The 72,089-nt window shown below is 32.2% G+C and overlaps 2 protein-coding genes, 3 long non-coding RNA genes and 1 pseudogene across 5 annotated transcripts; 2 read left to right on the top strand and 4 right to left on the bottom strand.

Annotated features, from left to right (window-relative positions):
- The first annotated feature begins 23,394 nt into the window (after nt 1-23,394).
- Nucleotides 23,395-25,240, top strand: LOC107921294 (uncharacterized). Its single transcript, XR_001691009.2, has 2 exons — nt 23,395-24,717; nt 24,976-25,240. It is a non-coding gene; the product is annotated as an uncharacterized lncRNA (long non-coding RNA).
- Nucleotides 25,241-40,265: 15,025 nt separating this feature from the next.
- LOC107921902 (zinc finger BED domain-containing protein RICESLEEPER 2-like) lies at nt 40,266-42,454 on the bottom strand. Its single transcript, XM_016851720.2, has 2 exons — nt 40,606-42,454; nt 40,266-40,466 (listed from the first exon to the last, which is right to left on the bottom strand). The coding sequence occupies exon 1, from the start codon at nt 41,985-41,987 to the stop codon at nt 41,310-41,312; it is 678 nt and encodes a 225-aa protein (XP_016707209.1). The 5' UTR covers nt 41,988-42,454; the 3' UTR covers nt 40,266-40,466; nt 40,606-41,309.
- Nucleotides 42,455-42,979: 525 nt separating this feature from the next.
- On the bottom strand, nt 42,980-45,818 carry LOC107922573 (uncharacterized). The gene is made up of 2 exons (XR_001691340.2): nt 44,394-45,818; nt 42,980-43,444 (listed from the first exon to the last, which is right to left on the bottom strand). It is a non-coding gene; the product is annotated as an uncharacterized lncRNA (long non-coding RNA).
- A 1,554-nt stretch (nt 45,819-47,372) lies between these two features.
- On the top strand, nt 47,373-50,787 carry LOC107921242 (zinc finger-containing ubiquitin peptidase 1-like; annotated as a pseudogene).
- A 1,062-nt stretch (nt 50,788-51,849) lies between these two features.
- LOC107922341 (probable aquaporin NIP5-1) lies at nt 51,850-56,254 on the bottom strand. Its single transcript, XM_016852334.2, has 5 exons — nt 56,053-56,254; nt 54,106-54,349; nt 53,049-53,468; nt 52,901-52,962; nt 51,850-52,385 (listed from the first exon to the last, which is right to left on the bottom strand). The coding sequence occupies exons 2-5, from the start codon at nt 54,322-54,324 to the stop codon at nt 52,190-52,192; spliced, it is 897 nt and encodes a 298-aa protein (XP_016707823.1). The 5' UTR covers nt 54,325-54,349; nt 56,053-56,254; the 3' UTR covers nt 51,850-52,189.
- Nucleotides 56,255-65,115: 8,861 nt separating this feature from the next.
- Nucleotides 65,116-66,465, bottom strand: LOC121204516 (uncharacterized). The gene is made up of 2 exons (XR_005899529.1): nt 65,736-66,465; nt 65,116-65,464 (listed from the first exon to the last, which is right to left on the bottom strand). It is a non-coding gene; the product is annotated as an uncharacterized lncRNA (long non-coding RNA).
- Nucleotides 66,466-72,089: the final 5,624 nt, after the last annotated feature.

The following is a 72,089-nucleotide window of genomic DNA, read 5'->3' as shown; positions in this document are numbered from 1 at the left end:
ATAGTGTTTATAGATGACATTCTAATTTATTCTCGGGATGAGTCTGAACATGCCGAACACTTGAGAACCATATTGCAGATCTTGAGAGAAAAGAAACTGTTTGCTAAGTTCAGTAAAAGTGAGTTCTGGCTTCGTGAAGTTGGATTTTTGGGACATATAGTCTCAGGTGATGGTATTCGGGTGGATCCAAGCAAGATTTCTGCGATCGTTGATTGGAAACCGCCCAAGAATGTATCCGAGGTTAGAAGTTTTTTAGGCTTTGCCGGGTATTATAGACGTTTTGTTGAGGGATTTTCGATGATTGCTTCTCCTATGACTAAGTTGTTGCAAAAGAATGTTAAGTTTGAATGGACTGATAAATGTCAGCAGAGTTTTGAAAAGTTGAATGCACAATTGACTGAAGCACCAATTTTAGTACAGCCCGAGCCAGGAAAGGAGTTCGTAATTTATAGTGATGCATCATTGACAGGCCTTGGATGTGTGTTGATGCAAGAGGGTAAAGTGGTAGCTTATGCTTCGAGACAGTTAAAACCGCATGAGAAGAACTATCCTACACATGATTTGGAATTGGCCGCTATTGTCTTTGCCTTGAAGATTTGGCGACATTATTTGTATGGTGAAAAATGCTGAATTTTTACTGATCACAAAATTTTGAAGTATTTGATGAATCAAAAGGATTTGAATCTACGACAGAGGAGATGGCTTGAATTATTAAAGGATTATGATCTAGTGATTGATTATCATCCGGGAAAAGCAAATGTGGTTGCTGACGCCTTGAGCAGGAAATTTCTTTTTACTTTGAGAGCCATGAATGCGGGGTTAGCATTGTCTGATGATGGGTCAATATTAGCAGAGATGAGGGCTAAACCGTTATTTCTCCAGTTGATTTGTGATGCTCAAAAGAACGATAGTGAGTTGCGAACCAAGAGAACTCAATGTGAATCAGGTTACGACTCAGAATTTCGAGTTGGACCAGATGACTGTTTAATGTTTCGAGACAAGATATGTGTACCGAAAAATGATGAATTGATTCAGAAAATATTACATGAGGCGCATAGTGGCTGTTTATCAGTTCACCCTGGTAGCACAAAAATGTATAATGATTTAAAGAAGTTGTATTGGTGGCCAGGTATGAAAAGGGGCATTTCTGAATTTGTAACCAAGTGTTTGATCTGTCAACAAGTAAAAGCTAAACATCAAGTGCCTTCAGGATTACTTCAACCGGTAATGGTGCCTGAGTGGAAATGGGACAAGATTACCATGGATTTTGTAACCGGTTTGCCTTTAACTCCTAAAAAGAAGGATGCTGTCTGGGTAGTGGTTGATAGATTAACAAAGTCAGCCCACTTTATACCAGTACGTACTGATTACTCACTTGATAAATTAGCCGAATTATATATTGCTGAAATTGTGAGGTTGCACGGAGTACCTATGTCTATAATATCAGATAGAGATCCGAGATTTACCTCAAGATTTTGGAAAAAGTTACAATAAGCTTTGGGTACAAAATTGAACTTTAGTACCGCGTTTCATCCACAAACAGATGGTCAGTCGGAAAGAGTAATCCAGGTACTCGAGGATATGCTTAGATGCTGTGTCTTAGAATTTGGAGGTAGTTGGGAAAAATATCTATCTTTGATTGAATTTGCCTACAATAACAGTTATCAGTCAAGTATACAAATGGCACCGTACGAAACCTTGTATGGTCGTAAGTGTCGGACTCCTTTATATTGGACCGAACTTAGTGAGAAAAAGATTCACGAAGTTGATCTAGTTAAAGAAACCGAAGAGAAAATAAAAGTAATTCGGGATTGCTTGAAAGCTGCTTCAGATCGACAAAAGTCATATGCAGATTTAAAAAGAAAAGAGATTGAATTTCAAGTGGGTGATAAAGTGTTCTTGAAGGTGTCACCATGGAAAAAGATTCTGAGATTTAGCCGAAAAGGAAAGTTGAGTCCGCGTTTTATTAGGTCGTACGAGATTACTGAGAGGATTGGACCAGTGGCATATCAGTTGGCCTTACCGGTAGAGTTAGAAAGAATTCATAACGTGTTTCATGTATCAATGTTGCGACGTTATCGTTCTGATCCTTCACATGTGATTTCTCCAACAGAAATTGAGATTCGATCGGATATGACCTATGAGGAGGAACCAATAAAGATTTTGGCTCGAGAAATTAAACAGTTAAGAAATAAAAGTATAGCCTTAGTGAAAGTATTGTGGCACAGACATGGGATAGAAGAGGCTACGTGGGAACTCGAGGAAGCTATGAGGAAACAGTACCCGAACCTCTTTATCGGTAAGATTTTCGGGGACGAAAATCTCTAAAGGGGGGAGAATTGTGACAACCCGAATTAGGGCCTAATCGGAATAGTGGTTTTGTGACCAAAAATCCGAGATAGAAATAATCGTTTTATAATTATTTTGGGGTTTATTATATGATTTTATGATTTCATGAAAATTTCGTGATGAAATTCTGTGCATTTCGCGCTTAAGTTGAGAATAGGGACTAAATCGAATAAATTGTAAAACTTGTGTTTTAGAAGTTTTTAGTATGAAATTGCTTTGGGATATTAATTAGGAGGTCTTAAATAGAAATTTGACTCATTCTTAAGTTATGGACAAAAGTTGGACATGGAGGGAATTTTTTTGAAAGTTTAGTAGTAAGGGCATTCTGGTCATTTGTATATTAAATGAAATAAAATGGGAAAAATAACACAAAATTGGTTATCATCCTCATTAGTTGCTGCCGAAAATTGCTCTCCTCCATAGCTAGGGTTTCTTCAATTTTCAAGCTTCATAGTAAGTGAATTCAAGCCCCGTTTTTAATGTTCTTCATATTTTTGAAATCCTCGTAGCTCGGTTTACTTATTTCTACCATTAGTTCGAGTTAGGGTTTATGTTTAAAAATTTACCCATGAATGATAGGCATGTATTTTGTTGTTTGATGGTAGAATATGAATGTTTGAAGTTAGGGGAACGATCTTTTCTAAGCGATTTTTAACGAAAACGAACAAAATGGCATAATCGATAAAAATACCTATTGTTCATAACTATGTGTTAGAGTGAGAATTTGATGTTGCCATAGAAGAGAAAAATGATCAGTAGGTCATTAAACATAAGAATAAGGGCTGAAATTAAATTTCCGAGCATTGGGGCAACATCGTAATTTTGTAAAAGTTAGGGAGCAAAAATGTAATTTTTGTATAATGTGATTTTTGGATTAAAATAAATAGTTTGAGTGTTAAATGAGCTAAATATGTTGTTATAGATCAAGAAAGGCGTGGAATCGACCTCGAACGGGGAAAGGAGAAAGTTTTGGACTAAATTGCGAAATTCCCATATTTTGCACCGAGGTAAGTTTGTATGTAAATAATACATTAATTTCATTTACATTCTTATATTTCAGCCTATTATATGTATATACTAGCTGATGTTGAAGTATAAATCACTATTGGAAGAATGGAAATAAATACTAGAGAGAGAGATCTCGGTTGAACATTCGAAAAAAACGAATAAAATAGAGGGAGCATAGCTAGGTCACATGTATGATGCTGAGTGCACATCATGTGTACAAGAAAGCTACGAGATACTATGTAGTAGCTAGGTCACATGTGTGATACGGGATGTATCCCATGTAGACAAGAGAGCTACGTGAGAGATAAATGTAGCTAGGTCGCATGCGTGATTCCAAGTGAAGGACACCATGTAGACAAGAGAGCTACGAGACAAATTGGCTAGGTCGCAAGAGTGGTACTAAGTGTTCACCATGTGTACAAGAAAGCCGAATTAAATGAAATATGATGGTGGGGCTGTGTGCTGAAACCATCAAGCATCGAGGATTAATCCGAATTGTTCAACGGGATGGTTTTGTGGAAACATTGTAGTCATAGACCTACACTTGTGATGTATGAAATGTGGTGAAAATTATTTGTGGTATATATATATGTAAGTTAAAATGAGGTTAGTATAAAGAATGTGTGAAAGAATGAAAATTAGCATTAAAACTGTTTTGGACAGTAGCAGTGACGTGATATTGAAAATTCACCAAAAATAGAAGGAATTTAATTAGATGTTGAATGAGATGTAAAATTAAAGCTTAATGAGTCTATTTTCATATAAAAGAAACAGATCAAGCAAAGGAATTCTATATTTTGAGATATTTACAATTGTGTGAGGCTTGCTCAGGATGACTATGTACTCCCCTGTTTCAACTTTTAAAAATCATTACAAATTGTACAAAACAAATTAAGAAATATAGTTTATATGCCTAAATTCCTTATTGAGTCTAGTTTTAAATGAAATAGTTTTCATGGTTATTTGAATTGTATACTGAGAGAAATTTAATTCGTAGTGAACAGGGGTCAGATCAGTTGAGCTGTGTAACAGGGGAAACTTTAACTAATAAACTGTACTAATTGGCTGAACCAAAAATTCTAGAAAAAAATTAGTAATAATTTTTATGAGTTTATATTCAGGTAAATTTTACGGATTTGAATTTCGAGTTTTGTAACTTGAGTTATGATTTATTTAGTGATCATGACGCAGGAGGGACAGCTTGATCAAATTGGAGTAAACAATAAAATTAAAAATATGACATAATTGAGTTATGTTGTAAACATATTAGATTTCTTATTTGTTATTTATATACCTACTTACTAAGCTATAAGCTTACTTTCTTTTCTCTCCTTTGTCTTATAGTGTCATTCAGCTAGCACAGGAGTCAGAGATCGTAGAAGATCCGCCCGCACTATCAATACTCTTGGTATCTGAACTCAACATTTTGAAATATGGCATGTATAGCAGACTTAGTTATTTTGTTACATGTCATAATTGTCTAGGTTCAAATTACTACTTATAGTATCAAACTAATCATTTTGTACGAAGCCTTTAAAGTTGGTTTGTATTGTTAATGGCATATGTTATAATGATCAAATTGCACGCCATATTTTTGTTAGGTTTATTTAATAGCATATACTATAATTTGTTAATACCTCGTACCCTGTTCTGGCGACGGATACGGGTAAGGGGTGTTACATATCATTTCTCGTTGAACCATTCAGAATTGAATAGAATACTCGGATAATCACACATAACGAAGAATGCCAACGTCCCAGACGTGGTCTTACATGTAATCACATACCGAAGCCACTGTCCCAGATAGGGTCTTACATGAATGACATACGATGCTGATGTCCCAGACATGGTCTTACACGTAACCACATATATCAATCCCAATGTCCTAGACATGGTCTTACACGAGAACACATATCGGAAATCCTATGTCATGACATGTATCCTAGCTATTCCTAAGGTTTGTACAAGGCTTTCGAACGTCATAACTAGGTCTAATCGAACTCGTAGACATAGCTTTCAAGCATATTTACAATTGGATTTCATATATACATTTTCACATAATTCATTTCAGCATATAAAACTCATATTTATTTAAAATTAACAACATCTATTTGCTTATAAACTTACCTCGGACAACGATAATAAGAACGGGACGACTAATCGACAACTTTGGTTTTCCACCGATCCAAATCCGATTTCTTTGGTTCTTGATCTAAACATATTCAAATTAAACTCATTCAAACATATTTTCACTCAATTTAGTCCAAAAACACATAAATGGGAAATTACCATTTTTCCCTAACATTTTAAACATTTTACAATTTAGTCCAAATTGCACAAAACACAAAACATTCAAAATTTGCACACACCATGCTTAGGCTGAATCTTCCTTATGCTCATACAAGTACATACATTTCATTTATTTTACATTTAGTCCCTCAAATTATTATTTTTGCAATTTAGCCCTAATTACTCAAAATCATCAAAAATTCCAATACAAAACATATAAATCCAAAACATATCTTTCATAATTCATCAACGAACATCAAAAAACTCAATTATTCATCAATGGCATAACTCAAACTATTCATCAAAATCAAAAATTCAAGCATGGGCTTTGTACATTACACTAAAATGATCTCAAAAACGTAAAAATTATCAAAAATCGAACTAGTTACATACCTTGATTAAGCTTAACAATGGCCGAATATGGCTTTCTTTTCTTTTTATTTTTCTTTTCCTTTATATAATTTCGCCTATCAAATATAAACATGCATGGCTTTTAATTATTTTATGTTTTATATTATATAACTTAATAATCATTTTACATAAATAACCTTTATATTAAAATTTTAAACCATTATAATTCATGGTTATAACCATCCAACTCATTTAGTTATGGCCTAATTGCATTATAAGTACTTTATATTAATAAGACAAGTTTTATTAAGCACTTTCATATTTAACTATTAACTTTTCACTTTACGAGATTAAGCCCTTTTATTAAATCGGCACTCAAACGACAAAATTAAAACACAAAAATTTCAAGGATATAAATTCACATATAATAAACACAGAAAATAATTTTAAAATATTTTTCTAACTCAGATTCGTGGTTCCAAAACCACCGTTCCAAATAGGGTCTAAATCGGACTGTTACATATGACCCATATTTTAGCAAAAATTCTCTAAATGTCGTAAAATTTTTTAAAGTTCTCAGTTTAGTCCTGAACCGCTTCCAAAGCATGTTTTGGGCCTCGTAGGCTCATTTTTTGGATGATGTGATTGATTATTAAAAAGTTTTGATTTGGTGACAAATTTACAACTCGAAATGCATGTTTGCTTGTGTTTATGTCTAGTAATACCTTGTACCTTGTTCTGGCGTCGAATACGGATAAGAGGTGTTACATTTAGTGGTATCAGAGCTATGGTTTAGTTGATTCTCAGACTAAAATAGCATGTGTGGGAGTCTAGCTATACATGCCATATATAACATGTGATAGTGTGATATCTCCCGACTCTGATGAAATTGTTTTGTTGAGACAGAGACGCTTTCCAACCAAGCTACTTTGGAAAATGCTGAAAGTGATACTAAGATGTTTGAAAATGTGTTTGTGATTAGTTGAAACTTGGAAAGGTATGAATAAGAGTTCATGATATGTATGTGATGATGTACAAAATGAAATAACCATAAGTTGAGAAATATGGGTAAAATGTCATTGTTCCGGTTGAAAGTTGTGTTTCAATGGATTATGGTAATTTTATGAAACAAAATGACAGTTTATATTGTGATACACTCATCCATATTTATTTGACATTCATATCATGTTATGTGATTGACTTGTTTGATTAAGTGAATGCGATAAGTAAACTTACTCAAAATTTATGGAATGTATGTATAAGTGCACTTGTTTGAATAAGATAATTGGAAAGTTCGTGTAACATAAATATGTATGTTAATTTTCCTGAAGTAAATTGTATAACTGTGATGATATTATGATGATGATGATGAATGTTAAGTCACATGTGTGTATAAATGAGAGTCGAGTTAGAGGCTTTACGACCTCCCTTACCATTGTGGTATTTTATAGTGAAATTCCACGAGATTTATGTTGAATGAGCTCACAAGTAAGAGACTAAAGAGTTCAGTAGTGAAATAACTAACAATGTAGTCAGAGTTGAGAATAGTTTAGGAAGTGAATACGATTTTGGAAAAGATGCCAGGTTAATCTAAAGATTATTCAGATTTTGCAATGTCACGGTTAAAGAAAAAGTTAATCTCGGCTAATCGACTCATTTAGGTATGATGTGTAAAGTATGTATTTGCTGGAATTTCTTCCAGATTGGTTTTCGTTAGTGAATGGAATAATACGGGATTAGTGATGACAGAATTAGTCAAAGAAATGATGTTTGAACCGTAAAGATGTCTGAGTATAACAGTTGTAATAGAATAGATTATGATGATCTCTCCTGGGTATTTTATATATTCATTTATCCTCAGAGATATATGTGATTGTTCATTTTCTGATGAAATTATTATCGTGTGAGAATGCTAGCTGATTATAATGTTAGATGAAAGCATTGTTGGTCTAGTTGGTTTATGATCAGCATATCTTATCTCTCTCATTGGGATTCTATTCTATTATGCTTGGAATAAAAGTTGATGGTGAAAATTTATGTAAGGCTATCCTTCTATTTCTACTGGATGTTATTTTGTTCTATGTAACCCCTCACCCGTATCCGGCGCCGGAACAGGGTACGAGGTATTTCCAGACTTAAACTCAAACAAACATTCGAAATTGGGGCATGAATTTCCACTCAATTTTAAAACTTTTTGAAAACATTCATATCGTCCCTTAAACGAGCCTACGAGGCCCAAAATATGCATTAGGAGTGGTTCGGGACTAAATTGAGAACTTTAGAAAGCTTTCCTACACTTAGAAAATTTTTCATCAAAACAGGGGTCACACGCCCGTGTGGCTTGGGACATGCCTGTGTGAGTAGGCCGTGTGGTCACACACCCCTGTGTCCCTAACCCATCTAACTCTCTATTTATGACGTCATCAATAAATTGAAGTCACACAGCCAAGTCACAAGCCCGTGTGCTTAGGCCCGTGTGGCCAATTCTAAGCTAAAATTCAAAATGCAGGGGACACATGGCCAGATCACACACCCATGGGACAAGCTGTGTGTCACACACGGCCTAGACACATTCCCGTGTGTCTGCCCATGTGGACAAAAATAAGGCTATTTACCAAGCCATTTTCCTACCCTTACTTGCACCAACATATACAATAACAAGTAACACAAATCCACATATATTCATACAACCAATTCAGCCAGAAACAAGATATCAATGTGTCATTTACATGTAACCATCTACCACATATAAAAACCACCTACTTATTAACTCAATCCATGTAAATTCACACATCCATGGAAACATTATCATATGCATATATATATATACTTAAACCACTATTAGCCAATTTCAATGGCCATTTATAAAATGAATTATCAAATAACATAAGCCAACACTTTTGGCCAAATCAACTATGACACATAACAAAAATACCAAGTTCGTATACATGCCATAGCTCAAAATATTGTAATCATAAGTACCCAAAATAATAATTTGATAGTGTGAATGGATCTCCGACTGTCTTCGATCCCCGAGCCGGCTTAGTGACACTATAAGACAAGGGAAAAGAAAGGGAAAAAGCATTAAAGCTTAGTAAGTTCCTATGCAAATAATAGGCATCATAAACACACTTTAACATATACTTAACATAAAGTAAATTATAATAAATTTCATTGTAAATTTCATAATCAAGCTTGGCATAGATGATATTAAAACCTTAACATCGTAAGTTACTCAATCAAACCTTACCGAGGGTTCATCACATATCGAGCTCATTAAGCATGAGTTTTGTGTACATACCTGTACCAACTTGAAACATACCATTGTCTTCCACAACATACCATAATCTTTCATAACTTTAACATGGTCATTAACTTACCCGTTGAACCACTTGGAATACTAAAGGATACTCGGGAAATCTCACACACATAGTATCATACGAATGCCATATCCCAGATATGGTCTTACATGGGATCTCATATCAATATCAATAGCCCAGTTATGGTCTTACACAAAATCTCATATCGATATCATATCTCAGATATGGTCTTACACATAATCTCAACTAACCATAATATCATGACATTTGTATCCTATCTATTCCTAAGGTTCAACCGGGATATTTCTCACTTGTCAAAACCTTGTCGAATTCATTCGAAGAGCAATTCACAATCCATACAATAATAACACAATTAAAGCATAAATAATAATGCATTATTTACATACGAACTTACCTCAGTACAAAAATAGGAGAAATGGATTTAATCATCAAACACCTTATTCATTCCCCGATCAAGGTCCGAACTTTGTTTTTCTTGATCTATAATAGAAAATTTAGCTTATTTATTATTCACATTATTCAACTCAATCCAAAAATCATACTACGGAAAAATTATACTTTTTCCCCTAAACGTTGACATATTAACACTTTTGTCCCTACCTCGTAAAATGAAATGTATCCATTTTCTTTGTTACCCAAGCCTAGCTGAATCGTAAATCTGCTAATATCAGCCCACATTTTCATCAAATCAGATTTTTACTACCCATTTTACAACCTTTTACAAATAGGTCATTTTTAGGTATTTTCATGAAAAATCACTTAGTAAAAGTTGTTTATTACACATCAAACTTTCATTTTCTACCATTAAACATCAACACACATGCAGGTCATAGATGGGTAAATTTTTAAACATGAACCCTACTTCAAAATAATGGTAGAAATAGGTAAACTGGGTTACGAGGACTTTAAAAATGTAAGGAGCATTAAAAACAAGGCTAGAATGCACTTACTATCAAGCTTGAAAGTTGACAAAACCCTAGCTATGGATCCCTTATGAAATTCGGCCAAGGTAGAAGAAGATGGATGCAATTTTGGCTTTATTTTCCCTTTTTATTCTTTTATTAACCAAATGACCAAAATACCCTTTTTGCATTTCTTTGAAATTTTATCTCTCCATCTCTATTTTTGTCCACTAACTTAACAAATGGTCTAATTATCATATAAGGACCTCTAATTTAAAATCTCATAGCAATTGGACACCTTTAACATGTAGAACTCAAAATTTTGTACTTTTTACGATTTAGTCCTTTTGACTAAATTGAGTGCCCAAACGTCAAAATTTTCAAACGAAATTTTCAAAAAATCATTTTGTAAATTGTAGACCATAAAAATATAATAAAAATTAATTTTACTGTGATGGATTTGTGGTCACAAAACTACTATTCCGACTAGCCCCAAAATCAGGCTATTACATTCTATATATATTTGGAAAATATATTATCTCTGTTACAATTGATTCCAGAGTGTGTAAGCATTGTTTGTCTTCTGGTTTTCTCTAAGGAATCATCAAGATCTTTATTATTTTCATGTGAGTTATGTTCTCGGACTTCCAGTATGGTATCGCATCTTGGATTTCTTTATCTCAATTTTCTTGTCATCCTTATTTCATAAATTATCAATCATGGCTCATCTTTAAAGTGTATTCTTTGGCTTGTGATAACTATGTCTATTATGGGTGTATTTTTGGCTTAATCACAGCAATGTGGTGATTCTAGTATCAGGATTTCTCTAATTTTCGTGAAACGAATGACATCGGCAAAGGTAAGATAGTGGAAGTTCAAGCTTAAATTGTATGATGGTTTTCTTTTCTTAGGTAAGTTTGATTAAGGTCAATGAGTGATTAAGGTCAATGAGATCAATCAGGATATTTTTTTTTTGAGCTAATGCGATTGTAAAGATCTTTGATTAGCATGTTATGGGAATTATAAAAGATTGTATGATTAAGTTGTTTAACAGCATTAAGAAATTAGTATTTTAATAAGTTATTATTTAATAGTTGAGAACGACTCAGTTGTTTTTATCTGAGCATGCTGGTCAGTTGAAAGGTAATTTGAGTAATATGCATTTAAGTTTATCCTCAGGTAAGAAAATAAAATCTTGTACATTTATGGGTGAATAGACGAACAGTTTGAAGGAAGAATTCATATTCTAGAAAGTATGATACAGAGGTATACCTATTAGATTTGTTCTAATTGAATGATGCTGTTATGAGTTAAAGCTATTCTGATTGATAAAGTTATCACATTTGTGAAAGTTTCAATGGTCCATTGCATGTCAGCAAAGTTGAAAACAGACGAATGTGTTATTAATCGAAGCACGAGTTCGGGGTTCTGTTTGAATTGAGTAAAGAATTCATGATTTTTCAACAATGCACTATCGAATGGATTAGAATGTGTTTTAATACAAGAATGTAAAGTAGCAATTTATGCTTTCAGACTGTTAAAACCTCATTAAAAGAATTGTTCAACAAGTGACTTCGAGTCGGCTGCTAGTATGTTTGTGTTGTGAAATTGATGACATCATTTGTTCGACGAAAAACGTCATATTTTTCTTAATTCCAAGAGTATAAAGTATCTAATGTTACAGAAAAATTTGAAATTTAGACAATGTTAATGGCTTGAACTATTGAAAGATTGTGGGTAGTTATCGGTTAACCTTTGGGGAAGTAAATTTAGTTGCAGATGCTTGAATGGAAAGCCCTTGTTCATTTTGTGAATGTTGATTACATGATTAATGTTATTTGGTGGAAGTTTGAATCTAGCTAAATTAAAAAAACTAAAGCGATGTTTTCTTTCCAAGATTGAGAACTTCATAAATATGATAATGAGTGGTAAACTAAATGAATACAGTGTGAGCGAATTTTGATTCTAATTTCTATTATTATTACTCTGAGATAGAATTCGTGTAATGAATTATCCAGAGCTTATACAGAGAGTACTTCAGATCCTTGACGATATTTTCTGACACTGTGTTTTAGAGCTCAAAGATGATTGGAAAGAGGTATACGAGGTGAAATTGATTGTGATTTTGAGGAAAAACTTGAAAGTGATTCATGAAACTTGAAAGCAATTTCAGAATGACGTAAGTAGTATACAGATTTGAAAATTTAAGATATTGGATTTCAGAACGATGAAAGAGAGTTTCTAGAAGTATTTCCCTCGAAGAGGACTCTTTGATGAGATAGAGGAAAATACGATAACAATACCCTAATCTTTTTTTTGTAAGACTTTCGGGGACAAAAATCCCTAAGGAAGGGGGAGTTGTACAGCTCGATTTTGGGTCTAGTCGGAACAGTGGTTTTGAGACCACGAATCCGACGTAGAAAACTTTATTTTTATCATATTTTTATGGTCTACAATTTTATGGAATGATTTCGTAAAAATTTTGTTCAAAAATTTTGACGTTTGGGCACTCAATTTGGTCAAAATGACTACATTGCAAAAAGTGCAAAACTTGAGTTCTATAAGCTGGAGGTGTCTAATTGTTATGAAATTTTAAATTGGAGGTCCTTAAATGGTAATAGACCATTGGTTAAGTTGGTGGAAAAAATGGACATGGTTAGGTATGCTTATAAATATTTTCATTAAGGGCATTTTAGTAATTTGGTAATTAAATTAATTAAAAAGCCAAATTAAAAGCCAAATTTTATCCATCTTCCTCCCATGGCTGAATTTTACAAGGAGAAACCATGGCTAGGGTTTTTCAAGCTTCCAAGATCGATTGTAAGTCCATTCTATCTCCGTTTTTAATGATTTTTATGTTTTGAAATCCTTGTAACATGATCTATTTCTACTACTAATTTAAGACATAATCAAAGTCTAAAATTTTACCCATGATGGATATTTGTGTATTTTGATGTTTAATGGTAGAAAATTCATGTTAGTTGTTAGATAAATGACTTTTGCAAAGTGATTTTCGATGAAAATGCCAAAAAGGACCTATTTGTAAAAAGTTACAAAATAGATGTTAATGTAACATCCCGATTTTGGGCCTAGTCGGAATAGTGGTTTTGAGACCAAAAATTCGATGAGGAAAATTTTATTTTTATTATATTTTTATGGTCTACCATTTCACAAAATGATTTCTTGAAAATTTCGTTCGAAAATTTTGACGTTTGGGCACTCAATTTAGTCAAAAGGACTAAATCGTAAAAAGTGTAAAAGTTGAGTTCTACATGCTAGAGGTGTCCAATTGTTATGAAATTTTAAATTGGAGGTCCTTATATGGTAATTAGACCATTGGTTAAGTTGGTGGACAAAAATGGACATGATTAGGCATGTTTCCAAAGTTTTTCATTAAGGGCATTTTGGTCATTTAGTTATTAAAATGAATTAAAAACAAAATTAAAAGTCAATTTTTGTCCATATTCAACCTCTTGGCTAAAACTTGCATGGAGAAACAATGTCTAGGGTTTTTCAAGCTTTCAAGATGGATTGTAAGTCCGTTCTAGCCCCGTTTTTAATGATTTTTACATTTTTGTAATTCCTGTAACAAGATCTATCTATTTCTACCATTAATTTGAGCTAGGGATGATGTTTAAAAATTTACCCATGTGTAACATGCATGCATTTTGATGTCTAATGGTAGAAAACGAGTGTGGGTGTTAAATAAACAACTTTTACCAAGTGGTTTTCGATGAAAACGTCCGAAAAGGACCATTTTGTAAAAGTTGTAAAATGGTATAAAGGTGGGTTTTTGATGAGAATTGTAGTTTTCTATAGTTATGAAAATGATTCGGCTAGGCTTAAAATGCAAGGAAATTGAATAAAAAACATTTTACGAGACTAAGGGTAAAAGTGTAATTTTGACAAAGTTTAGGGGCAAAAATGTATTTTTTCCAAAATATGATTTTTCGGTCAATTTTAATAATGTGAGTCCTAAATGGGCTATATTTGAAATGATAGATCAAGGAAATCGAGATTCAGGCTTAAATCGAGAAAATACAAGGTTATGGAGTAAATTGATAAATTGTCATTTTCGTATTCGAGGTAAGTTCGTGTGATTTAATAAGCATATTATTCATGTTATTATTGTTATACATGAAATATATCTTGCTATGATTGTATTGAATTTGATGTTAATAGAAATTTAGTGGAATATGATATTTTAAATGAAATGAGTAAGTTTGTATAGAAACAAGATGACATGTTATTTTGATTCTATGGATTTATGCTCAAATAAACATGAAAATGTGTTGATTTGAATGTACATTGCATGATCATCTATGCATATTGATATACTTGATGAAAAGAGGAAATCTCAGTTGAATAAAAAGGATAATCGATGGATTTCTAGAAATGAATTGACGGTAAAAAGGATCTAGCCTGGACGGGAGTTCCTATAATGATCAAGCCTTCCGAAGAATATGTGTGCATTATGGATTTAGCCCGGATTGGTAATCCGGTTAGGGTCTGAATTTAGCCTGGACTGGCAATTCAGATCCGAGCTCATGAAAGTAATTTGTCTTCACAAGGGATTTAGTCTGGACTAGTAATCCCGACATTTACTCTATGAGTTTATACTATGGGGGATTTAGCCTGGACTGGTAATCCTATCGTAAGAGCGAGGTTCGCGGGAGTACGTACTTGAAATGATCACTTGCATGATTTGACGGTAAATGGGATATCCATCGAGATTCTGAGAAATTCAACGGGATTAATATGAGAAATGAATAAAAAGGGTTTTTGCCATGACGAACTTATTTATGTTATAAGATACTGTTATGATGGATATGATTGTCACGATTGCACGAGTGGTGGTGCTAAGAGATAGCACAGGTACGTTCTCGAAACTGACGAACATGTGTTGGACATGGGAAGTGAAATGGACTTGTGGTAAGAATGCTAATAAATGAGTGATACATATGAGAATAATTTTATGGCAATCTTATGATGATTATCATTTTGTTGCTCTAAAACTGTTTGACCAGCAGCAATAGTCTGATTTTGAAAATCCACCAAAAATTGTGGAAGTAGAATTAAATGCTAAATAAAGCTTATTTAGTCTAGTTTTAGATAAGGAAATGGTATAAGCAAAAGAATCCCATTTTATGAGATATTTTAATTTTTCTGAGACAGTGTCAGAATGAGTTTGGAATCCCTTGTTCTGAATTGGGAAAATCACTAAAAATTGTACAAAAATAATTATGGGTTAAAATTCATATTAATAAGTCCTTAATGAGTTTATTTTCAATAGAAATAGACAGGAACATTATCCAAATCCTGTACTAAGAGATAAATAAATTTTAGTGAAGAAAGGTCAAAGCTGTCAAATAGCGAAATAGGGGAGATTTTGAGTAATAAACTGTACTTATTGGCTAGACTAAAAATGTTGAAAACTTTCTGGTAAGAAGATATGCGAGTCTAGTTTTAGGGAAAATTAACAAATCTTAATTTTGAGTTCTGTAGCTTCGGATATAAATAATTTAATCACTGTAACTCGAGAAAACAGCTTGACTGGACTTTGAATAAATGGAAAGAATTTGAAAATAGCATGTTAATACATTGCTTATTACTTTTCATGCGAGCTTACTAAGCGTAAAGCTTACTCCCTCATTTCCATTCCTTAGTGTTCTCAGGTCAGCTCGGGGTTGGAGATCGTCGGAGGCAGCATCACACTATCAAGCCAGTACCTTTGGAGTATTGATACATAAGTTAGAAATATCAAGTCAGTGGCATGTATAGGGATCTAGTTTTATAACATGTGTTATTATAATTTGGCCAAATGTATTGGCCTATATTGTGCTATTTATTACAACTTGTAAATCTAGCTATTCATGTTGTGTCTAATAATTGTGATGTGAATATGCCTGTTTGCCATGCATGGTTGGTAATATGTCATGTGTGTTGAATGCATGTTTTATGACCAATCGAGGTGGTCATGACCATGAATTAAATGTGTAATGTGGAAATAAAATGATAATGCCTTGAACATGGACGTTTTATGGATACTTTCGTAACCATGGTACAATGGTATAAAGTGAGAAATAGTAATAATGTTAAATTGAATATGGAATTGGTGTAAAATGTCTTAGTCAAGCATATTGTTTTATGCATGTGAAATGTGGACAGTTTATAAAGTTATGACTTGGCTAGAAGGTTATGCTTGATGATAAGATGGAATTAAATAAACATGAAGATAACTATGGTATAAAGGTATAAGTGGTAAGGTATTTGATAAAGTCAAATGAGTAAGATATGGTGTGTCTAGACTTGATTTAATGTGAGAATGTGTAACACATGTATGTTGATATGTAAATGAAATGTCTACATCATAATTGAGGATGTTGAATGCTTTTGGATCCATGTTTGTGTGTGTGCATGTAAAGGGTGACAAAAAGGCTTGGAAAATAGCCTATGTGCTGGCCACACGGGCAGAGACACGGCTGTGTGTCTCAATCATATGGAAGACATGGTCTAGTACACGGGTGTGTGACTTAGCCGTGTGACCCTTATTTTTTTGCTAGCGTCATAAACAGTGAGTCACACAGGCTGAGGAGACGTACATGTCCAGAGCCACACAAGTGTGTGAGACCACACGGCCTACCCACACCGGCGTGTGACTCTCCAAAACATGAAAAATTTTCTAAGTGATGTAAAACTTTCGAAGGTTCTTAGTTTAGTCCCAAGCCCCTTCTAAAGTATGATTTGAGTTTCGTAGACCCAAATAAGGGACTATGTTCATATGATTGAATATTTCGAAATATGAATGAAATTTTATGGTCGGTTTTGCATGATTGATTGCATTTAAGTCCGATAATGCCTCGTATCCTATCCCGGCATCGGCACAGGTAGGGGGTGTTACAGTTAAAATGTGAATAAAAGAAAAATGTGGGCTGCTATAAGCATGTATAAGGTTCGGTTAGGCATGGGTATTTAAGCAATTGAGTACATTTCATTTTACGATCCTAGGGACTCAAATATAAAAATGTGAAACTTTAGGGGAAAAATGTAATTTTTCCATAATTTGATTTTGGGCTGATTTGAATAGTATAATGATTAAATAAGTTAAATGTGATATTATAGATTAAGAAAAAAAAGTTCAGAAATAGAACGGGGGAAAAATAAGTATTTGACGGTTAGGCCATTTTCGCCATTTTTATGTCGAGGTAAGTTCGTATGTTTAATAAGCATTAAATTATATATGTATAATTGCTTAATTGATATAATTATGTTAAATGCTACATTATTGAAATAAAATGTGAATGTTATTGAGTGCAAAACTACGAAAATGATCGACAGAGATTCGACACAGCTAAAGTCCCGGTTGATCCTTAAGAATAGATAAGATACAAATGTCATGACATTAGGGTTACTGAGATTACTTGTAAGACCATATCTGGGATATGGCATTGATATGAGACTTTGTGTAAGACCCTATCTGGGATATGGCATCGATACGAGACTTCGTGTAAGACCATAGCTGGGCTATTGGCATCGACACGAGATTTCATGTAAGACCATATCTAGGATATGGCATTGGTACGGTACTGAGTGTACGAGATTCCCGAGTATCCTTTAGTATTCCATGTGGTTCAACGACAAATTCAATGGGTATGTCAAAGAAGAGAAAGAGTATGTAAGTATTACGAATTTGTACAGGTATGTACATAAGTTTATAAGCATTGACTTCATGATATTGTGAGTTCATGGTTTCCATGAGAATGTTTTTATGAAAACCTTTTGATTATTGGCCTATACTTGTGATGGACGAAATACATGGTAAATTTGGTTGGCAATCGTGTAATTGGCTTTCGGGCCAATTGAGTTATGATATAGCATGTTTTTTCTAGACAAATTGTGATTTATCGGATATGAGAAAAAGGAATGATTGGCATAATTGCCTATTAAAATGACTATGGAAGTATGGGAAGATATGAGTTTTAACAATTGAAAGATGTTAAAATATATTCTTTAAAAGTGAATACTAATAATTAATGTGTATGTTTGTTATGAGGTTTGAAATGATTGGTTGATTGTGGTAATCGATTATAATGGAGAAATTACAGTTGTTAGGCTAAAGTCAAGACATGTTAAATTATGCTTGCAAATTGATATAGCAAACAATGTAACTAAATAATTTATAACTATGATGTTTATAGCAATTTATACTATTTTGTTTTGTGTTTATATTGGTAGACTTGGTAAATGATTGGTAAGAGTTACTTATTATGTTCATACGGACTTACTAAGCTATATAGCTTACCCTCTTCCTTTCCCATTTTTATAGTGCCGTCAAGCTAGCTCGAGTTGGAGATCGCCAGAGATCCTATCACACTATCAAGTTATCTTATGGGTATTGATGAACTCAAGTATTTTAAGTTTATGGTATGTATAGGGACTCGGTCTTTTGGTCATATGTATTGGTTTGTAATGATTTATGGATCATTTTGTATATAGCCTTGGAATTTGGCTAATTTTGGTTTTGAGTATATTTAAATTAATTTGATTTGTGAATGTGGAATCTTACATAATTCAATGTGGAAAGGTTGATGTTCTAAGCATGATTAATAATGGTATGAGAATGACATGTTATTGTCTTGGTTGTGGTTGTTTAGTTGCTCTTACATGCTTGAATTTGTGCCATGTGATGTTTTATAGATGTGTGCAAATGAGGGTGATAAAATGGCTTGGTAAATATCCTTGTTTTTGTTCACATGGGTAGACACATGGGTGTGTGTCTAGGCCGTGTGTGACACACGATCTGCCCATGGGCATGTGATCTGGTTGTGTGTCCCCTGCACCTAAATTCTTGCAAAATAGAATGCTCAGATCGAGCACACGAGCATGAGACACGGCTGTGTGCCACAGCCATGTGAAGGACACGGCCTTGGGACACGGGCGTGTGTCTTGGCCGTGTGACTTCAATTTGTTTCTTAGGTGACAAATAGAGAGTTACATGGTTTAGGGACACGGGTGTGTGTGACCACATGGCCTGCCCACACGGGTGTGTCCCAAGCTACATGGGCGTGCGACCCTTGTTTTAGCAAAAATTCTCTAAGTGTCGTAAAATTTTCTAAAGTTCTTAGTTTAGTCTCGACCCGCTTCCAAAGCATGTTTTGGGCCTCGTATGCTCATTTTTGGGAGATGTAGTTGATTGTTAAAAAGTTTTAATTTTGTGCCAAATTTACAACTCGGAATGTATGTTTGCTTGTGTTTACGTCCGGTAATGCCTTGTACCCTATTCCAGCGTCGAATACGAGTAAGGGGTGTTACAAGTACATTAGATAAGACTCAAGCAGAATATATCTTGAATCTGTTTATGGGCTTATTAACTTGTGACATTCATAGTGTGGCTTGCCTAAATCATGAGTTGATGGCGGACTATATATGCGTGACTCGTACACTTAAATGTAAGTAAAAGCCCGAGTTCGAATAGATAATGATCCGAAAGTTGGTGCTTTGGGTGTACAACTTATTTAATACATAAAATAATACACAACAATAGAATCCATAGCCCGAGACATGAGTAAATGACATCCTCTCATTAGCATTACATGGTGGCCATGGGTCGTTCATCTTCGTGATGAATGACTTAATCGCTATTTGATAGTGATTAAATTTTCATAAAAGAATATGTAATGGTTATCATGAGATAAAATAGGATTATAATAGGAGAGCAAGTATTACCCCAAATAGATCAAGGATATCCTATGAGGGTACCACACTTATGACAAGTTTATTGGACAAGAACTAAATAGATGCTTTCGTAATGTCATATCATTAAGCATAGCTCAATCACGATACTATAGTGGAATGACTTTGTGAATAAATGAGTTTATAATTAATAGGCGAAAAACTGGAACTTAATTATAAATCATTTAAGCCCTAATTACTATAATGCGTAGGTTTGTGCAAGTGTACAAAGTCGTTATCAAGTAATAAGTAAGTATCGAGTTATCGTCTCCACAGGGATTGTATTTGTGCTAAGTCACCTAATTTGTAAAATTATATTAACAATTTGGTAAATAAAAACACAATATAGTTGAGAAGTGGTGATTAAATATATTAAACTAAATGCAATTATCCCTAATGCAAATTATCCTAAGTATGCAAACTATATGAATGAAATAGATTTTAGCAAACTTAAACACAATTTGCAACAATTATAACATAAATAAACTAGGACAATTACTTTAATTAAACTCAACTTATTATCAACATGTTTAATAACATTCGGAAAAACATTCTATAGCAACTCAATCTTTCATGAGTTTGGAAACCACATTACGTCCTTTCAAAATCCTTTACTTAGTAAATACGCATTTTACTGATCCTTATTTACTAAGGGTTTCTTAGCATTCGTGTGAGGTAATAGGGACGTGTTAGGTTTGAAACAGTTTAATCACACAAATCTAAAACTATGCAGATAATAAAGCTTGGTTAGAGTTATTTGCAACCTGCAATTTAATCGGGTTAGGATCTAAATTGAGCATGCACATTTCAATTATGTGTCCACTAGCCGTTGTCTGGTTAGGATCGCTCAGCTAATTCAAGTGCATTTTAATCACGTATGAACGAAATATAGACTTGATTTTAATTGAAAACATGATCGATTGAGGCACAAACATTATAAGCATGAATCAAATAAATATTATTTAATCAAAGCAATCATCCTAGCTTAAATAAAATTAAGCTAACATTGTTGTAAAGAAGAACAAAGAACACATAGCTTAAATTTTTAGATTAAATTAAAGAAAAGAAAGATTGAACCCAAATCAAAGTGGCTGTCACCCAAGACTTTGACTGACTAGGCTCCTTCGCTTCTTTGCTTTGCTCTTTTGCTAATAGCTCTCCAAGTGGCCGACCAAAGGCTCTTTAAGAGGCTTAATTGCTAAAATCTCTATAATGAGATGATGCTAGGCGTGAGGAATGGAAAAGGGTAAGAGAATTTGGAGAGAAGAGAGAATGATGAATTATAAGGGATGATGAATGAGGGTGTAACACCCCTTACCCGTATCCGACACCGGGACAGGGTTCGAGGCATTGCAGGACTTAAACATTCCCAAACATGCAAAATCGGGCCACAAAATTTTGTCCAAATTATAATTTTTCAAACACATGCATATCGTCCCTTATACAGGCCTTTGAGACCTTAAACATACATTAGGATAGTTCGAGATTAAAGCAGGAACTTTCGATAAACTTTAGACAACTTAACAAATTTTCTTACTTCGGAGAGTCACACGCCCATGTGGGTTGGGTCGTGTGGTCACACATGCCCGTGTGGCTTGGGACACGCTCATGTCCTCAGCCCATGTAACTCTCTTTTGTGATGTCAGCAAATAATTTAAACCACACAGCCAGGTCACACACCCGTGTGCTAGGCCGTGTCCTCCACACGGCTAAGACACATGGCTGTGTCTTTGCCCTTATGGCCAACACTTAGGCTATTTTCTAAGCCTTCTGTTACCATTAATACCTCACATACTTAAATATATTATAGACACATATATTTTAGCATCAAGTAGATAATTAAACATCCTCCATTAAGACTCAATTGTAATATTCATATGTCGTCATACATATGTTTTGCTTACTCAATTTATACCAAGTATAAACATACCAATTTACAATCAATTGAACATTTCATTTTGATTATCACTTATACATTTATACCATGCTTGACATTATTTCACATTCACAAACGACATGCTTGCCTAAGTCATTCTACACCAATTTTGTTTTCTACACTATTGACTTATTGTCATATCAAACTTTTATTCTCTGATTATGACCACTTTGTTTGGTCATAAGACATTCATCAAGAATACATACCGTAACACTAACCATTCATATCAAACAAATAAAATCACATGATCACATCGCAGGGCATCAATACATAGCTCGGATAAATAGGCTTACAAGCCATCACCCATATAAGCCACTTCTCATGGCTAAACACAACGAATCAATTTAAACCAACATCTTGACCAAATCAGAAGAATACATATTGTCAAAACCATTTTTTGTTGGAAAAAAAGCGGATCGACATTTAAAACAAAGTGTGGAGTCGCCACCAATCCTTCTTGTTTAGGTGTGATTTGATCACCTAATAAAACATTTTATTCCATTTAAATCAATTTTGGCCTACGTAAATTTGAGAAAACGGGTTCGAGAGCCGGTTACGTATGAGGAAGGATTAGCACCCTCACTATGCCCAAAATTGGTACCAAATTGATTAAGTACTGTCCTTATGTCTAAGATTTAAAAATATTTTGAAATATAATTCCTTTTAAAACATTCGAATGGTTCAAGTTAGTCGTCAAAATTCTCTTGTTTCAAAGGAATACAGCATCACATCTAACACGATAGGACACGATCCTTTATACCTTCGAAAACACGATCAATTCTTGACTTCCAAAAGCTCATACATTGAAAATTACAAAAGGATGTCCAATTATTTAGTCAACAAAAAGTCGAAACCCAACACGGTAGGGCACGATTGCTCGAATTTCCAAACATTGAACATTACCTTGTTTTAGAATTTAGGAAATACGGATGAAATTTCAAAGGAATATTTGATTATTTCGGACAAACGGAAAATCGAAACCCAGCACAGTAGGGCACGATTTCCCGAATTACCAAACATCAAACATTCCATTTGTTTTAGGAGATTTTCAAACAAACATTTGTAAAACCGGCTCAAAACGCATTTTACTTAGTTCGCATGCGGTACAAAAACAATGAAACCAATAAAATTGGCCCAAATGTGTTGGAGAAGAAAGCATAGTATCAAGTACAAAATGAATATACATGAACATAAAATTACCTTGTTGAATGACAAAGATAATAATTCGAACATGCAATTTGAAATATACAATGATGATAACTTCCCAACATATTCAAACAATATAAACAATCAAAACCGAATACATACATATACACATTTTTTAATATTTGCATAGCAAATTAATAAAATATAAAAAAAATTTGAATGATAATAAATGAATTTAAAATAAATGAAGAAAAGAAAATTTGAAACCAATCCATTTATATAATTTTAACCTAAATTATATGTGCAAAAAAAAGTCTAACAAAAGGCCATGCACAAGAAAATTTAAAATAAAGTATACAGTAAAAATAAGTGTAATAACATATGGACAAGTTATAAAATGAATATTATGTAATAAGAAATTTAAAATAACTGAGATACAAAATAGTTTAAAATAGCATGTATTAACTTATTGACAACATACATGAGATGAAATCTTAATAGTGTTAATATATAAAAATAATAATAGATGAAAGTGTTAAAAAAACAAAATATATATATAGTAAAATAAAATTTTTAAAAGCGATAAATTATATATAAATAAATTTGAAACAAAACATACATACATGAATAGGTTTAAAAGAAAGTACATAAAATAATATAAAATCATCAATATTTACAAAAAACATAATGTACAATAATTCAACATTGATGATGTAGGAAATATTTACATATATATAAGTGTAAAAGAAATATATATATACAAAACAATATACATGATATACAAAAACAATATATATATGAATAAATAATATACATAAAAGACAAGTAATTTAATATAAATAATATATACAAAAAATAATAACATAATATTTGAAGCAAAGAATATTTATAGAAGAGAATTTCAAAATAAATAGATTATATAATAAAGCACAAGGAAATGAAACTAAAACAGTGAAATCAATAAAATAATTTAAAATAATATACTGAGATAATATGTCAAAAAAGAATGATGAATAATTCATAAAAATACAAAAATATAAATTAAGGAACTTAATTGGCATAAAAAACAAAATCAGAAGGATAATTTACAAATAAATCAAATTGTTAAGACAGAATTTAGGACCGGAGTAAAATGCGCTCAAATGATTAAGGGTTAAAACTGAAAATGTCCCAAATCCAAAATACTGAGTTCAGGCAAGGACCACATTGAGTTGACGTGCAAAATCCAGGGGTAATTTTAAACCAAAAATAAAATAAAATTCAAATACGGCCGAATTAAAAGTCGGTGCAACAAGGAGGGACTATCCGCGCAAATATCCCCTCACCGCAAAAACACGCGGATCCTGAGGGTACTCGGGTCGGGTCATCGATTTTGGCCTCTAAACGATGTCGTTTTGAAGCATCTTGAGACTAGAAACAGTATCATTTCTTGGTTACCATGAAACCCCAAAATTTTTCTAAACCTCATTTGAAACCCTAAAATAAAAAATATATAAAAGTTCTTCCATTCTTCTTTCTACCTGGCCGACTCAAGGGCCTCATCAGCGTCCTATGCGCCTCTACCCGTCGTGGCTCATGGCTCGGGAACAACGAAAACAAGAGGAGCCCTCCCTTGGTCCAATATCTACGCCGGAGAAAGGTTCTCCGATGATCGAAACCGCGGGTAAGTTCCCTTGCTACTCTCCTTTATTTGTTTTTTGAAAAAGAACTTAAAAGCATAATAGAGAAATCAACATAATATGAATCGTAAATCACCTTCAACCTTTGAGTGAATTCTTTGTTTTCTTTGTATTCGAAAAAAAAATCAGCCCCGTCTCTTACAACTGTTTGTTTTTAGGCTTTTATAGCCGAGAGAAAAAAAAGAATACAAATATATTTGTTTTCTTTGTTATGCTGCTGTTGTCTTCTTGTGTTTGTGCAGGTACCACGTTTGCTGGCACGTAGGGGGTTAACGTGGAGGTGGTGCATGGAGGCCATACGGAAGCTGCTGGTGGCTGCGGCGCTAAGCAGAAGGCTAGAGTTTCTATCTTGGTTTTTGGTTTTTGGGCTAAGGTTAGTCTTGGGCCAGGGTAGTTGGGTTTAGAATTGGGTTTTTGGGTATTGGGCCATTGTAATTGTTTTGGGTTGTTTTGTAATATTTGGACAGATGGACTTTTTATTTATTTAGTCTCCATTTTGATTTTTTAGTCTAATCCAAATTTGTCTTATTACATATATCATAATAACTAAGTCCCTATACATGTCACTCACTCAAATACACCAAAGGTTTATCAATACCCCAACAGTAATAGCTTGATAGTGTGATGTTGTCTCCGACAATTTCCAACCCCGAGCCGACCTAACAACACTAAAGAAATGAAAAGGAGGGAGTAAGTTAAGTCCATATGAAAATAATAAGCAATATGCCAACATGCTTCTCAAGGTAATACGACTATAATTACACTTTTACTTATTTTATGGTCATGCTATTTTTCTCGAGTCGTACTCACTAATTTATTTATATCTGGAGATACGAAACTCTAAATTAAGATCCTCTAATTTTCCATAAAACTATACTCACATATCTTCTTACCATAAAATTTTTAGCATTTTAGTCTAGCCAATAAGTACAGTTTATTCTTTAAAGTTACCCATTTTTCTCTATTTGACAGTTTTGACCCCTCTTCACTAAAAATTAATTATCTCATAATAAGGGACTCGGATGATGTTCCCATCTATTTCTCTTGAAAATATACTCATTAAATATTTTAAGCATATAAATTATAGCCTATAACTATTTTTTTTTACAATTTTCAATGATTTTCTCAAATCATAACAGCAGATTTCAAAATCATTATGACTCTGTCTCACAATAATTTAAATATCTCATAATTTTGATATTCATTTTTCTTACATCGTTTCTTCAATGTGAAACTAGACTCAATAATCTTAATTTCATATTTTATTCATCCTCAAATTCAATTTACATAATTTTTGGTGAATTTTCAAAGTTGGACTATAGTTACTGTCCAAAACAGTTTTAGTACAACAATGATGATGACTAAGTTCATCACACCTTCATTTCTTTTAAATTAGTAATCCATGCATTTATAAACATATATCTTAGTCCACTAAATTAACACAACATCATTTCACAATACTCATGGACTTACCATTCGTGGATTTCATATTCAATTGAGTTTTTGTACATACTTGTACTCATTCGTAACATGACTCAAGTTCGTTCTCACCAATGACATACCTCATTGGGACCATCATCAATTCCTTCCTTGAATTACCCGTTGAACACTAGGAACACTAATGGATACACGGAAACTTGCACATAGTGCCATATACGTAGCTAGAACCAACTCATAGCGTGTAAAGTATGTAGCTAAAGCTACCACATATTATATAATGCTCGCATTTGAGCTACTCACGGGTCTGTACACAAAGTCAGCACCTGGACCCCAAAGCATTAACATAATATGCTCGCTCAACGAGTTACTCATGGGCCTGATCATATAGTCAGCACCCAGACCCACATTACATATATCACTTATCTCATGAACTAAAACACAACTCATGAGTTCGGACCACATTATTTCTCATGACATATCTCATGTATCATATACTATTCCTGAGATTCAAATGGGGTTTCTTGTCTAACTCAATGTCGTTGCACTTGCTTATAATATCATTGATTCTTCCAACATACATTTTTTACTTTCATGATAGTAATAAAATATTTAAATGTACATATTATCAAAGCATTAAAATATGTTGCAACATCACATTATTTGCTTATATACTTACTTGTCGAATCTTCATCAAGAATATCCGTATAATCAATCATACAATTTATATAATAATAACGATAAAGCATTTAATATTCAATTATAACATTACATTATTATTATCACACGAACTTACCTCGAATGAAAATTTCGGCCAATTATTCTATTTTAGTTCATAACCTCGTGCTTTCCGATTTAAGCTTGAATCTTTGTTTTCTTGATCTATAATGATAAAATCCACTATTTTAATCATCATATTAACCAATACATTTCATAATTTATACTTTGGCAAAATGACCATTTTGCCCCTAGGCTTTCACAAATTTACGATTTTACCCCTAGGCTCGTAAATCAATTTTTATCGAATTTCATCACTACCCAAGCCTAGTCAAATTCTTTTTATACTAGGAGCAGCCCATAATTCTCATTATTACTCATACTTATCACTCATTTTGTCATCTTTACAAAATGGTCCATTTTAGGTGTTTTCATGAAAATCCTTTCACAAAAGTTGTTTATTACACAACCATGACTCATTTTCTTCCATAAAAATTCAGAAAACAACACAAATATTCACATGGAAAAACCCTAGACTTTCAACCATTTTGTAAAATAATCCCCCCATTAGCTAGCTCATGCTACAAGGGTCCCAAAAACACAAAAATCAACAAAAATGACCATCAAAATGACTTACTAGTAAGGGTTGCAAGTGGTTGAAAATTTCAATATTCCATGGAGGTTTCTCCAATATTTCGACAGAAAAAGGAAATGGAGAAGAGAAATGACCACTTGTTTTATTTTATTAGTATTTACTTTTGTCATCAAATACCAAACCATTACCAACTTTGACTATTTTGTCAATTCTTGTCCCCTGTGGCCAGCCACCACTAATTTAAAGGCCTATTTGCACTTTAAAGACCCCTAATTATGGTTCTCTAGCTATTTAACACATTTGGCTAGCAAAACAAAACTTTTGACCCTTATGCGATTTAGTCCTTTTTCGTAATTAAGCTCACAATCGCTAAAATTAATTAACCAAAATTTTCATGCACTTGTATAATCATGCTATGACACATAAAATAATATTAAAAATAATTTCTCCAGCCTCAGAATAGTGGTTCCGAAACCACTATCCCGCATTGGCCCAAAATCAGGCTGTTACAGAGGGAATGAAAGGGTCATATTTATAGGTGAAGAGAGGTGGGTAGTTTGCTAAAAATAGCTAGGTTTAGTCTCTTCAAGTCTCTTCCTTGGATGGCCGGCCACAACTAGTGGAATTTGAGCTGATTTTTGCTTGATTTTTAAGCAAATTAAATGCCATAATAACTCAGGACTGAGACTCGGTCAATCGTAAATCTTCGGGCAAATCTCTAATATCTTTAACAATGCAAGGACCTTGTGTAATTAAACCAAAAAGTTGCTTAAAATAACAGCCATGTGTAGCCGAATTTGGGTTGACTTGGTCTTCAATTTGGACAGTTTTGTAATCTAACAAAGCTATCAAACCTATCCAAAATAAATTAATAAGTTAAAGGAACAAAGAATAAAATTTAACCAATTTAAATAATTAATTAAAACCCAAATTATTAATAAAATATTTTAAAATGAATTATTAAATATAATTTTATATTTTATTATTTAATTTAATCATGCATGGCCCATTTTATTTCTTAAAAATATAATATGCTCAAATCAATATAAAATAAGCCATTTTATGCATGAAAACTATATAATAAAGCATAAAATCACATTTTAATAATTTCTATGTCTTAATTTCATATTTTCACATATTTCATTAATTTATTAAACTATTACTTAGTTTTAACAACGAATTTAAGTAAAAAGGTGATAAATTACATAGGAAAAATCCTATATATTTTTCAATTTACAATTACATATGTCCAATCAGTCCCTCCGCTAGCTTGTTGAAACCGAAAAAGAATTGCATGTTGAATCAAAAATGAACATAATGAATAGAAATAGAGAAATGGAAAACATTTAGAAATGATTATAGTTTTCTCCAAAATGGAGAAATGGAACCATTTAGAAATGAATGTGGTTTTCTCAAAATGGAAATGAAAATGAGAAATGATTCATTTGCAAATGCAAATATAATTTGACTCAATACAATGAGACACCCGAATCCCCATCATAATACATATGAGGGGAAGCACGCCCTATTAGCTCCTCTCCCTTTCCTAGTTGAACTAGGAATTTATTTTTCTGTTTGAAATACACCTCTACAATTCAATAAGGGTTCTACCTCCTCTCCCTATAAGTAGATTGCATTGGTAGAGCTATTTACACAATTTTAAGAGATTTTTAATCTATCGAAAGTAGAGAAAATTTATTCTCAACTATTAAATATATTTTTCCAAATAGAAATTCTACGAGTTTCTGTTAAAGAAGAGAGATAATTTTCATTTTAACCCCATAAGAAAAATAAAACTTTTTCTAGTTTTTTGTTTTGATTCAATTGGTTCGAGCCCACACTCAAAGCAATTCGTGGTACGAGAATAGCAAAGAAGATCGTTTGGTTGAAAGCTGGAAAACATCAAGGATTCATTTATTTGAAAACATAGGTACGATTTCAGTCTAAGGTTTATTGCTATAGATATCACAAACCGTACTGATTTTCAAAATTTTAATTTGCTGTTGTGCAAGAAATCATTTTCAAACTGAGTTCTTTCCAATAATTGGTATTAAGAGCCACGTTGTGCTATGTTTATAGCGTAAACTGAGATTGAATCTCTCTTCATCTTATTTGATTAATATTTGATAAGATGTGACTGTCTTGTAATTATTCGCATTTTAAGGGAATATATATGAATGAATGTATATAATTATTTTATTTTTATGGATGATAAAGTAATTTTTCCAAAGTTGTGATTCGTAAAATTTATTGGTAATTTAATTTGTTTTTTGGGCATGTATATTTAGATTGTAGACTATCTCCACACAGGGTTTTATTTTATCATTTATTTATTTAGAATAAAATATATAAGCCAGAAACGAACATAGGAATTTTTGTAAATTTTTTTCCCAGCAAAACCCTAGAAACAAGACGACGAAAACCAGACCTAGTGGAGCCGACAATGATCCAGTGGTGGTGGTCAATGGTGGCATGAAAACAACGATGGAAACGTGAACCAAAACCGCAGCAAAAGATCATAGTGGCAACATTAAAGACCCAATGTATGCTTTGGGGTGAATTTTGTAATTTTATAATTTTATTATTTTTCTAGGATAGAATCATGAAAATTTTGGCTAATTAGAGTCATTTAAATTTTATGCTTTTATATTTATGAGATAAGCATGATGATATTTATATAACTACAGATAAGCATATATAATGATATTTAAATTTTATGTTCATGCATATATGAGATAAGCATATCATATAGACTAGGGAAGAATGCCACATGTACTTGTCATGCATATATTGATCATTCATAATTGAAATTGAAATTAAAAACCTTGTATGTTTATTAAAATATTGAGTGGGAGAAGGTCCCTAAATAAGACCTACGGCCTCTATCAATAGTCTCTTGTGATGACATGAAACGGACCTGCCCCAAGGTGAACATTGTCATGTGGACTGAGGAGATTTCATGAAATTAAGTAGAATTTTCTTATGGTCGTATGATAGTTGCACCGGCCTCTATAGTAGGTATTATTATTGAAATTTTGTCTTAAAAGAGGAAAACTAGTCACAGCATGCTACTCGGTGATATTGTCCTAAGATAAGTCATTTGTGGTGCATGATGCGATAGGTGTTGACTTAATGGTTATACACCCAAGATCATCTAATTAAGTAACTCCACAAGGAGCTATGCTTAAGTTAGAATGATGGTCAAACGTTGCACAATTATTAGTACGTGTGAAGGCCTAAGGAATTAGGCTCATCTACTAATTGGATGGAAATCCATGTTCTTACTAGTTGATCATGATCATCCTAAAGTGGCTTGATTCAATGGGTGTAGGAATTTTTGTTGCAACGGCTTACAAATGTTTTTAAGGTTTAATGTAAGATGCATGCATCATATTAATGCATATCATAATGTTGCAAAACGTTTTCAAACATTTGTTTAATACAACGATATTAATATATGAATGTTTTATTTTTAGTTTGAAAATAGTACCAACTCCTTTATTGAACATATTCATTGAAAACAAACTAAACGAAAATAACTATAAGGAATAGAAAAGGAACTTAATGATTGTTCTCGGTTGTGAGAAACTTAAAATAGTGACATTACAAGCCTTTTCTCATCGGGACGACCACCATACGACATCGTGGCGTGAATCATGTTTTGGTATATTAAAGTCATTTAGTACTTGATCCTGACACAGCAGATGATATCTAGGGGTCATTTAGCGCCACCACATCATCATGAACTCAAACACGCATTAAAGCTAACACACTGTCTCCCTCAAACAAAAATAAATCTTTCTGTTGAAAATTTTCAACACTAAAAAAGAAGAACAATTAAAGAGAGAATTTCTTTTAGGGTTGAGGGGTGTGTTGAGAGAGTTTATGGAATAGGGGAAGGAAAACTCCCTTTATATAGGCAACTGGTTGGGCAAGAATTTGAAAAATATATATGTATCACGAGTAACTAAAAATAACCTGAGATTCTCGGGATGTCTGAAATTTGAGGACAGGGTTCCCAGTTCCTGGAAAATTTTCACAGGTTGGGGGGTTGGTTGGAAAAGGGATAGGTGAAAACGCAACATAGAGAACATGTTTTTAGTTGAGGTGACAGAAATTTGCTGAAAGCGCATCCTATAGGACACTATCAAATTGAACTTTGTGTAACAAAAAAAGTAGGTATTTAATTGGAATAAAAAATTTTCAAGTACCATATTGAACTTTCAAGCCAAACTAAGATACCATTTGGTATATTATCACCAAAAATATATTTAAAAGGCCATCAAACTTTTTCAAAAAAAAAATACTCCTATCCTTTCTTTTTCTTTTTTTTTTTTGCACTTAATTGATTACTCAAACCATAAAAATGCATCAATTAAGCTCTCCTACTAACGTTGACTATTAAATTTAACATTGACGGTTAATTTCTGTTTTTTTATCAAGTGTTATGCCAAACATGAATTGCTGCAAAACATAAAAAAGGCATTACTATTTTCATGATTTAAAAAAATCTATAAAATCATAATATAAAATATGAAAAATAATAAAATTTATTAACAATTTTTCTAAAATTAAAAAAAATCTCAAATATTATAAATTAAATCGATAAAATTTCAAAAACTTACAAAAAATTATTAAAAAAATTTTAAAATTCTCAAAAAAAATTACAAAAAATTACTTAAAAATAAATACTATTAAATTCAAAACATTATAACAGTAAAAAATATAAAAAATATAAAAAAATAATATATATAATTACAATAGAAAATTGCCTCCTAATCACCATCTTCATCAGCTTGGTAGCCCTTTCTCCAACATTGGATTACCACCGGCATGCACAACACAAACTCTTAAACCGAAGTTAGCCCAAGATTGGTAGTGACAAGGATGGTTTGTTTCCTTGTTCAATTTTTTCCTTTTTTAACTTACCACGATTATTCTTTCCTTATTCACAAGCATTATTTACTAATTAAAATGAAACTACAAAGTTAGGCCAAGAGGGTTTAATTGGTAGAAGTTGATGTCAATGATTGAAGATGAATGGTTTTAAGTTTTTTAATTTTTTTTAAAAATTTTTACATTTTTTATAATATTTACAAATGTTGACTTTTTTTATATCTGTTTATAACATTTTTGAACTTTTATTTTTTAATAATTTTAATATTTTTTTATAATTTTAAAAAGTTTAGCCACATTATTATTTTTGCCATGACGCGTAATATAGACATCGCACGTGGCCAAACAAATACTCAACCTTAACATTTAAGAGTTAACAATAATTAAAGTGTTTAATTGCTGCATTTCCACATTTTGAGTATCCAAAATCAGGTACTTAAACTTTTTTTCAAAAAAAGTTGAACAGCTTTTTAAACCCTTAATAAATATTTCAAATAAAATTATATTTAATCTTTATATTCAAACATTTTCAATTAAAATTAATAAAAAGTAATTAGTTATATAATATTTTAATTATTATTAAATTGCATTATATTATAATATAACCAAATGTTAAATATAATACTTTTTTAATTAATATATGGAAGTTTATTTTTTTCTAAAATTTACTAGAACACTCATAATTTTAGTTCCAAAGAATATATTCGAAGAATCATAACCATTAAATAGGACTCACATATAATGGGTGTCACACCCCAAAAGCTGGAATAACAAATTTGGGTTTGTGAAAATTAAAAATAGTCGCGCCCCGATTTATAAGGTTATTTTTGTGTATTTGTAAATAAATTGAGGGTTTGAGACGGATACCCAAATTAGGGTCATGAATAATTAATTAAATATAATAAGGCTTTATTTTATTAACTAATCTAAAATTAAACTTAATTACGAGAGTTATTTTGAAAATAGTGTGTTTTAATTGAGTTATGACCTAATTACAAAAGAGGACAAGTAAGGAGTGACCTAAAGGGAAAATTGCCTAATTTTTGGGAAATTAGTCTTCTACTAGGAATTTCCACCGTCTTCTTCATCCCTCTTATATTTTTATTATTTTCGGCAAACCTGTTTTCAAACCCCAAAATATATGTATGGTTCAGTGTCTAAATTAAGTAAGAAATGAGTTATAGGCTTAATGGTTAAGTGTTAGAGAGTCCTTAGAGATCCAAGTTTGAGGTCCCTTCCTCCCATTTTATTATTTTCGACAACCTAGGAAAAGTCACACCTAATATATATATATATATATATATTTATATATATATATATATATATACGGTTAGGTGTTTAAATTAAGCAAGAAATAAGCTATAGGCTCAATGGTTAAAGCGTTAAGTGCCCCTCCAAACTCAAGTTCAAGCCCCCCTTCCTCTTTTATTTTTGGATTTCAGCGAACCTTAGGGAAAATTGCATGTGCTGCCTCCTAGGAATTTAACCAATTCTTTTCTAATTAGAATTCATATATTGTCTTTCCTCAAAATTCCAATAGAATTAGAATTCCACCATCTTTTTCTCTTCTTTTCCTAACAAGATTTTCATATTGTCTTTTTTCAAATCCTAATAGAATTTTCTCTCTATATTTCTATTTCTTCTCTTAATCTTTCCTTTCCATTTTCTTTACATCATATTTTCATCCTAATTGTTAATAATCATTTTGCTTTACTAAATCAAGTCATCTTCCATTCAATCATTCTTTCTAATTGTTTGCAATTGTCGCCAATAGCATCCCTACTTTTGCCAAAAATTAGTAAGTACATCTCATTTTCGATGTTTAGATCCTGAATTTTTGTAATATTACTATTCGATGCTAATTTTACATTCAATTAATCAACTTTTACAGTTCTTGCCAAATCTTTTGACTATCTTGCCAATCTTGACACCAATTATTAATTTGTGTGTAATGTCGATTGGAGGATAGGATTTAGGTGCATCAAACCAAAATCGAGCATAAGGAACGCCAACTGAACCCTCGGTAAAAGCTGTGTCTTTTCTAAGTGAATCCATGGTGATCGTGTGTAGGATTAGGGTCATACAGTCTCCCACACGAACGTGTGGACCACATGTCACATACGGTCATGTGCCCTTGTAAACCCTAGGCTAGTTCGTGAACCACACTGCCACAACTTTCCTACACGGTCTATTACATGGACATGTCCTTTCTATAGGGTAATTTTAGCATTTGACACATAGCCACAGTCTATTACACGATCGTGTAACCTTTCAATGCAGCCTGTCCACATGGTCATGTGACCCTTGTTTTACAGTTTTGCCTAGAAATTTATGATAGGTTTATTTTAGTCTTTTTATATTCCTTAAATTGTTTTTAGAGTTTTTATTCACTCAATTAAGTCACTGATATTGTGTTTATTCTTGAATATGTGATTTAATGACTTAAGTGTATTGTTATATTGCATGAGATGTATGAGTTAGTTGTTGGGTAGCATGAAAGCTCCAAACATATAAACAACAATGAAGCTATCGGTTTATTTATTTTGTTTAACATGGTTAAATTCTTATTTCGGAACTGCTAGGGAGCAACGAGTCCTTTTGAACTTATTTTGAAGAACTTTGATTCAAATTACAAGCCTAATATTGTGCGCCAATGGTAACTCTTATTAGAGGGAAAATAGCAGATAAGGTAAGTCAGCTACTACAAGGGGATCATTTGGCATTAACTAACAGTTGCATCTCAGAAATCATTTTGGATCAGGATGTGGTTTGATTGGAATGCTTCCACTTCGGGCCATAATGTAACAACCCATTTTTGGGTCAAATCAAAACAGTGGTTTCGGGACCACAAATCTAAGGTCAAAATATTTATTTTCTTATTTTTTAATATTTACAGCATGATAGCATATATGTATGAAAATTTCGTGAAGAAATTTTATCGTTTAAATGGTCAATTTGAGATAAAGGACTAGATCGCGTAAAGTGTAAAACTTGTGTGCTATTAGTTTAATGTGCCTAATAGCTATGGTTTATTAAATTAGAAGTCCTTAATTTGTAATTAGACCATGGGTTGTCTAAATGGACATTTATGGGCTTATAATAAGTGTTTTAAGTTATTATTATTAAAGGTTAATTTAGTAATTTAGTTAAATGAGTATATTAAATAAAACAAAAAGGCAAAGTTATCATCTTTAACATGGTTTTCAACCGAAAATGGAAAGAAAAAGAAGCCATGGGAAAGCTTCAACATTCGGCCATTCTTTTGTACATGTAAGTCCCATTTTTGCCCCGTTTTTAATAATTTCTATGCTTTTGAGATCATTACAGCTTAATCTAGCTAGCCCGTATCTCTGATTTCAAAAATTTTAAAGTATTTGAATGTTTCCATTGTTGAATGCATGAGTATTTTGTTAGTTGATGATGGAAAATAAATCATTGTTGTTAGCTGTACAAGTTTTGTAAAGTGAATTTTGGTAAAAATGTCAATTTTGGATTAAATTGTGAAATATGAAAAATTAGTGGTTGAATTTTAAAATAAATTAAAAATACTGAGCTGATATGAGAATGGGTAATATTTGGCCAGCATGATATTGTATTAAATTGAATGAATTGTGATTTTATGTGATAAGGACAAAATTGTAAAAATGTGAAATAATAGGGCAAAAATGTAATTTTGCCAAAATGTATAAATTGTGATAAATTGAATGAAATGATGATTAAATAAGTAAATTTTGATATTATATAGATTGAGATAAATGAGATTTGAACCTAGAACGGGGGAAAACAAAGTATCGGATTAGTCGACCTAATTCGTCGTTACAGTGAACGAGGTAAGTTCATATGTTTTATAAGCATTGAATTATATATGTATAAATGCTTAATTAATATAATTGCAATAAATACTATATTATTGGAATGAAATGTGAATACTATTGAGTATGATACTACGGAAATAACCGACAGAGATTTGATACAGCGAAAATCCCGATTGAATCTAAGGAATAGATAGGATACAAATGTCATGACATTAGGATTACTGAGATTACGTGTAAGACCATATCTGGGATATGGCATCGATATGAGACTTCGTGTAAGACCATAGCTGGGCTATTAGCATCGATACGAGATTACATGTAAGACCATATCTAGGATATGGCATTGGTATGGTACTGTGTGTATGAGATTTTCAAGTATCCTTCAGTATTCCAAATGGTTCAACGGGAAATGTTGACAAAAAGTGGGTACAAGTGTTGGTACAACTCAGTCAAAGTACTCGTGACGGAAATTGACAAGTGTTAAAAGTGAATTTTATATGATGAGTAAGTGGAGAATTATGAGAATTCATATGGTTCAATTGAATATATTTATAAATGTGATGACTATTGAATTGAATATAGTTTATTTCTATTTGTTATGCTTATGTAAATGTGAATGAATTGATTAGAAGTATTCAAACCATAGAAGCATTGAAATGAATAAATTTGTGAAATTCTTAGTTAACTATGTGAATGGATACATGATATAAAGGTAAAATTATACAACTTATATTATAGTATTGGTAATGGCTTAAAATATGTTTGCTTGATGAAATGAGTTATTATCATACGAGCTTACTAAGCTTTATAGCTTACTTTGTTATCTTTTCTATGTTTTTAGTGATTCAGAGGCTCGCTTGGGTTGGAAGTCATCGGAGATCATATCACACTATCCAGCTATAGTTTGATACTTATAAGCTTTGTGAGATTGGTTATATGGCATGTATAGGTTTTGTGGTTTTTTATTGATTATAAGTAATTTTGGTGATTGATGCGTATGTGCTTGATATGTATTTAGCCATGAGATTTCGCTTGATAATGATGTAAAGTTTGATAAGTATAGGCTATGGTTATTTTGGTAAGCTTAATGATGGTTTAAGTTATTCAAATGGCCATTTGGTATGTGTTGTGTAATATCTTAAGATGTGCTTAGTTTTAGTTTAGTATTTGAATGCCAAATTGGTTAATAAAGTAGGTTGATTTAGTATATGATATATATATATGGGAATTTTGGTTTATGAATCTTGTTGATTAGTATGTGACTTTATTAAGTAAATGATTGTGATACAAGCTTTGAACAGATTGGTATTGAAATGATTTATAATGTGATGAGTTGAGATTGATTTGGCTACTTAATTGTGTATGGAAATGCTATTATTTGCACTTGTTTAGGTGTGTTTCCTTTGGGTGAGAAATGTGGCTTGTAACTAGCCTATGTTCGTCGACACGGGCAGAGCACACGGGCGTGCGACTCAACCGTGCGTTACACACGATCATAGTACACGACCGTATGTCCCCTAGTGTTGTATTTGGAAACAAGTCAGTATGCTCCACACGGCTTAGCACACGGGAGTGTAACTTGGCCGTGTTGCATAAGTCAGTATGCCCTACAGGTTTGGCACGGCCTAGTACACGGTCTGGCACACGGGCTTGTGTGGCCACTCCGAAGGGCACACAGGCTAGACAAACAGGCGTGTGGTCGGCCGTATGACCTAAGTCAGTATGTACCCCCTGTTTTCACACGGCCCGTAACACGAGAGTGTCTAATGGTCATGTGAGACACACAGCCCGCCCACACGGGCATGTGTCCCTTTGTTTGAAGCAAAATTTTCTAAGTTTCCCAAATTTGTTCTGAATTATCAGTTTAGTCCCGAACCATTTCTAAAGCATGTTTAAGGCCCCATAGACTCATTTAAGGGATAAAGTAATTGAATTTGAATGATGATTGTCTAATTTGAACGTATGTATGAGAAAAGTACAGTTATATGTGTCATAAGTTCGATAATGCTCTGTAACCCTATTCCAGCGTTGAATACGGGTGAGGGTGTTACACATAAACTGAATTCAGAGATAGAAAATAATAAATATTATTAAACCTAATTATAAATAAGAAATAGTAAAAATAAAACAAAGAAATCGTATCTATATTTTTTAATTTTTTCTATTTATCCTACTAATTGCAGAAAATAAATTTAAATTTAATGTCAAAACCTCCCTGGAAATGGCGCCAACAACTTGACTGCCTCCAAACATTCGAATGTTTAGAGTAAAAATCATGAAAATAAAATATATATAATTAAGTGTGGTATCTACAAGCGACCAGGCCAAATTGTACTATAGTTTTGTGTTACAATGTAACACTGGTAAATATTACGAGGATCGTACCCAAGGGAATTTGAATTAAATCTAAAAAAGTCTTCTATAATAGCAAGTCTAAATAGTAGTCACTAAAATTTATATTACGATAATTAAAACTGAAGATTAAAGTCATAAAATGAAAAAAAAATACTAAAGCGAAGTTAACAAACGAAAAAATCTCGAATAAAAAGCAAAGGGTTAACTCACTTCAGTGGTAGTAATTAAATTTAAAATTTAGGTTTTATTAGTGAATTAGTTATTAACTAACCAGTATTACCCCTCGGCCTTGACTAATTAATTAACTGACCAGTAATCACTTATCTCTCAACCTCACTTTCCTGACCAAGATACATCAAGAACGTGGAAGCAACCATTATGTGATGAGACATGATCCTTATAAAAAAAACTGTGCGGGATTCAAAGAAGAATTAAATAGAATTTAATAATTCTCCTATAAAAGGGGAAGGAAGAAGCCTATGGAGGCATCGAAAAATTGTTTAGAAATCTTTCTTTTTACTTTTCATTCACCATCCTCTCCTTGACTCGAAAAACTTATCTCTTAACCTCGTTTAATCTAGATTACTTCCTAAGGTTGTCAATCCTAGGGTTTAAGCCCACATAAATTTATACTAACTAACTCGTATGAGAAACCCTCATTCTTTCATTAATCACTCCCACATCCACTTGTTAATCTCCCTAAAGGACTTAGCCACTCATCCTTTCAATTACCATCTTCATTAGAATTAAATTAATCATGCATAACACACAAATTAAATTAAAACGAGGAAGGATAAAAATTGATCTATTTATTAAACTAGATGTGCTCGGATCTGTAAAATCCTTGACCAGTTGTCGAGATATCATCATTTGCAAGAGGAACGTAAAATAAAATTATGAAAATACTAAATAATGAAGACTTAAACACAAACTGAATAAAAAAATAGAACTATTTTTAAAATAAAACAAAACTATAAGTTAAAATCCTAAACTACCAAACTAAAACCCTAAAACGGCTTAGAAAAAACTCCCCAAGCTTGACCTATGATTAACTATTTATAGGCAAAGCTAATAGCCCATTTTAGGTCAAATACAAGCCTTAATCACACTAAATATAGATGGCGCGGACATAAACACCCTTAATTAATTTTTACCCTCCGTCAGACTTGTGTCACAACACAACCTAAAGCGTGTCGCGACACAACTTCGACTATAAATTCTTATGTTGGTTTAGTTGTGTTGCGACCCGATTGTTGTTCCTGAAAATAGGTGTCCTGCACACTCAATCAAGTCGTTAGAACTACCTTAAGGTTGGTATTGGCCCAATAGGTCAACTAGCTCAAAATATTGCGTAAAAATGTTTATTTTGCAATAATTTGAATCTAAGCTAAGAAAACTGAAAATGTAATAATTAAACACGAAACTAATTAAAGACAAACTCATTAAGTGCCAAAAAGCACTTCAATTTCCACTACAATTTGTGGTAGATCAATGAGCTTATGATCTTGTTAAACATAGTTTCAATTAGGGGTATTCATAACCGGGTACCTGGATTTTCGGGTATTAAAAATGTTGGCCCGTGACCCAACCCTTGAATATCGAGCACCCGTAATAATTAGATACCCATATTTTCGGGTCACAGGGTACCCAGATTAAATTTGTGCAATTTTTTTTACTAATCATACAATTTATAGTGATTCAAAATGACAAACTTAAAAATCCAAAGTAGATAATAGCATAATCCAAATATAAAGTTTAGATATCCAAATTACATAATCCAAAGATAAAACTTCAAAAAAATACAACTAAAGATAAAACATATAGTCGTGTACTCATCAATCATCATGGCATGGTGTGATGTCCGAAACTTCGTTTGTCTCATCAATGATAATAGTTGGCTACTCCAAAGTCTTGAATCCTTACACACACACACACAAAAAAAAACATTTCAAATATACAACAACAATATATGTTTAGAAATATAAAGATTTAAATATCTAAACTATCTAAATAAATATTACAAAATAAAAATAATAAATTTGAAATCGAAAACTAACCTTCTTCCATATTCTCCAATGCTAGCAAGGTCTCCTCTATCATAATGGGGTCATGAGGAGCAAAAATCCAATCTTGAGTACAAATAAGAGCTTTCACCAACCTAGGAGTCAAATAAGTGCGGAAGGAATCAAGAACACGTCCTCTCGTGCTAAAAGCGGACTCCGAAGCAATGGTAGAAACTGGAATTGCAAGTATATCTCGTGCCATTGTCATAAGAATAGGATAATTGTTTGTTTGTGCAGACCACCAAACCAAGATATCAAAACTATCATCATTATCACGAACACATTTATCCCCCCAAATATCTGTCTACCTCAGTTGTTGTTTCTGAAGTATCAATTAATTCTATCTCAATCACATAGTCCTTCCTCAAATTTGTTCCTTTTAACCTCCTTATTTCTCCCTTACCATCATGGCCACTAGAAATTGGATCTAAAGAGCATGATCCCATTTGTGTTGATGGAAAATGTGAAGAAGCATAAAAGTCAAACAATGATGGCAAAAGTTTTTTTAATTCGCTGGCACAAGACATAAGAGTTGTTAGGATTATACGAACGGTGAACAATCCACTTAACATATCTTAACTTATGCCTAGGATCAAGAACCAAAGCAATAGACATCAACACATTCACATTCTTAACATTTGCTCAATACTTAACAAATTTCAACTTCATTTGGCGTGCCATACTTTTAAGCCCGTCATTCAAGTTATCAACATAACAGTTAATTGTATACCCGATACATATATTTCTTCCACAAAGGTATTATTAGTCACATACCTTGATATAGAAAATCTCAATGTAGTTTCATAAAAGATTTCAAGAAAAGGCAAGAAACAAGCAACTTTGTCCCAATCCTCATCATCAGAAGCACTACCAACTTGTCTAAGCTCTTTTGTGTAAGGAATGTACTTAGTTTTCATATTTTTGAATGCCTTCCTAAACACCAAAGCACTTTTAAGCATGGAGTAGGTAGAATTCCACCTTGTTTCAATGTCCAAGCAAACAAGACCTTTACATTTTATATTCTCCTCTTCAACATAATATTTAAACTTTTGAAGCCTTGCAGGGGAAGGCCTCACAAATTTCATAGCAACACGAACTCTCATAATAGAAACATCAACATCTTTCAGCCCATCTTTAACAACCAAATTCAGAATATGTGCAGCACATCTCATATGCAAGAATTCAACATTAAACACACTTCCATCCCATAAGTTAACAATTTGCTTCAAATACTTGATCACTAGATCATTAGAACTAGCATTATCAACCGTTATAGTCAAGATCTTCTTAAGACCCCATTCTAGTAGACACTTTTCAACAGCCCTACCGATAAGCTCCCCAGAATGACCAACAATTGGGTAAAAGTTAATGATCATTTTATGTAATTTCTAAGCATCATCTATGAAATGGGCAATAAAACACATATATGACAAATTTTGACCAGATGTCCATGTATCAGTGGTAAGACCTACCCTAGAAGATAAATTATTGAAAAAGTTCTTTAATATCTTCCTTTTTTTCAATAAAAAGAGCATAACAATCTCTTGTAATAGTAGCACGTGAGAGAGGAACAAAATCAAGAATGGCAATCTTGCAAAAGTAGCGAAAACCTTCACGTTCAATGAAACTAAGGGTGTGTTCTCCATTGCTTTTGGGATGAACTTTTTCTAAAAAAAGTGTTTTTCTCTTAAAAGCAATGAAGAACACATATCATTGGGGCAACTTTTTTAACTTTTGGGATGAACTTTTTTAGAGGTGAAAAAGCAGTAAATTTTAGCTTTTTCAGCCAAAAAGCACTTTTGGCTATTATTTTATCTTTTTAACCTTACTTTTTGACTTAAAATGTGTTTGATGCTATTATTTTGTGTTCTCTTTCTTGGTTATTTAATATGAGTTTTACAAATGTGTTAAAAGCATTAATTAAAAATAAAAAATATTTTTTAAAATAATACAATTGTGTCAATATCTAATTACAAATATTTAATTATTATATTTAAATATTTAAATATAGTTTATATATTCTAATTAAATTTAATAAATAATTAATATTAATTACTTAGAAATATTTAAAATTAATATTATATATTAAAATATTAACAATAAGTTATAATAAATTATTTTTTTATATTTTTACGAAAATATCATAATATTAACTAATTTGAACATTATTTAAATACATATTTGTTACTTTATAATATCATGTCTAAAATAGACATTTTACTTTTCAAAAGCACTTTTTGACAGCAATATCAAATACTTAAATTTTTTCAAAGCATTTCTCAAAAGTACTTCTCAAAAGTACTTTTCCACAGCATTTTTCAAAAGTACTTTTCCACAACACTTCTCAAATGTAACGAAGAAATGGTCCTAAATGTCAACTCATCAATAATCACCATTTTAGCAGGTGCTTGTCTAATCTCATCTTGATCAAAACGCCATAATCTAAGAACACTAACAGTTTCTATGGTCCCATCAGCGTTGCACTTTGTCTTAGACTCAAAATCTAAGATTGTTTTTTATCTAGGTTAAAAGGGGCTTTCTTACACCGACTACTGTGACACCTCATTACATTAGTTCCATTGTTAGATGAAATAAATACATTCATCATGATTTTTATCACCATCAATTTTTTTAAAATTATCCCAAACAGTAGAAGGTTTTCCCTTTTTAACTCCATCTGTTGTAATTTCAAAGGCCTTCTCCCCTTTCCTTTTGTTTTTTGCACTTGTTGGAGTCTCCATCACCATTTTAGCCTTTAAGGTTCCTTAGACGCATCAGTTGAAGAAGATATCTTCTTTAAGTCATCATCATTTTCCCCAATCATCGACATATTCTGAAAACTATAATTTTGTTAATTATGATTTGTAGAACAAACAAAGTACACATGAGCTTTGGTTTAGTTTATTTATATTTACATGCCTTCTTCCTTATATAGAAGAAAATTAACCCTACCATCATTGGTTAAACACATGCAAAAAGTGAACATAAAGAAAAAGTCAGCATGCCAACATATACAATGAAAGGTGAAAGCAACGAAAACCATGACAACAAATACTCTTGGCTGAAAATTTGAACTTTTATCATAAACCAATTTGGAAAAATAAGCTGAAAATTAGATAATTCAACTACCATAACTCAATTACTTATTCTTGCAGAGTTGGTGGAAAAAGTGGACTAAATAAGAACCAAGAGAACATTTAAGATGATAATTACAGTAAAAACAATTAATTAAGAAATGAGTTTTTCATCAGAGAGTATTGTCAGAACAATTTAAATTACAGTCAACAAATGACATCAGAAAAAAGGAACATGATTTATGAACAGAAACTATCCATAGGGCATAGGCAAGAACAAAGTGCATTCAGAAAAAAGTAGTTTAAAGTTGTCTTATATGATTAAACAGTCTGCAGAATACAATCGATGAAAGTCTGATTGTCTAATACTAGACAAAGTTAATAGCAAATCATTCATCTCCTCATTCCTATAGGGTCACAACATGAGGTATAAAATGGAAACAATCAAGCAATAATTTAGAATCTTTAAACATAATAATAGTAAATATCAAGCTCTAGGATTTACGGTTGTTATAAAATATCCATAATTTCTAATTTTCTATCACCCAAAAGATTTGCAAAACACCATAGTGAAATAGAAAACAAAATCTCAAACCGACTGACTAGTATACCAAAGAAAAAAAAAACGAAAACAGAACAAAATAGAGAAGTTTGGGAAGAGACAAAGAGAGAGACGGGTAGACTGAAATATTGAATAGTAGTGCTTACTTGAGCTTTGAGACAGAAATGAGCGGTGATGGTGGGAGCGGTCAGACGGCAGGTGTCAAGTGGTCACAGATGGTCAGTCGATCGGTGGGAATGGGGTTGACGGAGATGATTTGCATGCGAGAATTGAACAAGTGGGATAGTAAACATTCAGGCATTAAGATAAAATACTGATTTAGTCCTAAAAACTATAAAGATATAAGATAATACAATGGTAGAATTGCATTTTAATTCTCATAAAAATATATACCCTAATCTCAACCCAAAAAACTTTCCTGGCTTTGCCCTTGTTACTATACAAAATAAGACAGATTTACACACAATCTTAATTTTCTTCAGTGTTTAAGCTATTGATCTCAAAATCAAGTGTTTTGTTCGATTAAACTGATCATAATAAGCTTACAAAATGACATAAAAAAAAACACCTTTCTCCCCGATCTCATCCTCGTTTTCTCGGCAACCAAACAGGACTTTTCCAAGTAAATTCAAATGCATCGAAATAAAAGTCTAAAGCTTCTTCAAATAGTTTCATGTATATATCAAGGAAAATCTAAAAATAATAATATTGCATTTTAGCTCTCATAAAAATGATAAAATTGTAATTTAGCTTAGGTTACCATACTAAATAAGACTAAGATTTACACATAATCTTAGATGTGAAATGAAAAAAGCATTGCTCTAAGCATCTATTAATAGTTTATTAGTTTACATTCCATTTGAATTTTCTTCAATGTTTAAGCTATTGATCTCGAAATCAAGTGTTTTGTTCAATTAAACTGATCATAATAAGCAAAAACAAACATAAAAAAAAATTAATGCCATCCTTCTCCCTGATCTCACACTCGTTTTCTTGACAGCCGAACAAAAATTGCCCAGTTAAATTAAAATGAATCAAGATGAATGTCTAAAGTATCCTCAAATAGTTTTGTATATATAAAAGAAAATCTAAAAATGTAGAAAAAAAATATTATTTTAAATAATCTAAGGGTTTTGCTTACCATGGCTGATGATGCGAAAAGCAGAGGTGTCAATGGGGAACGAGATTTTAAATGACGGAGAAGATGAACAAAACTTATAGGGTTTGTCAAAGGGTTGGTCAGGATAGAAGCATGAAAAAGAGGGAGAAGGTTGGAAGGAAATGGGAAGAAGAATTGAAAAACAGAAGATGCTTCAGACGAGAGAATGAAAGAGAGAGAGAAGGTTGTAAGGAAATGGGAAGAAGAATGAAAAAAAGAAGATGCTTCATACATGAGAATGAAAAAGAGGGAGAAGGGTAAAGTTGAAACTCACACACAGGTATTCCATGGGTAGAGTGCGGAATGGTAAACGGCAGCTTTGCCTTGAATAAGGCTGTATAGAATAGGTCTGTAATAGCCCATTACAGCTAACCAAACAATGGAATAGGGATGGGCTACTGAATTCATCTGTAATGGTTTAGCATTACAGCCAACCAAATATACTGTTAGTAATTAGGGTAAAAAATTAGGAATCAGTTTAAGTTTTAACTAAAAAATGTAAATAATTTTAAAATAAAAAATACAAATACACATAGGTAACAGGGTTGAGTACCCATGGAATATAGAAATTGCGGCCCGGGCCCGATCCGTCAACCCATAAAAAATGGTGAGTCCAGTACCTGGCCTGGAAATTTTGTTTAAAAATAAAAAAAATACCTGTTTATTTTTTTATCGGATCAACGAGTCAAGTATTTTTGAGCACCCTTAGTTTCAATGTACTTGTTGATTTATATTAGATAGATGACTATCTCTCTCATATTCACCAAGCCATTATGACCGATGTTGCTAACTTATAAAGAATTATGTTTTTATCCTTAAAAAAATTATTTAGTTTATGTTTAATAAAATGAGATTTAAATTTTTGTAACATAATTATTCTATATCTATTTTATTTCAAAACATTATACCTTTTTATCTTATAAATTGTATAGATTTATATTATTAATTAAATTGATATATATTATAAGGTTTAAGATTAAAAATTAATATGTACAGTTTAACAGATTGACTCATGGACAACTTTAAGTGAAGATATTTGGACAACTAATATTTATCTCGAATAGTTTTTTAACGAAATAAAAAAATATAAAAGACTCCATAATTAAAATTTTAATTTATAATTATAATTTAAATTAACCTGATAAGATAATATATTTATATTCTAAAGAATTTAAAAAACATGATTATTTAAACTTGACTTGTATAGAGCGATAATTCAAGTTTTTGTCGAATATTCATTTGACAGGAATTCAAATTATGTGGTCTCCCATCCCAAAAACACAATTATTTAAAGTGGTGAATGTAATATATAACTTGAGTTTCTTATTTAACTAAAATTCCAACATTATTTAGCTTCACATGGATTTCAAATATTTATTTATATTTTCTCTGACGAATTTTTAAAATTTAATTTGTTGATTATTATGCTTTAACTATTAAATAATACAATTAACTCATATTATAAAAAAAAATAGATTATGTTTCATCCCAACCAAAAAATAATATTTGATACAAATGCCAAATTACAGTCCCACCCATTGCTGGTTCAGCGAAGACCTCATCAAATGGAACTGTTCCTATCATGGAAACTAGGAGGTAAATTTAAAGGCAAAATGGATGGAGGACCATTTTTATAATTTCTATAATATTTTAATATTTCTTTCTACTGATCACCCAAACGACTGAATCAGTGAACCGCTGAAAAACTTAGGCACTAAAAAAACGTCAAGAAAAACTTTAAGGACTAAATTGAAAAGAATAGTATATTTTAGGGACTAAATAAGAAATTAATCCAAATCTCTTTCCCAGCCCTCATTCCAATTTTGAATTTTCCGTGTTTTCACATCCTTCCCCAACTCAAATCAAACAATACAAAACGCGCAACGTAGGAGGCAAATCGTCGGTGTCATTCTGATCACCTCTCACCTCTGCCTCCACCACTCATTCTGCCTTTTGAGGTTAGCGTCTCGATTCCCATAACCGCATCTTTCTTTCATCATAGCGTCCGGTACCCAGTTTATTCGTTTCTTATTTTATTGCTATTATTCATCGGAAAACTTTCGATGACCGGAAGATTCAGATTTTCAACGAAACTTTAGAAAGAAATAAGTTACAAAAAAGACAAACCTTTGAAACTCTTCATCATTGAAGTCGTAGTGAGGTCTGGTCTATGGAATCTTCCGTTTGTCCCTTTTGTCACCTTAGCGTTCCCTCCTCAGAACTCCAATGGTGTGCTCTTTTTTCGACTTTTTTTCTAGTTCTATTTGTGATTTAGGATCAAAGTAATGGTAGTAATCATTTGATACAGGCACGCCAACAGTCACTTCGAGGATGAGGATAAGGAAGCTAATGACATGGAATTGGGTAATCAAATTCAAATTGCCTCTTCTTCAGGCTCCACTGACGTTGTTAGCATTTCTTCTTTGATTGGTTTACAAACAAGGAGCAATTTTTACCACGTCAAGGATGGTTTGATTTCCTTGCTGAGAAATTGTCTAGAACTAGAAGCTCGACACAACTCATCTGTAACCATATTGTCTGGCCACGTGGATCACTTCCAAAGTCTTCCGTCCGTCGATGTTGGTTGGGGTTGTGGATGGCGTAACATTCAAATGCTAAGCTCTCATTTGCTTGCTCACAGGAAGGAAGCTAGAAAAGTCCTGTTTGTGAGTCAGGTTTTGTTCCTGATATCGCTTTCCTCCAGCGTTGGCTTGAGATTGCTTGGGAAAGTGGATTTGATCCACCTGGTGCCCAACATTTTAACTGCAAAATATATGGTACCAATACAGGATTGGGACTACTGAATGTGCTTCTCTTTTTCGTTCATTTGGTCTTCGTGCTAGGGTGGTTGATTTTGGTCCTAAGGAATCTGAACTGCTCTATCTTTCTGTTCCTGGTTCTACTCTTGGACAACCAGTTAAGCAAAGGAATGCAGTTCGAGTTTCTGGACCTATGGATAAATATGTTCATCGCCAGCAGGGTTTGAATAAGGGAAGGCATTTTTGTCACTCTTTGCATAATGGGAAGAGTGATAATTCTAAAGGGAAAAGTGAAGGACCTCAGGTTCTGATTGATTGGGTGTGGAATTACTTTTCAGATAAAGGGTTAACCATTTCTGGCTCCAGTCAAGTTGTAGTGAGTGATAGAGCGTAAGTAACCATCAACATTGCTGGCTATACCTATATTTATTTATTTGACCTTCCTTTTTATTCTGAGGTGTGCATCAAAGGCATCTTATTGTGTTTCTATCCATATTTTGTCATAATTTTATTATGATACAGAAAGGTATGTTTCTTATTACATTCAATGATTCTGTCTTTACCTTAGCTTTTATGGGTAGGCCTTTATACTTCCAACACGATGAACATTCAAGAACAATCATTGGGATTCAGGTTAAATATCAAAAGAATGGGACAAATCAGTTCAATCTCTTGATTTTGGACCCTTCTGATGTGAGTACTACTCATGTAATTCCTTTTGTGGTCACTTGATGTGCTTAAAAGCTTGTAGACCTTGATAAATGACACCATTACTGAATATTTTACTTATTTAGTGCTTATGCATCATGATATTGTTACTTCACAGAAGTTTTGATGATAATTGTTCTCACTCTGTCTATCTTCAATTATTTGCTCGTGTATGTTTTTTAATAGTCTGGTTTGTATGCACATTCAGAGTTCCAGAGATAAAGTTTGCCATTTTTCTGTCTGATTAAAATATTTTGATTGACAGAAGTTGTATGGTATGATTATCAGAAAATAACTATTCGTTTCACAAACTCAGGCCAAAACATGACCACCTTGTTAAGACTTGGGCTTTTTCCCCTGTAGCTGTAGACTTCAAGCATGATCCACATGCTGATCAGATTTATTCTGTAATATGGGAGTTGAAATTTGGGAAAATGTTATCAGAAATAGTTCTTTTACCTGTGATTGATAAAATTGGAACTTGCAAGGGTGTCACTAACCATTTTTTTCCCTTATATTGCCAGAACGTAGTTCTTTTATGTATATGTGCGTGTGTGTGTGTGTGTGTGTGTATGTGCTGCTGCATGCATATTCGTGTAGGTGATTGTGATGCAGCTAATGTTACATATCTTCCATAATCTTTTATACAAGTGCAGGGAACAGTTGCTTTGGAAAGGTCCCTTAAAACAACTGCGGGATGGCAGAAGCTTATAAAAAGAGGAGTCCACACCTTGAAGAAGCCACAATACCAGGTTATAACACAACACAATTGGTTAAATGATTTGACTTAATAAATGACTATCTTTTCATTTATTAGCTTATATTCTTCTTCATTTATTTTTCAGTTGTGCTATATTGATCCTGGAATTGCTAGCGGGGAGGAGCTCAATGAACTCAAAACAATTAATAGCATCTTCTTTGAATTGTAGAGAAATATAATCAAAGGAAAACCTTTTAAGTTGTTGTTTTTCCATGAGCTGCTTTACATAAAAAAAAATTGAAAATTGACGTATACGTGCTTTTGTATGCTTTGATGTTTGTTGGCATCTCAAATTGTCATAATCTTGTATAAGCATTCCCCAGTGCTGCTAGTGATATTAGAGTTGGATGTCACTAAATCCTCAGTGTGGACCTCTATTATGATCCCCTGTCTGGACGGCAAGCATTGCTGGTCAAACTATCAAATTCCGGAGCTATATGCCATTTTAGACTGCACATTTAGCTTATTGTTTCCTATATGGGAAATATAGACTTTTCTGGTCAGTGGCTATTCCTTGGCCTCTTGCTTTCTTCCACTTGCAACTTGGGAACTCCTTTTCTGAACAATATATCTTCGTGATCAGGTAAAGCACATGAAAAATATGGTATGCTAGGCATTCCCTCAAAGCTGGCCACTCCTCTCGAGTCATCATGGGGTGAAGTGCCTGAAAGTCCTGTAAGTTAGTGCAGAATCCTGTTAGTTTCAGAAGCCCAAATAGTTCCGATGTGCATATTGAGGGCTTTTTGACTTCCTCGTGGCCTGAGAAGTGCCATTTTCATCTTGGTTTCTACTTATAACATGAATCGTTGCTTTGCACTTGGAAGGTAAGCCTAGAAGAAATTACTGAGAAACAAAATGATAAGAATAATAAACAAGGATATGGAATATATTAGTACGTGGTTCAAACTGAATACTGCATTTATTACAAGAAGTTTACTCTTTAGAAAGATCAGAACTCAGAAAATCACGTTTATTTGTATTGTTGATAGGATCATGAATTCTTAGATTGGGGTAGTAAATGCTTTGGCAGTGGAGATAGGATCATGAATTCTTGGTTTGGATGCCATTAAAATGCTGTGTTTTCACAGTTGTAAGGATTAGGATGGACTGCCTCTTGGTTGCAGAGGGGACATAATTGCATGTGCACTTAAGTAGATCTGGTAAATGATGCCATGATATGATATCATTTAAGGTTATTAGCAGTGGAACTGCAGTAGGCTGAACCTTGTCAGTGGATTATATTACTAATTGCATAGTTTACTAAATCATAACACATAACATGGTTTATACATAGTATTCAAATCATAATGAAACCTGCCATAACTATTGCATGTAATACTTGCTTCTTTGTGGCATATAGCTATAGCACGAAGACGCTTATGGCTTTGCTTCAATAGCACAAATTTTGAGTTATCACTATTACCATATACCTTAACTATCATATAATCAAGAATATTCATCATTTAAAAAATTTTACTCCCAATACTTGCTCATTATCGACTAGTCATACGCTTAATGTTATAATCACAAGTTTCAAGCATACTTAAGATTATATTTTTCCAAGTTATCAAAAACACCTTTATCTCATTATGGATTAGACCAATTCAGTCACTGATCTATGCGTAAATGGTGCATCATAAAATAATTTTGCTCATCGTAAGTGTTTAGAAATCAGAGAAATCAACATCTAATAATCAAAAGTATTTACCTGCAATTTAAACAATCTTAGGTGCCTTTGGATGCCAAATATCCTCCAATCAGCCTAAACTTTCCTCAACAATCCTTTGGATTACAAACTTTCATTTAGTTTACTCCCTTTCCAACGCATTGGCTTTGATTTTTCTGACCGGAGCTTTAATCCAGTGAAACTTCACAACATTAGTCGGCATTTTTTTTTTTTTACATTTCTGTTGTACCGCATGTTCACTTTTTCTATGCTGCATTTTTGTTATATAGTTTTTAAATAACTTTATAATTTAATATATATTTTTATCAGATTTCAACATATATATTTTTTGTTTTTATATTAAAATTTTTTAAATTATTTGCTATTTTAGTTTTAATATTTTAAAATTATTTGCAATTTAAAATCGTTAGTTTATAATGTATACCATGCTTGGTAATAATAATTAATGGTCATTATTGATTTGATCACACTATGATGATAATTTGATCACAATGATGATGCTAAACGCAAGCTAGTTAAATAAACACTATTACACATAAACTTCATTATTCATATTACAGATCAGTAAGGAAATTACAAATCAAACCAAGTTCCATAGTGGTACATGATTAAAACAGACAAAGCAAATCCCAAACAGAAAAGTGCAAAGCACAACATTATTCAAGCAAAGTACTGTAGGTCGTGGACTTAAGGTCACATCGCCTATTATTCCCAAAAGCTATCTTATCTTTACCCCACACAATCAAACAAACAAACAAACAACGATGTGTATGCTTTAATTTCATAGAGATACATTAGAAGAAGAAAAACAAACTTTTTTTGCCCCTTCCATTTTCAACGATGTCATAATTTCGTGGGCTCCAAATTACCTAGCGTCGAAAACTCCTGACCTGCCGTGGTGCGTCGACCTCATCTTCGCGGAGCTTCACCAAAGTGTAGGTGGCAGAACCGATCACAGCACCCACTGTGGGCGCTATCAAGTAAATCCACAATGCCCTATAATTCCCTGCTGCTACAGCCGGCCCCAGTGTCCTCACCGGATTCATTGAACCCCCACTACTTGGCCTGCAACACCAAAGGTCAACCACTCCTTTTTATTTTTATCACAATTATTGTCACCCACTTTTTATATATCTTCTAATATTTCTATCAAATGTCCATCCATGACAAGTTGCTACCTATGTTCCCAACTTGTCACTTCTGGTTCATGTGTACACACCACGTCTAATAATTTAATTATATAACTACATCAGAATGTTTATTATCAACTCGGTTTACATTTTATTAAGATATCGGATATTATTTCAATGAGCATTAGTTGGCAAATAAGTCAGACTTCATTAAAATCCTCATTTTTTTGTCCTTAAACCAAAGTAAAGTTTAACAATAATATTTAAGAAACAAAAAAAGATGAGACTTATGAATTTATTATATTCATTTCTAAGCGTGCATCCCATTAACTTTTAAGGAAAAAAATTAAGTTCAGACGAAATATAGATTAAAAAAAAAACCCTTAAAACATGGTAACAAGAAAAAGGAAATGGATAAGGGCGAAGAGAAGAAGCGAACAAATTACTCACCCAGCAACAAGAATGTTGAGCATTACAGTCGCCCCAACAGCTATTCCAGCCAGCTCTCCCACCTGTAAGGTTAACATGATCACTTTCAACATGGAAATCGATTTTCTTAAAAAGAAATGTTAAATTGACAGTGTAAAGACAAACATACGGCACGGGTGTCGGTGGCAACGGCGGTGACGACGAAGAGAAGATTAAAAGTAATGAGGAACTCGAGTGCGAAAGCTTGTCCATGGCTGACGGAGGGGACAGTAACGCCACCAGACATGAAGGGATGGAAGACCCCCTTTAGAGCGAAAGAAGCGCAAATAGAGGCCGAAACTTGAGCTGCTATGTAGGCTGGAACCTGAGTCCAGGGGAAGTGACGGCAGGCAGCAAATGCAATGGTGAGGGAAGGGTTAAGATGAGCCCCAGATATGTGTCCGGTGGATAAAATTATTATCATCACAGCCAGGCCTGCGCATGTGGCGTTTCCGAGCAATGTTTCGGCTCCCGAATACTTTTGGTTCACTATAGGTCCCGCTGTTGCCGCAAATATTAGGATAAAGGTTCCCACAAATTCTGCCCCCAGCTGCATAATATAATATAATATAATATAATATAAATCCATACATCATTCTAACTTGAGCTACTCAATGTATAAACCAGCTCCATGGAGGAAGGTAATTACAACCAATTTGTCTCAGTATAAAATATATTTTTTGTTTGATAAATTTTCTTAAAATTTGTTTTCAGAGAAGCAATTTCTTTATTTAACTATATTATCACTTAATCATAAACAATAGTAAAACTTAATTTGAAGGATTTAGACTTTATTTAATTTTAAAAAATCATTATTAAAATAAAATTTTGATATTAAATATATTAATAATTTATTTTATATATGTTATTAAATATAAATACGCATGTCTAATAATATTTTTATTTGGGGGAATGAACTCATTACTCTGGAAGTCAAATTCATAAAAATAGTTTATACAAATATAAAAATCATTTTCACCCAAACAAAACGCATCTTATCGAATAATGGAAGTCAGCAAAAATGAAGGTTTTCTCTCCAGTGGCCCCATGCTTCGGCGTTTAAATAATGCAACTAAACGGTAGACACCTATTTGACGTAATAATCTCTTCAATTATATTACCATTTCTATTTAATAATAATTAAAAAAACTCTCAAGTGAAGTGAGAAAGAGAGGGCGGTGGCGCACCTTTCGGGTAAGGGATACGTCAGGTGCAGGGAAGTCGGTGAAGCATGTGTGAGGTTGACCCCACGTTGGGGCAGTCACCGGAAAGCATTTGCATCGAGGCATTGACTTCCGATCATATGACAGTGAATCCACCCTCATGGAATTGAATAGCGGTCCACCTGGCGTTCCCGGAGTTGCCGGTGCCGATGCCGTTGGGGTTGCGGTCTCCTCGTCGGGCATTTTTTTTCTTCTTCAATAAAACAATCTTTTTTTGGATTTTTTTTTTTTTTTTTTGGGTTTAGAATTGATATTTGATGGTAGCTAAGAGAAACGACTCTTACATGATTTGACGGCTTTTATAAAGGTGTAGCTACACGATTCTTTTAATCTTAGCCACGATCACTAAGAATCAAGAACAATAATATTTAACAAATTCTATGGATACATTCTACTATATAACTACTGATCCTATACCTCTTTTTTCTTTTCTTTTTTTGGGGGTTTATAATTGAAGAGATGGAAACACTATATTACATGCTGTGCAGGCTTTTTTAAATGCTTGGCTAAGGAATAGGAGGGATGGAGGTAGCCAGATTACAAACTACAACTAGCTAGATAGATAAACGCAAAGCTTCAGCCAGTTGCATAGAAACAAAATATCTGGGTTTTTTTTTTCTTTTTCTTTTGAATAGGATTTAAACAGGGAAAGTCGAAACTTACATGCTTGAAATGTTTTTATAAAGGTAGAATTAAGGAAGAGTGAAAACGATCCGATCCAGCTTCAAAATGAAAGACAAGAAAGCTATAGAGCAAAGGCAAGTTGGTGATCAAATAAGAAGAATACAGTAAAAGAAGGCGAACCCAGAGTTTGGCGATTAGAGATGAAGAGGACGAGGGAATGAACTTAGTTGAGATGGTGATGAATTGATGGGATAAATCATAAATGCAATTCACTACATATATATCACAAATCGAGGCTGTCTAGGGTTTCATATTTTATATTTTTTCAGAAAAGTCAATGTACATACAATTATTTTGCTAGAGTCACTACTCCCTTCAAATCACAGACTACCTCACCACCGTTAGATCGGATCTATAACACTAGATAAAGTTAGGTCAAATCCTGTCATTAGACCTGTACTTTGTTTAAGTTATAGATTTAGTACTTGTATTTTAGTTTAATTATTTTCAGAATTTAAAAATTTTAGTTCCAATCAAATAATAACTATTAAATTTATTAAGTTAAGTTATGTTATTTTTAAATTTTGATGTGTCAAACATATTATCACATTGTAATATTATATCTGTTTGTTATTTTCACATATTATTCACAAAAAAATCAATTAATAAATTTAACGATAGTTGTTTACATTAATACTAAAATTTTGAAATTAAAAAATACAGCCACTAAGAATGATTCAATTAGTGAACGTGGACTAAATCTATAATTTTACGCATAGTACAAATCTAATGACATAATTTAACCAAACAAATTAACTGTTACCATTAGATTAGAACTAAAATTTTAAATTTCGAAAAGTATAAGAACTAAAATTTATGAAATTAAAGTGCAGGTACTAATCCACAATTTATACAAATTAAAGTATAAAGTATAATAGCAAAAGCTACAACTTAAGTTTCTAACTCAAAATTCACATAACTTTAAACTCAGTTAACCATTTTTTATTCCGTTTTCACCAGAATACTCACTACTTCACAAGCTATCGTTTGACATAACTTTAAACAAAGTGACTAAGGTTTTCTTCCTCCCTTTTATTTTGGCTGAAACTTACTATAACATTATCTAGCTATTTTTGTTTTGTTTTTACACTTCTAACAAGTAAGAAAACGTCTCTTAATCCTTTTTCATCCAAAAAAATCTATGAAAATTAAAAAATCTATTGGTACATACATGTAAAACAGGCTTTAGAAATTTAAAATCTATGAAAATTTTGAAGAAAAACATACCTTATACGGAGAAAATATGATGTAAAAATTCTTTTTTTCTTCTTTTCTTGTTAGGCACCAATATGAAGAGAAAGATTATAAAAGTCTCATCATCTTTTCTTTTTTCTTTTTATATATTATGATATTACTTATAAATATTATTATTTTAAGTAAAATAACAAAAATATCATTCAAAAGTCATAATGAGTAATTTAACTTCTTCAAGAACAATTTATCTTTGTTTTTATCAAGAATAAATAATACTATAAAAATATTGGAGGGGCCTACTTATATTTTTAGGAGGACTATAATATATATACAAAAGAGAAAATTGTAAAAATCTTAAACCTTAGGGAGATTGGGAGTTGCATAGTAAATATTAGAAAGGAGTAAATTGAAAAGAAATAAAGTTTGGCCCCCTGGGACTCCGCAGACACGTGAGGGGGTTAAAATTAATTTGGTTATATGAGTTTTGTTTTGGTGATGTATATTTGGTACTAAAACTTTATATAATTTTTATGAGTGCATGTTAATGCATTTTTATGTCGGTGTATCATACATATTTATACGCTAATAATTGGTTTTAGATGTTCACGTTCATATCATTTTTCATAACCATTCAATTTAAAGATAATTTATGTTTGTGGGATTGAATTTGAAGGGAATAAAAGTTGCATTTTTTTTATTTTCTTTTCTTTTTTTCATGTTATTTTCGTGTCATGTCTCAATTTTGACCTTTTTTCTTTTGTGTTTTATATAAATTTTGTACTTCATAATTCATAACGTATTGCGTATAATTTTTCATTATGATTTTAATTTTTTAGTGTGTAAAGTATTATAAATTTATATATTTCTTTTTCCACATATTCCATTCATTCCATAATATATTCATTTATTTAAGAATTAAACCAATATTATATTCAATTAAAAAATTTAATCCGATTGCTTAATTTTAATGGAATGATTCATGATTTTGAGTTGCAAAAGTAATATGTTATATATATGAGAGATTGGGTCCAAATTATCAAAAATAAATAAATTTTAGAGGGTAATTGAAGTATTGCATGGTGAAGAAAAAAAGAAAAGACAAAAAATGTGTTTTTTAATAATTGGCATTATGTACTTATATGAGTTTTTAAAGGTTTATAGTTTTTTTCAACCTTTTTGACATAATATTTTTAGTATTACATTTAGTTATTTTTATGCTGTTTTGGTTCTCAAACTTTAAAAATTTTCATTTTGAGCACTAACATTTGAATTCGTTCCTGTTTTGGTTATTCATTGTTAAGTTGATATACGGATAGCCATATTCTAACCAATATAATAACACATTTAGTCTTCTATATTTGCATATTCTATAAATTTGATTTTAATTCTAAATAATTCAATAAATTTAACCTTTCATATTTATAAATTCTATCAGTTATCCTCAAACTTCCTAACCAAAGCTTTTAGTTTTTAAAACAGACACATTCCACATCTATTTTATATTTTATATTTTAAAATAATATTATATATATTATATTTTTAAAATTTTATTTTCAATTATTTTTAATGGTGTTTAGTTAATTTCTAGCACTAATTTATTAAAAATATAAAAAAGGGTTATGTACGGAATTAGATAATTTTAACCATAAATAAAACAATTAATAGATGTGAAATGCCTCTATTTTAAAAGCTAAAAGCTTTGGTTAGGAAGTTTTAGGACCAAACTGATAGAATTTGTAAATCTAAAGGGCTAAATTTATTAAATTATTTAGAATTAAGATCAAATTAATATAATATGTAAGTATTGAGGACTAAATGTGTTATCATATTGGTTAGGAAAAAAAAAGACTTTCCGTTATCAATTTAACAGCGGATAACCAAAACAGAAACAAATTCAAACGTTAGTGTTTAAATTAAAAAAAATTAAATGACTAAAATAAATACATAAACATAATTAAGTGTCCATTTATATAGTTTCACTCTAATTTTTTAATATTGTATGTATATGGAATAGTCATGTTGCTCTAGAATTGTCAAAGTCCAATTAATCTTATTAAAATAATTCTTAATATCCATTTTTTGGGTCATAAATGTATTCAAGGTGTTATATATTTATGACGCATTAATAATTAAATTTGTGTATATTTTAGAACATTCATGCATCCATTTGGTGTTTTAATTATTTTATCATATCACACAATTTGGAAAATATTGAAAATGTTTTAATTATTTTATCATATTAAATTAATGGGTTTAAATTTATTCAAAATTGAAAATTGACAATTTTAAAAAAGCTAAATTATAATTTCACATCTAATAATATTTCTGTCAATTAACGGTAAAAGTATCACAAAAATCATATATTATATTTTTATTTTTCTACTGAAAATGAGTAAATTAGCTCATTTACGGTATATAAGTGAGCAAAGTAGCCGTTATTAAAATTTGGTGTTTAAAGATAAGGTATAATAATAAATTTATCCATTAATCTTTACACATTTATTTAATTTGATCCCTACTCTTTTATTGGAAATAAATTAGAAAATTGTGAAACTAATAAGACTAAAGGGTCAAAAGGCCTTAACAATTAATTAATTAAGCCCTTTTAATATTTAAAATTATTTTAAAAAATCATAAAATTGTAAAAAAAAGTTATAAAAAATTAAAATTAAAATTTTTCTTAAAAAATGACAATAAAAGAGTAGGCCAAATTTTTAAAAATCCTATAACCATGGGTTGGATTGTTATTTTTAATAAATTTTTTTATAATTTTAAAATTTTTATAAATTCATTTTATAAATTTTGTTTGTAATTTTATGATTTTTTTAAATAATTTTTAAATTTTAAAAGGGTTTAATTAAATTTTTTTAAAATTTTTTTCCTAAGTCCTTTTTGACTCTTTAATTGCAAAATTTTCTAATTTTTTTACTTCTAATAAAAGAATAAGGGTCATATTGAAAAAATGAATAAAGGTTGAAAGTTATATTCGTTATTATACGTCATAGGGACTGTTAATTTATGTATATTTCGAATAGAATGACTAAAATAGTACTAAAGGGTTTGTGTGGTAATTTTACCCAACTTAACAAAAAAATTTCAATGCAAACACCTGGCGTCGTGATAGCTCTTTGGCTAAAGTAACAGGAGGGTTGGGTGGCAGACGTAGTATAGGCGTCCGATATTGCGTTTTGATGGATGGTTTTTTGGTCAACGCCTGTGATACAGACATCCCTCACATGCATTGACACGACATCAATTTTATTTTATTAATTGCACTACCCGCCCAATCATGATACTAAAGTAATAAACAAGCATCTCCGGTCCAAGCCAAATTAAACCACAGCCACCCATCTTAAAGGATCCAATAATAATAATAGAAAAAAGAAAACGTATTTAAATCCCCCCCCCTCTCGTCAATCTACAGAACATATATTATCACTAAAGCTTTGTACCTCATCATTACATTAAGATCACAATGTCTGAAAACCAACCGAATTAAGGCAAAGCCGTGGAGGCCTAGTTGCCCATACCAACCCTTGGAATCATTCACCTTCACTCATGCATTGTTGTTTTAGGTACAACAAATGTAAGTTCCGGGGCATAATTGTGTTTAAAATTCTGAACCCCATGAACACGACATTCCAACAAAGGCAGCGCAGAACCAAACCCTAACACCTATGTACGTACTTGAAACAAAACATTAAAATAGGGTAAATATTGGCTTAGAATATTTCTTTTTAAAATGATTTGCAGTAATATTGATTTTTTTGCAATGTGCACATGTAGGAAGGTTGGACATCAGAATTAGCGCCGCCGGTGAGCCTCCATCCCACGAAAGTTATAGCTTTTCTTTTTGAGAATACCAAAGTTATAGTTAATGAATACTTTATTTAAACCTGCCAATAAAGTCATATTAAGGAACTCTTTAGGATTAAATAAAGCATCAATTTACTTCTTTTTTTATAATGATTCCATACCACCACTGTAGTGGAGATTATGCCCCCAGTTCTGTTCTTTCTGCATTATGTGTGGGCTTTATGCAATACCTACATCCTTATTTATTCTTTCCTTTAAATAATTTTCATATTTTTTCATTTAAAAATATTGGTCTCCCTCTTTAATTTTGCTATTAGAGTTAACAATCTCCAATTTATCTCTTTTAACATTTACATTTTTTTTTTGTTAACTTGGTCTTTACCTTCTAAAATTACATAATTTTTTTTTCATGTTTTAAATAAAAACATATAATTTTAAAAAAATAAATATATATATATATACTTAGGGGTGAGTAAAATATGACTCGATTCCAAAATTTCGATAAAAAATTTAAATTTTGAATTAAATAGTTTGAGTTATTTGAGTTAATCAAGTTATTCGGATCAGTTTGAATAAAAAATATTTTTTTTCAGTTTAACTTGAATATGAATTACACAATTCGAGTTATTCGAAAATCCGAATAAGAAAGGGTAAAACTACATTTTTTTAATAAATGTTTACCTTTTCTAAAATTAAAAGTCAAAACTATTAAGTTTAAAAAAAAAACTACGTTGTTTTGATAAATATTTACTCATTAAGTTAAAAGGCAAAATCATAATATTGTTTATATAGTTAAATAATCTTGTACTTTGTCTACTAGTTAAATAATTGGTCTATATAAATGCAAGACCTACTGATTAGGTTATTCCCTAGGAGCTTAGCTGACACAGCCTGAGGATTGGTATACCTCTCAACCCATCGGATCATTCACCTCTTTGACTGACTTTCAAAATTTTTCCGAAGGTTTTTCTTTCACACAGAAAGCCAAGTCAACTTCTCTCAACTGCAAGCGCAACCACTCATCAAGGCAGACATAAGAAGCTAAACTATTTCCAAGGGAGACTGGGTCTGCTATGCCCCTTCATTGAGTATAAATAATAGGATTCTTAACTCGACTTGAAATTTTTTGACTTGATTCGATTCGATTAAAAAAAATTCAAATTGAGTTCAGTTGCTAAAATAGGATTTGTCAACTCGACTAACTCGAAAACTTTCAACTCGATCGAATACTCACCTCGAGAATTGGTTGGTGTACCGGTTTGGCGAGAGGTAAAAAATCAGTTGATCCGTGAATTGGTACGAATTAATTGAACTAAGCTAAAAAATTAGTTGAACCAATTTCGAACTAGTCTAACCAATTGGTTTCTAGAACAATCAATTCAACTGGTTCAAAGTAAATAAATTACTAAAAATCAAAAATAAAAATATTAAAATATTATAAAAATCACTTCAATTTTCAGTTTAACTAATTTTTTAGGTCAGTTTAACCAATTCATATTATCAGTAAGTCTGCTATTTTTAAAATATTTTAGCCCTCAACATTTATATTTTTTATCAATTTGATCCATACCCAAGTACCTCACTTTAAAAAAAAGTAGTTTTTTTTTAATTTTAAAAAAACATTATTTTTTAAGGGAAAAACATAAAAAAAGTTAAAAGTTATAATTTTTAAAAGATAAAAAAAATATGAAAAAAATTAAAAAATCTTTAAAATTAAAAAATAAAAATATTTTCTTTAAAAATATATAAAAAAATTCTAAATTTCAATATTATTGAAACTGAACCAGACTAATTGGATTAAGAACCAATTGGGGGTATCATTCAGGTGAGAGATAAAAACTGTTATCTCACTAACAATATTATTGGTTGAATCGGGCTAAAAAACTAATTGGACTGATTTTTATAGTTTATAATATTTTTTTATTTTTGATTTTTAATCATTTATTTGCTTTGAACTGATTGAACCCATCATTTTGGGAACTAACTGGTCAGACCAGATAGAAATCTGTTCAACTGTCGGTTTATCCGATTTTTTAGCTCGGTTCTATCATTTCATACCGGTTCGCGAGTCAATTGTTTTTTTATCTCTCAATGAATCGATACCCTAGATAGTTCCTAGTCTAATAACCTTTGACACTATTAACTTTAATCGTAAAATTAGAGTGAAGGACCAAAAATTTTAAATAAAAAAGAATATAGAAAGTAAATGTCTCAAAGTTAAAAAGAGTATAAAGAGGTTTGAGGTAAAACCTATTGTTTTAAAAAGCAGAGGGAATAAGCGGAGAATACTTGACCGACGTCGTCACAGGCACCTGCTTAGTTAACTTGGCAGCATCAAACAAGTACATTTATTTTAGGTGTGATTAAAATTTAATCAGAAACTTCAAAGGGATTGTTAATTTGTCTGTAGTAGCCTTGTGAACTGGGATTTGATGGATCATCCACCACTTTGCGGACAAAACGCAGTGGAGCTCCTTTTTGGTTTACGGTTTTAATGATGAATTTTGAAACTCAACCCAACTCCAGATATCCACCTCTTCTTTTTTGCCTCCCCTTTCTTCAATTTCATCCGCTACTTGACTCCAATTTATGTCTATTTCAGAATACAAGTGAGTTTTATAAAGTAGGGTTAACTGCACCAATTTTAAAAATTATAAAATAATCACTAAATTATTTAAATAATAATAATTTAAAATTATTAAACTGCTAAAATCACTTTTATATAGTACTGCCTGTATTATTATTATTATTTTTTTTGTTATTAGTTCAAATGATGATTTGAGTATAAATTGTATTTATACAAGATAGAAACAAAAGCCAACTATCCATCCAAAAACAAAATGGACCAACAGTTGATTTCTAAATATCATTTCTAAGATTACTTTTTGTGACTAGTTTTCGTATTAATGGTTAGCACATTGCCTATGTTATATTCAATTGGGAAATTCAAAAGCACCTTTATTTTTTAATTTCACAAAATTGCCCAAAGCATTATTATTACATATTATATTAGTGAGGTTAAGTGCGAAAGTTCTTGCAGATTGTGGAGTAATGATGGCATGTGATGTGAGTGGGTTTGACTTGATACTTTCAAACAAGCTTCCTTTACTTTTTGGTATTTAGAGTGATACTTTTGTGCCACAAATTTTGGGTTCCTGACGTGATTGTTGAGTAGAGAAGAGGATAAACAAGAGCCATTCTTTCCATTAATTCTTTTCTTCCCTTACTCATCATTTAGCTTTCCAGGCCAATAGCCATGGGCAGGGCCTAGCTAGCTACCACCAACCTTTTTGTTTAGTAAAATGACACCAGCTATATGCAACAACAGGGAACATCACTACTGGAATCTTCTCCCCCGCTTCACTTTTACAGTTTAAACACATGCCTTTAAAACAGATTCTTCATCCATGGACATACGCTTTCTTTTTACTTTTTTATTATTTATTAATTTTCTACTCTAAATTTTAAAGTTACTCAATTACCTTTGTTAAAAGTTTACAAGTCTAAAGATCAAAATTTACACCAAAACAAAAAAAGAGAAGTGAGCATTTCAATTTATTATTAGAACAACACCAAAACCAGCGCAAAACCAGCTACATTAATTATAATACAATATACATTAGCACTCACGAGTTCCATGTATGAATATAGAATGATCTCAAATGCACTTTAATGGAAGTTTCTGCCCCTCGTATATATCACAATTCACCAAGAGGAACAAGTCTATGATTGATGCGTGTATATGCAGCAAGATGAGCGTTTTCAGCGGTACGATCCGCATGCAAAGCTCCTTAATTGAATGAGTTAGATTTACTTAATGGGATGTCAACGGGGTGGAGTTGCATGCAAAGATTTCTGTATCTCTTATTCTCAAACTTCATTTTAATTTAAAATCAAATCTCAGAACTTGGATTCTAAGAACTCTGCATAATTATTTTACGATACCTAAGCTGGGTTTAAGGATAGTGGAGTAGCACATGTAGAGGGGGTAAGAATATATGTAAGAAATCGTAGTAAAAAAAAGGAGGAGGAATTTAAATGGCATAGCAATTCCTTATGTGACTCAAGGCCATAAGCCAATCCAACTAACACTTTTTTTTTAAGTTATTTATTTGGCGGATGATATAATTCTACATACCTAAATCACAGATGTACCAACTCTTCATAGCCAGCAAATTTTTGAGGGTCCAAAAGGGAGCCACCTCCACCAACTTTTATTTTGTGTTTCAAAACTTTTTTTTTTCTCATTAAGTGCACTGTTTAAAATTTAAATTTACCTTTTTATCGTTATAGAAAAGGGAAAAGATTGTATGAAACAGTGATGCCACGTCATCTATATCCCTTTCCAATAGTTTTATGCCACATCATTACTCTTATCTTGAATTTCAGGATTTTATCCTGAAAAAAATCAAATCCAAATTAAAATACTGGAATTTAGGATAAGAATACTGATGTGGCATAAAATTATTGGAAATGGATACAGATGACGTGGCGTCACTATTTCATACAATCCTTTCTCTATAGAAAAAGGCTGATAAGTTTGTTTAAAACTTTTGAATCTTTATTATCTTCCGAAGTTTTTGGAGAAAAAAAAGTTGTGTAGTGCTAAAGGTCTCGATACCAAATGGGGATTATTATGCTAATAGTTTGTTATTATTTATTTAATTTGTTAGGCTCAAAAATATTAAGAGGGGTAATTTTAATACAGTTTTACCTTTGTTTATCGCATTGCACGTCTCTATTTGCTGAGTAGCAAGAATCTTTTAGGACTCTGTTTGGTAGATATCGTTTTTTAGGGTTTCTTCTCCTTTTTTCTTTTGTTGTTTTTGTTTAGTTCTACCATTGGAGTTTTGTTTCGTTCGATTGGGGTAAACAAATGGAAAATAAGTTGGCTGATCTGCATATCAATGAGGAGGAAAAGGAAGTTTTAAGGATAGAGGAGATTGTAGGAGATCATGAACCAGTGTATGATCTGTGTTTAGTTGGCTGTTTCATTACTGCTAGTGTTGTGCATTTTCCTGCAGTGCATAACACTCTTGCGAATCTATGGCACCTGTTGGGAGGCATTGAAATTTTAGATCTAGGGGAAAAAGATTCTCATTTACATTTTTTCATTGGGTTGATATTGAAAGGGTCATAAAGGGAGCACCTTGGACATTCAATAACCACTATTGGTTTTTCATTGTTTGGTAAGGATTGAGGAGCGTCCGAGAGTGCCATTGATCTACTCGTTCTTTTGGGTTCAAGTTCACGGACTACCATCTGGTTTCTATTCGGAAGCCATTGTGAAGTAGTTGGGGGATTTCATTGGAATCTTTGAAGTGTATGATTATTATAAGGCCCAAATTTTGCCCGGTGCCCAATAAAACCAAACCTAATTTCAACCTTAGCCCGAGCCCAAATAAAAAAAGCCAAAAAAATAATAAAACAGTCCAATTAATAATACATGGCCCAAATTAAAACCCCCATCAGCCCACAACCTAAACTAACCCTACCAGCCCACTATCTCAAAAATTTTCAGCAGACTACAAACTCAACCCCCAGTCAGCACTCCAAACAGGATCTCCGTATACCCCGCTCCATGTTTTCGCCCATGTTTCACGCCCCTCATTCTCCACAACTTCAACACCTGCAATTGGAGCAAAGAAATAGGTAGAAAATGTATGGTTTTTGGCTATAAAGCCTTCAATTTTTCATAGTAAAAGGGGGATCCAAAAATTGTATCACTCGCGTATTTTTCAAGGAATCAAACAAAAAACACACAGAAGGTTGATCTCCAATTTTGTTCTCTTTATTTTCGTTTTTCGTTTTCTTGCTTCTTTAATATTTCTTTTATTTTTTATACAAATCTATTAAAAAAAGATACAAAAAAAATAAAAGGAAAGAGGAAGGATTCTCACCAGATCTGGCCCCGTCGTCGCGTTATCGGAGCCTTCCCCTCCGTTCGGCGTGGTTGAGTCTAAAAAGGGGGTTGAACCATTATCTTTTCGTTTTTGGAACTAGCCTCCAACAAGTAAAAAAGGGGAGAGCTAAAGGAGCCCATTTTGGTGTATCGCCGGCCACCGAGTGCGGTGGTGGCGCGGCGGTTGAAAGGCGGCAATGATGGGTTTCTTTGAAACCCTAGCAGAAAATAAAAGAGAAGGGAAAGGGGGAGAGAGCAGGGAAGCTCTCTGTTCTTTTTGTTTAAAGTTGGGGGAAGGCTGGTAATGGAATAATAAAATAAAAAATAAAAAAAGGGGAAAGTTGGTAATGGAATAAAAAAAAGGAAAGTTTTTTTTTTGGTTTAAATGATGATGATGAAACGTCGTGTTTGGTGGAGTGGGGTGTGCATTATCCCTAAATGGGAGATTTGCTAGATTAGTCCTTCTCCTTTGCAACTCTATTCGACCAGGCCCCATTTTCTGTTTTCTTTTGTTTTTTTAATTTAGCTCTTAGATTTCGTTTGGGTTACATCTGGGTCCTTCGAAACACTGCGCATAAAAGGCTAGAAATATTTTCCAGCTAGTCCCTCGTTGTTTCACCGTGATTCATTTCGATCCTTGATGGCCTTCTTTTCATTATTTACAATATGAGTCCCTCTTCCCTTACATGTATCTCATTTTAGCTCAAATTCTAACTTTTTAATTTATCCCTTAAAGTTCATTTCTTTTTATTTTCGGTTCCTTGACCATTTAATCTTGTTTATTTTTCATTTTTTTTATTTTCAATATTCTAGTTTTATTTTTATTTTCTTTAGTATTTTATTTACTTGTTCTTTTTAAATTCAACCCCTTATATTTTATTTTATTTTTATATTTATTAATTTACCTATATTTTACGCCTTAAACTTCATTTTTTTATGTTAATTCAAATTCTTTTAGTTTCCATTTTAGTTTTTTCTTTATTTTTATTTCACCATTGTTTTGTACTATTCTTTTGCCTTTATTTTTACATTCACGGCTTATTACAACTGCTCATTGTATTATTACTATTAATATCCTTATCACGTTGTCCTTTTTGCTCGATCAATATTATTTGTTATTTTTGTCTTATCTGTTCTATTTATTTTATTTTCTGTTTATAATTTCCAACTAAATTGTTTTATTTATTATCTTGTTCATCTACTTATTTCTTTATTCCTTTAACTTTTTATACTAAAAAGTTCATTTATTTATGTTTTTTAGATGCTCTTCGATTTTACTATTATTATTATTATTATTATTATTCCAAATATATATTTCATGTATACACATTTAAATATTATATCATACCCCATATTATGCATACATATTAACATTATACCGTATATGTATTTTTTATAAATATTATATTTATATATTTTTTATATATTATATATTGTGTACATGCTTTGAGTATTATCATGTGTTCATTTTGATATATGTATATATCTATGTAATATCATTAATATCTTTTTTATTATTATTTTAGCATGCATATACTATGTAAATATTTCAAAGATTGCATTTTTATTATGTATATATTTTTCAATATGGGTACATTTTTATATTACGTGTATATATCTTTTAATATTGCATTTTTATTGTTATGCATATACCTTAATACTACATCATTTATACATTATTATTTCTCATACTATCTTATGTTCATGTTTTTTTTTAAAACTATGCCATGTATATACAAGTACTATATATCTATTTATATAGTTATTAATAGTTGTTTTTTTTATGATTATTTCTAATATGTATGTATTGTGTATTTACCTCTAATACTATATATATTGTATATTCTTACCATTATCTTTGCTATATTTATTATTATTATTAATCTTTATTATTTGACATATTATTGTTATCACTTTTTTCTTTCTTACTATCATTGCATTATTATTATTATTAATTATTATTATTATTATTGTTATTATTATTTTTATCATTGTTTGTGTTATTTATTTATGTATATATCATTTACTTAAGTTTTTATTTTACTTTTCGTTATATTTGATCTGTGATTATTTCGCGTGTTAGCTAATTTTTGTTATTCTCGCCTCTTATTTTATTTTATATTGATGCATCTATTATGCTCATGTATATTATCCCGTTTTTTTATTTTATTTCGATTTACAAATATCACTTTATGATTTCTAATTCTCTAAATCTAATTCAAGTTAAATTAGTGTATTCCAAGCCGGTTCATAATTATTCGTTTAAAAATTCTTTAAAACGGAGACGATGTTTGATGTTTAGCAATTCGGGGAATCGTGCCCTGTCGTGCTGGTTGCAATTTCTTGTTTGCTCAAAATAATCGGATGTCTCTTTAGAATTTCGTTCATGTTTTCTAAAAAATTTTTAAAACGAAGGAAATGTTCGACATTCGACAATTCGGGGAATCGTGCCCTATCGTGCTGGGTTGCAATTTCTCGTTTGTGCAAAATAATCGAATATCCCTTTGGAATTTCATTCACGTTTTCCAAAGCAAGACAATGTTCAACGTTTGGAAATTCGAAGAACCGTGCCCTACCATGTTGGGTTTCGATTCTCTCGTTGGACTAAATAATTGGGCATCCTTTTGCGGTTTTCAACATATAAATTTTTGAAGTCAAAATTCATCATGTTTTCGAGGGCTTAAAGGATCATGTCCTATCGTGCTGGATGTGATGCTATATTCCTCTTAGGCAAGAGAATTTTGATGACTAACTTGAGTTACTCAAATGTTATCAAAAAGGAATCACATTTCAAAAACATTTTTTAAAGCTTAGACATAAGGACAGTACTTAATCGATTTGGTACCAATTTTGGACGTAATGAGGGTGCTAATCCTTCCTCACACGTAACCGACTCTCGAACCTTTTTCTCAAAATTTCGTAGACCAAAATCATTGTTTTAGTAAACCAAAATGTTTTATTAAAACAACCTAAATTTCTAGGTGATCCGATCACACCTAAACAAGAAAAGATTGGTGGCGACTCCATTTTCATTTTCCGAAAAGTCGATCCATTATTTTTAAATCGAAATAAAAAAATGGTTTCGACAATTATAAACAAGTTGATGGGTTTTTTACTCAGTTTATGCAAATCAAGGTAAAAGTGGGATCTCCTTTGAAATGCAAGAAGAAAATCTAAGTTTCCACCTAGAACCATATTTATGTTTGATTCCAATACGAAAAACTCACCCTATTTTGTTTTCTATGTGGGAAGCTAGGGCACAGTGATAGTTTTTGCCTGGTTAGGCTTCGGAGGGTTGTGGATGAGTTGGATTTGGGATGGGATATTTCACTCCGGGCGTCCAGAAGGAAAGCTACCACAATGGAAAACATTTGGTTGCGCAAAGGAAATATGAAAGGTTTGCAGGGTGGCTCCTCCCATGATTGGGAGATAACAGAAACATTAACAATCGTCCATTTGTAAATGCCTTGGGAAAAGTAAATCCCATGCTGGGAGTAAATCTGGAAAGAGATGTTGCGGGGTTTTAGATGGATTGACTGGATTCTTCTTTGGCTACAGGACGTGATCCGATGATCCATAATCTAGAAAAGAGTCTCATTAGGGATTTCGAGGGTAAAAAGAGTGAAAGAGTTTGGGGTTTATCTGAAGGGGTTTATGGGAGCTCAAATTTAGCAAAGAAAGGTGATGGACGACTGATGACTTATCAAAATGAACTATCAGTGATCGCCAAGGGGTAGGTCGACCGACAACAATAAAAATCATGTGTTGGAATGTCTGTGGGTTAGGGAGTTCACGGACTACGAGAAGGCTCAAGCATATGCTGGGACTTTATAATCCCCAAGTAGCCTTTTTCTATGGAGACTAAGTTAGACTTAAAACATATGAAATTGATATGAAGAAAAGACGATTTGTGCATGATATTGAGGAAGCAGCGAAATGTACTAAGGGATGACTCTGTTTTGGTTGGAAAGCTAAAGTTAATATAATTCTAAGAAGTTGTTCGAGGAACCATATAGATGTAGAGATTAGATGAGATGTTGTGGAGGATGACGGGGTTCCATTGGTGCCTAGATGTTCGATTTCGATTAATCTCTACATCTTCAAAAGTTGGGTTGGGATAGCATGTTACTTTGGTTAGTTTGTGAGGATATAAATAATTTTTTTTATTATTTTGAAAAGAAATGGGATGTTATTCGAGAAGAAAGTCGAATAGAATATTTTTAAAATGTGCTACACAAATGTTAATTGGACGATATGGGATGTGTAGGGTTATGGCTAACTTGGAAAATGGGAAAAATTGTGGAGAATATTATTAGAGAGCGACTAGATAGAGAGGTCACAAATGATGCTTGAAGATAGTTGTTCCTAACATTCTCATTGAAACATCTTCCCCATTCGTTCTTCGATCATTGCACATTATTGGTAGACATGGCGTGAAGAATGGAAATATACAAAGTAGACATATTTTATGTTGAGAACTGTTGGATTTTTGAAGACTCTTGTGAATTGGAGATTAGTCGCCTTTGGAAGGGAAGTGGTAGTAGTGTTCCACATAGATTGGCATTGCTGTACAAGGGCCCTAACACGTGGGCAGTTAAACTGAAATTAAAAAATGTGTGGACAAATGAGGGTATTGCGTAATCACTTTCTAGAACTAAACGAAGAGGATAGAGAGGAAGGTAATCTATCAAATCTTCTGGGAAAAAAAGTGGAATTGAACTTGGAAATGGACAAGGAAGAATCGTATTGAGAACAAAGAGCTCAAGCGAACTGTCTAAGACAGAGAGATAGGAATACTGGGTTTTCTTATCGTTTTGCATCGCAAAGAAAGAGAGTGAATACTATAAAAGGTTTACTAGGGGATATCGAGCAAAGAAGACTTAATAATTGTTACTAATAATTATTTTACAAAATCATTCACCTCACGGGGAGAAGGTAACACTAATCATATTTTAAGGGGGTAGGTGTAACACCCCTTACCCGTATTCCTTACCGGAACAGAATATGAGGTATTACTAAATTTTTAAAAATTTTCGACAGCATTCCTACTTATTTTTGCTTAAACCTCCTGCAAATTTAAAACACATTCCAATATACCAACCAAATTCATTTGTATAAACACACATATAGTTTAACTATTAATAAACACTACATTTAAAAGGGAACCATAACATATATTTACATGATGATCCCACATTACATAAAGTGTCTATACATGCCATAAAATTTCGGAACACTAGTAGTAAAATACCCCAAATGTGAAGGATAGTGTAGATGATTGTCTGACTTCGTTCCAATTTCCGAGTTGTTGGAAGTCACTATAACCAAGAGAAAAATAAAATCGAGTAAGCATATAGCTTAGTAAGTAAACACATGATAAATAAGTAATTACTCCCATAACTACACCAAAATATAAACTTATTCATGAATAACTTTATTGTTTAGGCAATTTCCAGCAAGCTGTTTTTCTACGTCATAGTCGCTAATTTATTTTTATCTGGAGCTACAGGGCTCCAAATTGAGTTCCGTAAATTTTCCCTGAAACTAGACTCATATACCATTTCACCATAAAAATTTCAGAATTTTTAACCCAGCCAATTAGTACAGTTTATTCATTAAACCTTCCCTTGTTTCACTGCCCAACGGTTCTGACCCTTCCTCACTAAAATTTACTTAACTCTCTGTACAAAATTTGAAAAATGGGTTTTCTTGTTTCTAATAAAAATAGACTCAATAAGGATTCCAGGGATATAAATTTCATACCATAATTATTTTTTTTTAAATTTTTGGTAATTTTCCAAAGTTAGAACAGGAGATCTCGAAATCAATCCAGCCCTGTTTTAGTAAAATTCAGATATCTCCAAAAATACAACTCTTTTGCTTATTTTTTTTTCATATGAAAACAGACACATCCAGCTTCAATTTCATGTATTATTCAGCTTCCCATTCATTTTCCACCATTTATGGTGATTTTTCAAAGTTACCCAACTGCTGTTGTTCAACACAGTTTATAATTAAATCGTTCCTTTTTCGTTTTTGATATTTTCTCCCATCTCATACATGGATCGATTTAGTGTCCAACTCAATATTTACCCCATAAAATTGTCCACCATATGGCAATATTCACCTTCCACACTTTTTCGTTGAACACTCGGAATGTTAACCGTTATTGGTGGATCTCGCACTTAGCACCACCACTGAATCGGGGAATCATCACTTAGCAACCCCTCGGGGGAATCAGCACATAGCAACCCCCTTTTCATTTCAAATATACAATGGATATCGCACTTAGCAACCCCTCGGGGGAATCAGCACATAGCAACCCCCTTTCACATTTCAAAGATATGGTGGA

This window comes from Gossypium hirsutum, chromosome A08 (genome assembly GCF_007990345.1).
Source record: "Gossypium hirsutum isolate 1008001.06 chromosome A08, Gossypium_hirsutum_v2.1, whole genome shotgun sequence".
In the NCBI taxonomy this organism is placed as follows: domain Eukaryota; kingdom Viridiplantae; phylum Streptophyta; class Magnoliopsida; order Malvales; family Malvaceae; genus Gossypium; species Gossypium hirsutum.
Note: the sequence above shows the minus strand (reverse complement) of the source record. Positions and strands in the feature narration are given on the sequence as shown.

What these genes read in the sequence shown, in the direction of transcription:
- LOC107921902 (XM_016851720.2), bottom strand. Translation starts at nt 41,987, where the DNA reads ATGATCATTAACTTTTACCCAATTGTTGGTCATTCTGGGGAGCTTATC.
- LOC107922341 (XM_016852334.2), bottom strand. Translation starts at nt 54,324, where the DNA reads ATGCCCGACGAGGAGACCGCAACCCCAACGGCATCGGCACCGGCAACT. An exon ending in TTGCCACCGACACCCGTGCC is followed by an intron (nt 52,963 to 53,048) that starts GTATGTTTGTCT and finishes TTAACCTTACAG; the next exon opens with GTGGGAGAGCTGGCTGGAAT. An exon ending in CTCAACATTCTTGTTGCTGG is followed by an intron (nt 52,386 to 52,900) that starts GTGAGTAATTTG and finishes TTGGTGTTGCAG; the next exon opens with GCCAAGTAGTGGGGGTTCAA.